Raw genomic sequence first — 72,089 nt, forward strand, 5'->3', positions numbered from 1 at the left:
GATTTTGCTACTTTTGGTGTCAATGTGTTTGATCTAGATTTGGCCAAAACCCTATGTTTTGTCTTAATTAAATCTTCCCTGTTGTAACCCCTAGATACAAATTTTTCAATCATATTGTCAAGTGAAATGCCAGCTTCTACATCATTACTACAAATCCGCCTAACCCGTAAGAACTGTGAATAAGGTAATCCCATGCGGGTTGGCAGAGGATGATGGCTGGAGGACAGCAGCATAGAATTGCGATCAGTGGGTTTTACAAACAAAGAGGTCTTAAGCCCACCATTATCCTTCTCTATTCTGACGTCTAAGAAGTCAATGACATCAGAATCAATTTTGACAATCCCATACTTCCAATATTTTATTATTTGCCAAAAGTACATAAAGACAGACATAACCCACCAGGTCGACCGATCATATCAGGAATAGGCTCTCTCACATCGAATCTATCACAGTATATAGACTCATACCTTCAGACATACGTAAAAACACAAAAATCATACATAAAGGACACCACTGACATCATCAGAACACTGAGAGACGTCACTTGGGCAGACGACTACTGGATATGTACAAGTGACGTCACCTCACTGTACACAGTAATTAACCAAGAACAGGGAATATCAGCTGTAAAACATTTTCTTTCTTTAAATCAGAATCTAGACCCAAGACAAACAGAATTTATCATAGAATGCATAAGATTCATCTTAGAACACAACTATTTTTGGTTCAACGACACATACTACAGACAGACCAAAGGAACAGCCATGGGGACCAGGTTTGCTCCGAGTTATGCCAATCTATTCATGAGTCACTGGGAGGATACCAACATATGGTGCGGGCATGGCTTTGGGGCAAACCTGGTCCTATGGCGAAGATACATAGACGACGTGATCTTCATCTGGCAGGGCACAGAAGAAAGACTTTTAGAATTTCTCAAATACATCAATGCAAACAATAAGAATTTGGTTTTCACTACAGAACACAGCAAATCGACAGTGAATTTTTTAGATATAACGATTTTCATAGAAAATTCTACTATCCATACAAAAACCTTTCAGAAGAGTGTAGACGTGAATAGCTACATTCTAAACAGTAGTGCACATCACCCGAACTGGCTAAAGAGCATCCCACTAGGCCAGTTTAAACGGATTAGAAAAAACTGTACAAAAATAGAGGATTTCGAAACACAAGCAGAAGAAATGAAATGCCAATTTATAGATAAAGGCTACAAGGAAGATACTCTGGAGAAAGACTTAGAAAAAGCAAAAGAAATAGACAGAAACACCCTCCTAACATACAAGAATAAAGACACAACAAATGAAGCTTTCAAAACAGCCTTCATTACACAATACAGCACAAACAACCGGCAGTTAGAAAAAATCCTATACAAACACTGGCATATTCTACTAGAAGACGACATCTTAGCAGACAAACTCCCATCAAGGCCAAAAGTTATCTACAAAAGAGCACCAGACCTAAAATCAAGATTGTCACATAGTCACCTTAGAAAAGTAGAAAAAATACAGACTACCATGTTAGGACAGAAACTCAATAAAGGTTTTTTTCATTGTGGCACCTGCAACTACTGTAGAACACACAAAGTGAGCACCAAAAGGGTCACCAACTTTATTTCCAACAAAACAGGAGAAGTTTTTGATATACAAGAACACATCTCATGCCACAGCAAAGGGGTGATCTACCTAGCTGAATGCCCGTGCAAACTACAGTATGTAGGGAGAACAACCAGACCCCTTAAAACGAGAATAGCTGAACATGTCAGAAACATCAAACACGGTTTAGAAACACACAATTTGTCACAGCATTTCAAAGAAACACACGACAGCAACTCGACAGGTTTGAAGATACTGGGAATTAAGTTAGTACCACCAAATTGGAGAGGAGGAGACTTTTTGAAAAAAATAAACAAAGAGGAATTAAGATGGATGTACACGCTAAAAACACTGAGACCACAGGGTTTGAACTTAGACAATGAAGTGAGGTCAATAGTGATGAACTGATGAATATTCAGAGCCTATATTCCGTCTAGTTTATTTAATGGCTAGCATGACATCACAAAACGTCAGTATTACATTTCATACCATCATAAATATGTTCCAGTGCACAAACAACATGTAAGAAGATACATCCTGTTATATCATGTGAAGGTCTTCTGCATAACCTCAGCTCATCCACGTATTTCAAAAAACCAGCAATTACGCATAACCACTAAATAACACACAACAATTGGGTATAACTACTGGGAAATAGCTTTTCTCACAATAAGCTGTATCTTCTATTATACCAATAACTATCAAAGGAAGTCAATAAAAACAATGTATTTCATTTATTTTATTCCCGTAGATAAATTGATAATATATATCAACATAAAAATACAAAATGAATTGTGTTAGATTGTATACATACGGCTAAATCAATCATTTCTAAAACAAACGAAGAAAACTTATTATTTGCAGAATCAACATAAGAAGATTATACAAGATGTTTATTTTATTCTATTTTATTTTATTTTGTTATATACATTATTAGTTGTTTTTCTTTGGTTTTGCACACAGCCACAAATAGCAATCATCGTTTTCTTATACAAGCCTGTTTAACTATGTGACAAATCCAAACACACATTGTATCCATTTAGCTTATACAGAGGTAGTATGGACACACCCCTTTTTGGGATGAGACAATCAAGTATGGGTATAAAAAGCCCTCAACTAAGATGGTGAATAAGGACTCCCTGAGGAAGACCCAAACGGGTCGATACGCGTTGGAGAAGGAACTGAGCATTGCATCACCACTCTCCATATCATCTATAGAAAACAACAGTATTTTGAAATATATCTGGACGGAACAAACTGATTCGCAAGAGACACTGTGGAGGAGAAACGGAGCCGCACGGCCGAGAGGACACAGACCTGAGAGCGGAGCACCGATCGTCAGGCTGAGAGAAGACAGAAGAAAGGAGTGGAAGTGTGTGACGGGATCGAGCGCAGGAGAAAAGGTAATACACCCCGTAGGAGGGAAGGTTCATGGCGGACAGTCCCCTTGTGGGTCCAGAAGTCGTCGATACCTTCCCCCCAGAGGCATGACCGCGTCCCTCCGGTTTTGAACACTGGCAGACGTCTGTGTTTGCGGACGTCTCCTGCTGCACAGGACGGAGGAGGTTAGCGGGGAGTCCGGGGATATTTAATTTTACCTTCACCCTGATCACCTCATCCCACCACTGTCCAGATTGGGGTACCCCACAGCGATACTGTGACTAACTGTGGAATTCAACATTCCTGCTAATCCAGAAATATCAATCTATACTGTGATACCGGATAGTAAAAAACGACAATAAGGTGGAAAAGAGGTGGGACGCCACACTCTGCTCACACCAGACATTTTGGGACTTAGACATATTTTTTCTAATTTTTTCATTTCCACTTTATATTTTTCATTTTCTTTTTTTATATTATATATATATATATATTTTTTTTTTTTTTTTATTATCATCATTCTTTGCCCAACTTCATGATTATCACTATCATTTTTTTCATACATTTGGGTAAAAGCAAATTTTGACCCTATATTATTTATATACAAATAAACGTCAGTATTTTTCATACTACATATTATTCCGTGGTTCTTTCACTTATACTGACAATTTATTTTGCAAGTAGGCGCAGTTGTGTAAATCCTGTTTGAATTTTACAAACCAATTTCACTGGACTATCGCTGAGGTTATGAGAATCAATCACTGTATTCAGGCTTTCCTGACTATCCAACCAAAACAACAACATGTCATCTATGTATCTAGAATAATACAATACCTTAGAAGATACATAAGGATTAGCGAAAAAAATGTCATGTTCAACTGCCAGCATATAAGCATTTGCGTACGATGGGGCCACAGAGGACCCCATCGCACAGCTGGCTATACATAGAAGAATGGACAAAAGGCTGCGGAACTCAGGGTCTTATAAAGATGCAATGTATTGTTCAAAGATTTACATCATGCTACATCAATGTTTCGGGGAGTTCAACCCCTTTGTCTTACATCTTGACAAAGGGGTTGAACTCCCTGAAACGTTGCTGTAGCATGATGTCCATTCTCCTGACAACGATGTCACCGAGGGCACCGGGGCACGGATTCCCCTGGGGGAGTGCCGGGCTAAGTGATATAGATATAGATGTATATATAAATATATTAGCAGTGGGCGGCACTCAAAGCTCTCCGCAGGGAATAATACACAGACTATGTCTTATAAAGGTATATGATATATATATATATATATATATATATATGTATATATATAAATATTTGTTACAAGAGACTCAAACTGTGACTGTCACGATCCGAGTATCTGGACGCCATTACCTGCCGTTTAGGTGTCTTCTGAGACTGGCCCAGCGTTCCAAATCCGGATCTCATCTGTGTCAACACTCTGCACATCCCTCCTGTCATTCTGAGACACTACCACAGCGGCGCCATGTTTGAATCCAACATGGCATCTCCCGTCCTCCGCAGCCTCCGCCGCCGTTACTGTGTTATTGCTGCAGGTTCTCAGAATCAAGTATCATGCCTGCCGCGGCCTCTGCTGCCCTCCAAGTGTCTCAGCATATAACAGTCACCTGGCGTCTCCAGTCCTCCGTGGCCGGCGCCGCCATTATCATTATGTTTGCACATTTCATTTCAAACCAGGTTTTCCCTCCGGGTTCCAGCATGGGTGCAGCCATGTTGGATTTGATCACATGCTCCAATTCCTCCAATCCACCATCTCTGGAATTTGCATAATTGCCTAGCCAATGCCTGCATAGCAGCAGGTATAAGTATCCTGTGTCTAGGCCAGATAGATGTCAGTGCTTTGAATGTCATACCTTGTTCCAGTCTCTCTCTCCTGTGGCTTGTTTTTCCAGGTTCCAGTTCCTGTCTCCAGCATCCACAAAGAGACCCGCACCTGCTTTCCATCTTGCAGTGCAGCCTGACTCTACAGCCTTCCGTGGCTGTCCAGTTTCCAGCTATCTACTATCTGCTTCCAAGCAGCCAGCTTTCAACTGATTCCAGCTTCTACCAAACACCGGTGCTGATCCAGCGGATCCTATCTTACCAGCAGTATCCACTACCACCGGTAATCATCTTTCTGCTATTCTGTTTCTACGCTCCCTAGCATCTCACATCATTCACTCTGTGTTTTATCACCTGGCTGGTTCCATCCAGCATCCACTCCGTGACTTTAGTACCTGGCTGATTCCATTCAGCATCCACTCTGCATTTCATCACCTGGCTGATTCCACTCAGCATCCACTCCGTGTCTTACCACCTGGCTGGTTCCATCCAGCTGATACAGCAGCATACTCAAGTTACAGATTCACCTGCTACAACTACTGGCATGTTCCTCGGCTATTTCTACAACTACAACCAGGCCTGGTAAGGTGATTCCATCAAAGGACTTTTACATCTGTTCTAAACCTACCAGTGCTCTGAGAAACCTTCTATGGTTATGTATTCCAGGAACTGTGTTATTTGCCACTGTCTTTGCTAAACTTGAATACTGCTTGTTATCACACGGAGTCTGTTAATAAACTTTTATTTTGAATTTTAAACTGGTTGTCATGGTCACACCTTCGGGTAATCATTCTGCACTTACATGTCCAGGGGTCTGATTAAACCTCCCAGGTTTCATTTCATCTCAGCCCCTACAACTGAGGCTTCCTCTCGTCAGCCTAAACCCTCAGTTGTGACAGTAAGCACTGACCATATGAATCCAGCCGGAGACCAGGATCAAGCGGCTAGACCTATGCAAGAACTGGCAGCCAGACTCGAACATCAGGAGGCTGCACAAGGTCACATCATCCGCTGTCTCCAGGATCTCTCTACTCGGCTGGATGGGATTCAGACGACCCTCCGTGGACCTGGTGCGTCCACCACAGTGACTCCAGCTGTAACCCCACCCACCTTGCCCATTTCCATACCACGTCTTCATCTTCCAACGCCAGCAAAATTTGACGGATCTCCAAGGTTCTGCAGGGGATTTCTCAACCAATGCGAAATCCATTTTGAGCTTCAATCTGGCAACTTCCCCAGTGACCGTACCAAAGTTGCTTATATTATTTCTCTCCTCAGTGGCTCAGACCTTGATTGGGCATCACCGTTATGGGAGAAGTCTGATCCCCTGCTGTCCTCCTATACTGACTTTGTAGCATCATTCAGGTGCATCTTCGACGAGCCGGGCCGGGTTTCCTCTGCTTCATCTGAGATTCTCCGTCTACGCCAGGGATCACGTACTGTGGGACAGTATCTTATACAGTTCAAAATCCTGGCATCTGAACTGGCCTGGAACGACGAGGCCCTGTATGCTGCATTCTGGCATGGCTTGTCAGAACGCATTAAAGATGAGTTAGCTACCAGAGACTTGCCTTCTAAGTTGGATGAGCTAATTTCACTATGCACGAAGGTTGATCTACGGTTCAGAGAGAGAGCAACCGAGCGAGGAAGATCATCCGTTCCTAAATCTTTTGCTCCTCCTCCTCGTCAACCATCTCCATCCAAGGATGAGCTTATGCAAATTGGTCGTTCCCGTCTATCTCCCGCTGAGCGCCGAAGACGCCTCACCGAGTCTCTATGTCTCTACTGTGCAGCTCCGTCGCACACTATCAACGCCTGTCCCAAACGTTCGGGAAACTCCAGATCCTAGCTCGCCAAGGAGAGGGCCGGCTAGGAGTAATGATCTCCTCTCCATCTCCTCATGATTGTAACCTCCCAGTGTCGCTCCAAATTGCTCAACATTACAGGAACGTCATTGCCCTCCTTGATTCCGGAGCAGCTGGGAATTTCATAACCGAAGCTTATGTTAAACGGTGGTCCCTACCCACCGAGAGACTGTCCTCGTCCATCTCTTTGACTGCCGTGGACGGCAGCAAGATTTTTGACGCAGTCATTTCCTTAAGGACTCTTCCAGTTCGTCTGAGAGTGGGAGTTCTTCATTCTGAGTATATTTCTTTTCTAGTGATTCCAAGAGCCACACATCCAGTGGTTTTAGGCCTTCCATGGCTCCGTCTCCACAACCCATCGATTGACTGGACGACTACGCAAATACTGGCATGGGGTCCCTCCTGTGCTGAGACTTGTTTAGCCAAAGTTCTTCCTATTTGTTCTTCCTTCCCCAGGTCATCTGATGTTCCACCTCCTCCATATCAAGACTTCACGGACGTGTTCAGTAAAGCCTCTGCTGATATCCTTCCTCCTCATAGAGAATGGGACTGCCCAATCGACCTCATTCCAGGGAAGGTTCCACCGCGAGGCCGAACTTATCCGTTGTCTCTGCCTGAGACACACTCCATGGAAGAGTACATCAAAGAGAACCTGGCAAAGGGTTTCATCCGACCATCTTCTTCTCCAGCCGGCGCAGGCTTCTTCTTCGTTAAGAAGAAAGACGGTGGTCTGCGTCCGTGTATCGACTACAGAGGTCTGAACGACATTACCGTTAAGAACCGATACCCTTTACCCCTGATTACAGAACTCTTCGATAGAGTTAGTGGTGCAACCATTTTTACAAAGCTGGACTTGAGGGGTGCCTACAATCTCATCCGGATCCGTGAGGGTGACGAGTGGAAGACCGCCTTTAACACCCGTGACGGACATTATGAGTACCTCGTCATGCCCTTCGGATTGAGCAACGCTCCAGCAGTCTTCCAGCACTTCGTGAATGAGATCTTCAGGGACATCTTATACCGCCATGTCGTGGTTTATCTAGATGACATCCTCATCTTTGCTAATAATCTAGAAGATCATTGTTTCTGGGTAAAGGAGGTTCTTTCCCGTCTCCGTGTCAACCACCTCTATTGTAAATTGGAGAAGTGTATGTTTGAAGTTAAAACCATTCCGTTTCTAGGTTACATTGTGTCCGGTTCCGGACTAGAGATGGATCCTGAGAAACTCCAAGCAATACAGAATTGGCCTATACCCTTAACCCTGAAAGGGGTCCAGAGGTTCTTAGGGTTCGCCAATTATTATAGAAAGTTTATACGAGACTTTTCCACCATTGTGGCGCCTATCACTGCATTAACCAAGAAAGGTGCTAATCCGTCCAAGTGGTCCGAAGAAGCTACGCAGGCCTTTCACCTTCTGAAGGAACGGTTCATCTCCGCACCAGTTCTGAAACAGCCCGACACCGACTCTCCTTTTATCTTAGAGGTAAATGCCTCCTCCGTTGGAGTAGGAGCGGTGTTATCCCAGAGGGCCAAAGATGGACATCTACATCCTTGCAGTTTCTTCTCCCGGAAGTTCTCCCCAGCTGAGCGCAACTATGCCATTGGCGATCAGGAGTTACTAGCCATCAAGCTCGCTCTGGAGGAGTGGAGATACCTGTTGGAGGGAGCTTCTCATTCAATCACCATACTTACCGACCACAAAAATCTTTTATACCTCAAAGGCGCACAATGTCTGAACCCTTGTCAGGCCAGATGGGCACTTTTCTTCTCTAGGTTTGACTTTAAACTCCAGTTCTGTCCGGGTTCTCAGAATCGTAAGGCCGATGCCCTTTCCCGCTCATGGGAGCAAGAAAATGAGTCCGAGTCTGCAGACAAGCATCCTATTATTAATCCGTTGGCATTCTCCACGGTAGGGATGGACTCTACGCCCCCGCCAGAGAAAAGTTTTGTTAAGCCAGTTCTAAGGAAGAAGCTCATGCATTGGGCCCACGCTTCCCGCTTTGCTGGACATACAGGCATTCAGAAAACCATGGAGTTTATCTCTAGGTCCTACTGGTGGCCAACTCTGAAGAAGGACGTTATGGAATTTATTGCCTCCTGCCCAAAGTGTGCCCAACACAAAGTCTCCCGCCAGTCGCCTGCGGGGCAACTGGTTCCATTAGCTGTTCCCCGTCGACCATGGACCCATTTGTCGATGGACTTTGTTACCGATCTACCTATCTGCAACAAGTTTAATACCATCTGGGTGGTAGTTGACCGGTTCACCAAGATGGCACATTTCATCCCTCTCACCGGTCTTCCGTCAGCTTCCAAGTTGGCTCAAGTGTTTATACAAGAGATCTTCCGACTTCACGGTCTTCCTGAAGAGATTATCTCGGATCATGAAGTACAATTTGTAGCCAAATTTTGGCAAAGTTTGTGTCAAGCCCTCCAAGTCAAGTTAAAGTTTTCCACAGCTTACCATCCTCAGACCAATGGTCAAACCGAGAGGGTGAATCAGGACTTGGAGGCCTTCCTCCGTATATATGTGTCTTCCTCTCAAGATGACTGGGTTCAACTCCTTCCTTGGGCCGAGTTCAGCCATAACAATCAATACCATTCCTCATCTCCTTCGACACCATTCTCCATTAATTATGGATTCCACCCTAAAGTCCCAGAATTTCAACCGCTTCCCGCAACTTCTGTTCCAGCAGTGGATGTCACCTTGCGTCAGTTTTCAAATAACTGGAAGAACGTCCACGCAGCCCTGCTTAAAGCCTCATCCAGGTATAAGAAGTTTGCCGATAGGAAGCGTAGAGCGGTTCCTGCTCTCAAGGTGGGTGATCGTGTGTGGTTGTCCACGAAGAATTTGAGGTTGAGAGTTCCCAGCATGAAATTTGCACCTCGCTACCTCGGTCCCTTCGAGATTGAACAAGTCATCAATCCTGTTGCCTACAGATTACAGTTACCACCCTTCTTGAAAATACCCAGGACATTTCATGTTTCCTTGTTGAAACCGCTGATCCTGAATCGGTTTCATTCCGCACTTCCTCCAGCTCCCAAAGTTCAGACTCAACGGGGAGTCGAGTACGAGGTGGCCAAGATTTTGGACTCACGTTTCCGTTACGGTCAGTTACAGTTTCTCATTGACTGGAAGGGCTATGGTCCTGAAGAACGCTCTTGGACCAATGCCTCAGACGTCCATGCTCCTGCCTTGGTCCGAAATTTCCACTCAAAGTTTCCTTTAAAGCCTAAGAAGTGTCCTGGGGCCACTCCTAAAGGGGGGGGGGTGCTGTCACGATCCGGGTATCTGGACGCCATTACCTGCCGTTTAGGTGTCTTCTGAGACTGGCCCAGCATTCCAAATCCGGATCTCATCTGTGTCAACACTCTGCACATCCCTCCTGTCATTCTGAGACACTACCACAGCGGCGCCATGTTTGAATCCAACATGGCATCTCCCGTCCTCCGCGGCCTCCGCCGCCATTACTGTGTTATTGCTGCAGGTTCTCAGAATCAAGTATCATGCCTGCCGCGGCCTCTGCTGCCCTCCAAGTGTCTCAGCATATAACAGTCATCTGGCGTCTCCTGTCCTCCGTGGCCGGCGCCGCCATTATCATTATGTTTGCACATTTCATTTCAAACCAGGTTTTCCCTCCAGGTTCCAGCATGGGCGCAGCCATGTTGGATTTGATCACATGCTCCAATTCCTCCAATCCACCATCTCTGGAATCTGCATAATTGCCTAGCCAATACCTGCATAGCAGCAGGTATAAGTATCCTGTGTCTAGGCCAGATAGATGTCAGTGCTTTGAATGTCATACCTTGTTCCAGTCTCTCTCTCCTGTGGCTTGTTTTTCCAGGTTCCAGTTCCTGTCTCCAGCATCCACAAAGAGACCCGCACCTGCTTTCCATCTTGCAGTACAGCCTGACTCTACAGCCTTCCGTGGCTGTCCAGTTTCCAGCTATCTACTATCTGCTTCCAAGCAGACAGCTTTCAACTGATTCCAGCTTCTACCAAACACCGGTGCTGATCCAGCGGATCCTATCTTACCAGCAGTATCCACTACCACCGGTAATCATCTTTCTGCTATTCTGTTTCTACGCTCCCTAGCATCTCACATCATTCACTCTGTGTTTTATCACCTGGCTGGTTCCATCCAGCATCCACTCCGTGACTTTAGTACCTGGCTGATTCCATTCAGCATCCACTCTGCATTTCATCACCTGGCTGATTCCACTCAGCATCCACTCCGTGTCTTACCACCTGGCTGGTTCCATCCAGCTGATACAGCAGCATACTCAAGTTACAGATTCACCTGCTACAACTACTGGCATGTTCCTCGGCTATTTCTACAACTACAACCAGGCCTGGTAAGGTGATTCCATCAAAGGACTTTTACATCTGTTCTTAACCTACCAGTGCTCTGAGAAACCTTCTATGGTTATGTATTCCAGGAACTGTGTTATTTGCCACTGTCTTTGCTAAACTTGAATACTGCTTGTTATCACACGGAGTCTGTTAATAAACTTTTATTTTGAATTTTAAACTGGTTGTCATGGTCACACCTTCGGGTAATCATTCTGCACTTACATGTCCAGGGGTCTGATTAAACCTCCCAGGTTTAATTTCATCTCAGCCCCTACAACTGAGGCTTCCTCTCGTCAGCCTAAACCCTCAGTTGTGACAGTGACACATCAATGAGGCAATACCATCACATTGAGACGCGAGACACCATTTAACTACAGCATTTATTGAGACATTGAGTGATGGCATAATACACAGCCTATTTTAATTACACTTTTGTAACTTTTTCCCCACTATTTACTTTTAAACCTATTTTCGCTATTTTAATATACTGTTTACCCTGTGCGCCACATTAAACATTTCACTTTCTTCTCCCAATTTTTTTCAATTAATAAATTGAAAGGGCTAATAATTCATTTTGGGTTCTCTGTATTAAATATACAGCTAATAATTTCATGGCAAGGCTATTTAGGAAGAAAGAGCCACATAGGGAGTGGGGCATGGCCTGGATGGCATTGTCTACAGACACATATAGAACTTTTTGTCACTTTAGTTATCACCAAACACTGAGGTTTCCTCTCCTAACTTTGCTGGACATGACATTTCTCCAGTTCGGGTGAGAGAGAAGCCGAATCCCGTCTTTCTTCTATCAATGCCCAAAAAGCACAGGAACTACCCATAGCTTGGGGCCAGCTGTTCCCTGTTGGGCTACAATGATACTCCTGCTGATCCCTACCTAACTTCCCAGGTGATCTTCGTCTTTCACAGTGGAATACTTTGTCCTACATCACCCATCAGCAAGAAACCCCAGCCCACTGCCTGGTGATATCTATTTTGGAATTCTACCTACGGATTCATGCCCACTCAGATGTTGGCAGATGGCTCCTCTCGGCTCCTTCTCGGGTCCAAACACCTTGTAATCAAACGTCAGTGACCAGCGAAATAAGAGTGAGCATAGGGGTTCATATATTGCTGCTCTGGGCTCGCTTGGCAATGCCATAGGTGCAATTACCGTTAGCAGGCTACAGACAAATTTAAATGCCTTCAGTGCATATCGAAAAGTGATACAGGGATTTTTTCTGCCTTTTTCATTTAGCCATCTTATCTCCGTACATGTAGGACCCCATGACCTGCTGCTATGAATGCTGTGTAGTACTTCCCACAGAGAAGCCTTACCGGCTGTTCAACATTTTGGACCTCCTTGCAATGCTGAGGACAGGGTTCTGTCAGTGTTTCCATAAACTCAGCTAAGAGACAGCTGCCATCAAATTACACAGAGAGAACATCCTTGAGTCTCACAGAGTGTTCTAGCCTCCCTATTATTACTGACTGAAGACACAGGTACTCTGCCTCCGTAAATATAACACTCCCAGCTGCTAGAATGATTTGAACTTGTTTCTAACCTTCACCACTTGACCTATGATTGTGGTACTGCATCCAATGCCAGATCAAGGGGCATACTGTACCCCGGGCCCCCCTCTGTCAAGGGGCCACCCAGCCAGAGGACACTGACATAACTACATCTCCCTCTTGTGCAGCAGCAGAAACAGGCCGCCCAAATGTGAGCAGGACAGTATGCAATGCAGGCTTAGACACAGGAGTATCAGGTTTCAAGAGATACCAACAGAGTTTTCTGACCACAGGAGAGATAGCAGAGGGGAGAGAGCTGTAAGTGACCCAGGGATCCCAGCTTCCCCTCACACCTGGGTGTCAGGGTCCTGTGTAACCTGTTATCTAATGAGATCGTTCATGTCTAAATAGAGACACACAGAGCATCCTCCTGAGTCCTGTCCCAGTGTGTTTGTAGTACAGATGCTGCTGCTATTGCAGTTTTGGAAGATAAGTTATAGATATTTTTCTGTGTGTATTTTAAGCTTAAGTTGTCTTTGTTCCCCTACAGAAAAACAGTATAAAATTGTTGTCTCTCTATTAGGTGGAGATATAAACAGTACCCAGGCATTATTAAACTATTAGTTTCAATCTAATATACACCATTGGTTAATATTTAATATACACAATCCATACATCCCAACATGACCCATTCCAGGAGGGAAAAAATGCTCTCTACCTGGACTTCCCTCTTAATTTATAATTGTAATCATTTTTGTTGAAATACCTCTTTTATCAATGAAATAGTTCAACACATGTGATGCCAATCAAATATTTAAAGGGACGTCCAGGTAGAGAGCATTTTGCCCCTACTGGAATGGGTCATGTTGAGAGGTATGCACAATCTAATTTACACCCTCTCCCTCTACCAGGGTTTCCATGTCCTAAGTGCCACAGGCCCCCGCAAGGCTTAATCTGGTCGTGAGTCTATCACACTCCCATAATATACCCATGAGATAACCTTCTTATGCAGTCACTTTAGAACACCTTCCAGTCACCACCTAGGCCTACCAGCGCTTTAGGGGTTCTCAGGACTTTTTGAGCATGTGTAGTATCAAATAATCGCTCAGTTTGACAGACATTGGCACTGCATTCACCTCTGAACCAGAGCCTTCAGAGTTAAATTATCTTTGGAACAGTGTCCGCAAGTTATCATAATTCTGCCTGTATTAGTTTGCTATGAAAGAAAGGTTTTACAGCTTCATGGGAATCTCCTAATACAGATTTTTAGTGCACTTAAATGAAAAACTTTTTTAAGATCTTTGCCCTTCTACCATCATAAAAACAAACAAAAAAAACTTCAGATGATTACCTGGATTTTAAGGCAACGGAACTTCAAATATCATAGGTGCTTTTAATCACAACAGCACAACTACAACTACTGACTGGTGCTACCACTCATTGGTTAGAACAGTCGAGCCTGGCCAGGAGGTTATGGAAAAACTTCTAATCATCCCAGAACCCTCCTTATAAACACTGCAATGCAGTTCTCCAAAATCCCCAGCGCTCTAAGACACTTGTCCTAGAATGGACACTGGTGAGACAATGCACCTCCCACGATCACAAACCACAAGGACAGTTGAGAGATGTATTTCCATGAATTACTTACAACATCAACCAAACTTTGACTCCCTAAAGTGACAGTTTGCTCTTTGTTCACACTCATTTATTTTAAGCAACTATTGGGACTTTATTTTATTCATCTTATCGCCTTTTTCTGGTTGCAATCCTTTTAGACCTAATCCCTAGCAATTAAGACTATCCACCCCTCAGATTACCCATAGCCTTTCTTGTCAAGTTAATTTAGACATTTTGAGAGTCTTTGGGGGAAATCCAATTAAGAGCGGGAAATTTAAAAGACCCCACATGGTTTTTCTATTCAATTAGAGGAGATTAAAATCAGACGCTGTGATTTCTATAGTATATTTTTATTTAGGAAAAATGATTGTGACTTGCTCTGGCCCCCCCTACCGCATACTCCCTAAGGACTAACTAAGCAATTGGAAGTTTCCAATTATCTATTTTAGTTAATAATTACTAACATTCTGAAGAGGTGTCTTCTCCTCCAGCATCTGGATCCGGACTCCTGCAGCAGCAGTAAGTGCAATGTTTTGTGAGTGTGTGTAAGTGTAGGTGTGTGTGCAATGTGCATGAGTGAGTGTCTGACCCCTGGTGTGTGTGTGACCCTCCTACTTGTGTGTAACCACCGCCCTCCGGCAGCCATGGTTTGCTGTAACATATACTGTACTTCCACAATTGTACACAAAAAACAAAGCACTTTTTTGAAACACTTAAATTCAACATTTAAATTAAAGCATCTTCAAATCACTTATTTACATTTTATTGCCTGAACTCAAAGTTATTTAAAAGGGAAAATGAAAATGTTTTGCACTCCCCGATCTTCAGTCTAAAGTGATGGAAGATCACTGGGTGCAATTCAAAAACTTTTTTTGTTTAGTGCGCTGATCACGCACAGATAGGCTGGGTTTAGCCACTTAAAATGGTTAAACCCAACCAAAGTACTGGGCATGATGCAAAAAGTGCTGTTTGGGTGCCAAAACGGGTCACTTTTCACTAATTGCTGCTTGCCAGCACGGGGGCTGCGATACAGTCGAGCACAAATTGCTTCTAGCTTTCTAGCCAAAATGAGACCATTTATCTAGTGCTGATATGAAACAAAGCATAATTAAACACCAACAAATAACCTCCTCCAATCTGTACCAGCACCTGATAAACTCAATAAAACAATAGGTAGAGGCTCATAGTGCAGCATGTTGCAATGTCAAACAAATTAAACAAACTAGTTTCATGCATTACAGATTAAACACAGTGAATGCTTATCAGAATAAACCTGTAATTGAAGTATAGATAATTAATTCCATATTAGAGTCACATATTGATCAATCTGCAAAAAATAAAAGACGTACTCTGTTGCAATACTGAGTAAACAATATATACTGGAGAACTAACTGATTGAAATATGCTGACAAAATGAACATAACCAAATATTTATCTGCAATACAGGTTCTACTGAAACAGACCTGGGTACGGTACCGCCACCACTTACCAATTTTGTCCCACTTCTAATACAGCTCAGTATCACACCCAATTAATATTAGGCAATTACTATAAAAAATAACTTTTAATGCAAAATAATTAAGTAATGCAACCTTATTGAAAAGCATTTTTCAGGTCTTGTGTTGAAATGTGTGTCCCCTTTAACTGGACACCCTTTCATAGTGTCTTACCTCTGTCTTGCATGATTTTATCCCTGCAAATAGCTTTTGCGCTTATCCAAGTTATGTTTTTTTCTAGTTTGCGACATGTTCTGCCATTATAATAATGCTGCCACCCAACTGTAGATATGATTCATTTGATAAAACTGAATACATTTGACTTATTCTTTTTTAAACATTTTTTCCCCAAAATCTTTACACCAAACTAATTATACAGTAAGTCTTCATGTGTGTGGGGAGGTCATCAGATAAGCATCTGTTCCATTATTGGGTTCTCCTGCACAGTCGGTCATTTGAACTTCCTCTGCCATCACCTGAATGACGGCACTTGAGTCAGTAGATGCAGGTTTTGCATTTATAGATTTCTTGGGCGTACATATTAAAAGTAACCATGCTTTGTAACCATGGCCTATAAATACATACAACAAGGGGTCCAAGCAGGTGTTCAGCACGGCCAAACACAGGGTTGCAACAACGGTCTTCTGCAGAATATCATGTAAGCTGCATATATCTGGGTGATGAATTAAATAGTGTAAATGGATAGTCCTCTGAATGTGGTATGGCAAAAAACAAAGACAGCAAACTAAAAGAACCAAGACAATCATAGTAACTTGTTTCCTAATACTTTTCTTCTCCATAGGCATAAGTACTATGTGTCTGATAAGTAGCCCATTGCATACAGCAATCATCAGTATTGGGAGCACAAATCCAACAACCAAAGCATAATAGTTCATGTACATTACTCTTTTCCAAGCTGACATTACAGTGGGCTCAAAGCACTTTATAACATCATCCCGGATGCTGGTGCCAGACAGTAGGAAGGGCGACGTGCTGGCACCTGTAAAAACCCAGACACATGCACAAACTTTAATAACTGTCTGCACATTAATCATTCCAGGGTGTACCACTGACATATACCGGAACACACTCAGAAAAGCCAAGAAGAAGATGCTGGAATACATGCTGAAATAGAAAGAGAATGTGGTGATGCGGCACAGGAAGTCTCCAAATATCCAAGTTCCTGCCTTCTGATAGTAGGTTATCCTCAGGGGCAGAAAAAATATGAAGAGAAGATCGGCAATTGCAAGATTCAGCAAGCATATGGTAGAAATGCCTTTCTTTTTTCTGATCTTGCAGAAAACATATACGGCTGCCCCATTAAAAAGCAACCCGTTGAGAAAAACAATGATGTAGATGGACGTGTAAACCAGGTACTTGTAATCATCATCTGTTGGGCAAGTTTGATTTTGACTGTTGATCGGTCGTTCACTGTTCATCTAGTAAGGTGAAAACAACATGTGTTATGTTATGTTTACATATTAATGGCATAGCATAGGAATGGTTAACCTGTATTATCAAAATATAAACCAACATAACATAAAACAATGGCGTTGTATAAGATATATGGCAATTACATTGTACTGTATAGTATTACATTGTCCTGTATAGTAGGCTTGTAATAATATTCCTTCAATCAGGGACACCTATGATTTACACAGTGTATGGCTAAATCATGGCTGTATTTCACCTGGTTTAAACAGCCACAGAACCTGTGTAAATCCCAGATGTCACAGATTACAGGGATATTATGGCAAGCTAATGCATATGAAAGATAAAGAGACACAAACTTAGTGGATTTGTAATAAAATATTGCTTAAATGTGTTAGCATGTATTCCATGACTGGTAATGTCAGCCAGTGTACATCTTGATCTCTAGAAGGACTAGAACTGGAACCCCAGAATTTAGATCTGAATGTGCAGCTGGCAACACTAAAGCCCACTGACTACATGGAAGTCAGCAAGCACTGGTGTAGGCCAGTGTAGAATGGGTAGAGACACGGGAGAACACTACAGTGAGGTACATATATAGGGACATAGGGAAGTAGTTCTAATCTGACATACCATAATAATTCTGCCAAATTGGTTAATATTAGGGAATATCTATTCAGATGCAGCATTGTTATAGCAGGTTGAAATTATTAAAGGAAGATGACTAGTCCAAACAAATATTTCAGGGAATTCGTTAAATTTAAAGTCATCTAAGGTGGTATCATTTATTATTATTATTATTATCATCATTATTATTATTATTATTATTATTATTCCCAACAACATATATTTATATATCACCAGCATACCCAGCAACTCTGTTCAATTGGGAACAAATGCAGTTGTAAAACAACATTTGATGTTACAGTACCTATTTAAATAAGTCCAAAACTGTAGTCAATACCCTGAAAACAGCAGATATTGTAGATTTTACCATTTACCAATCTCTGAATAGCTTAGTAATTTGGGGCTTGGACCTGTTAGCTCACTGTAGACTAAGTGCCGCCCATTGGAGACTTCAGTCCCTTATATTTCAGCAAGCCCATGAACAGCCACTGGCCTCCTATGTGCAGTAGCTCAGCCAGGTCTTTTTAGAATTTGTCTCTTTTTGGAGACTGTGTCTACTTGTTGATAAATACACTCTAAAAACCATGACTAATTGCTGCAATACGCAGTGATGAAGAATCATCATTTTCAGGGCTTTAATGTGAAATTTCAGAAATAGGCCCCTAAGACACGAATAAAGTAGTAAAAGTATCCTGCTCTCAAGCTTGCAATCTATAGAACAGGAGTTTCAAACAGGAGGTTAACATATTGGTTAGTAGGGCTATGTGATCCAGTCACACAGCAATGTTTATTTGGCAGTCGGAAGGTTTTTGAGTATGGAATACGTGTAAGTTTTGTGCAAGCTCTGTAGAAGTATTGTAATTAAGTAGGAGTTTATGAAGCATGCTTGGATATTTGATAAGTATAATCTGCATAAAGAGGTCAAATTTATGTGAATGCTTACAGGCTTGGAAGCTAGGGGATAGTCTTGTGTGATTCTTTATAATCTGTTTTCATCTTCAGTTTTAGCTAACCTGATTAATTCTTTTACAGATTTTTCTTAATTTATTTTATTTCCATAGCGAAGTTTCAGTCCTTTCTAGTTTTTTAATAATTTTGATTTTTACTTTATCTTGCCTGTTTCCTCATTACCTCCTATATGTATTTTTTTTACACATATTTATTTAAAAGGTCCTATTTAGGTTTGTTAGCAAAGCAAAAAAGCACACAACTGGGCAAAACCATGTTGCACTGCAGGTGGGGCAGATGTAACATATGCAGAGAGAGTGAGATTTGGGTGTGGTGTGGTGTGTTCAAACTGAAATCTAAATTGCAGTGTAGAAATGAAGCAGACAGTATTTACCCTGCACAGAAACAATATAACCCACCCAAATCTAAATCTCTCTGCACATGTTACATCTGCCCTACCTGCAGTGTAACATGGTTTGGCCCAGTTGTGTGCTTTTTTGCTTTGCTAACAAACCTGAATCAGGCCTAAAGTTTTACAGTACACAAAATAAGACACAAATTCACATGTAAGAGCAAGTACTACCTCAATAGCATAAGGAATAGAATACTTAGAAATATGAATTAACAATTTTTGGATGAAGGTAAACTGTAATGGATATAGGGGGGTAGGAAATCATTCAATATCGAGGCACAAAGCGGAGAAGGTAAAAGATAACACTTCAAATTACAAAATAAAACATAAGAAAAAAATTGAAAACAGGGAGGGGAAGCTAGGTAGCGAGGGAGGAGGAGGGAGACAGGGAGGGATGAGAGGGGCAGTAGTAAGAGGGCGAGGCCTAATCTGAGTCCACTGTATGGACTATATTATAGACTGTCACTAAAGGAAATAGGTAAAAAATAGATAATAGTTAAAATTCCTCAAGATCGACAATGGTAAAGGGAGGACCTGAAGGAATCGCTCCATGGGATGTAGAGTTATTATATATAAACCATTCACACCAAACATGAGTAATGTATGGGAGGTATTTTGTTAATAAGCAGATATTTTTTCCATTGATGCCACGTGCCAAATTTTATTCATGAGTTGCTGACAGGAAGGAGGGTCAATGCACTACTACAGTCTAGCAATGAAACACCGAGCTGCATTCAAAATATCTAAAGAAACCTTATCAGCATGTTTATTGAAGCCCTCTAGTGGGCAGCCAAGGAGAAAAGACCAGGGTGACTTATTCAGTGGTATCTTAAGAACTTCTTATACAGATGGGCAACCTCATCCCAGTATTGGACTATCTTTGGCCATGACCACCAGATATGTAAAAAAATACCCACCTCGCCACATCCCTTCCAACAATGGTCTGAAGCGGAGATGTACATTGTTCAGAGATGGGTGGGTACCAGGTTCAACATTTAGTAGATCTTCAATACTTTATTATTGAACTACCTTAGGCTTTGTTTATTCCATATACAGTAATTAGTTGCCATATGGTATGCACTTGCAACATTAGTAAAACATATTTTGTAAAAATTGCCCATCTGTCCTATTATTTGCAGAACATTTGGCCATCCTTCAAGCTTCAGTACATTACTGAGCTCATCATATTATATCTTTCTTGCAAACTGTGCTATTGAAACTGACAATTAACTATAGTATAGAGGGAGCCCATTTACTCTACTTGGCTGTCCATTTCATTTGTCATAATTTGATTTCAGAACAGTTCTTTATGCTAGGTAGCTTATATCAAACACCAGTAAATATTTTACTGGTGTTCTATCCTCTTATTGTCCAGTTCTTAAACAGAGATATTTTACATATAAAAAGATCTCTATCCTTTCGTATCTTTGCTAGGCTTGCCAGGCTTACTGTATTCTTATTGTAAAAAATGTGGTTCCTGTATAGTGCAGGAGATAAAAAGGAAAAAAGAAAGACTATGGGGTATATTTACTAAGGTCCCGATTTTGACCGAGATGCCGTTTTTTCTTCAAAGTGTCATCTCGGTAATTTACTAAGCAAAAATCACGGCAGTGATGAGGGCATTCGTAATATTTTGGAAGTCCTAGGAAAAAATCACGAATCAATACACCATCGGTCAAATACGCCTGCAATTTGGTAGAAATCGGTCATTTACTAAAAAGTGCAAAACACAAACACTGCCGACAATAGCCAAACACTGCCGTGCTAAAATACAAATCGTGAAAAAGTGCTAAAAAAAAACAGACCTGCTTTTTTTATCCCGTGTTTGGATAGGCATGCACGGATCCATGAGATCCGTGCATGTTTTTCAGTGGGAAGGGGTGGGAAATGTTATAATTTTTCAAAAAAGAATTGCGTGGGGTCCTCGGGCTCTTTGAGCCGGCCCTGGTTGCAAAAATATGGGGAAAAAATTGACAGGGGTTCCCCCATATTTAAGCAACCAGCACCGGGCTCTGCGCCTGGTCCTGGTTCCAAAAATACGGGGGACAAAAAGCGTAGGGGTCCCCCGTATTTTTGAAACCAGCACCGGGCTCCACTAGCTGGACAGATAATGCCACAGCCGGGGGTCACTTTTATACAGTGCCTTGCGGCCGTGGCATCAAATATCCAACTAGTCACCCCTGGCCGGGGTACCCTGGGGGAGTGGGGACCCCTTCAATCAAGGGGTCCCCCCCCAGCCACCCAAGGGCCAGGGGTGAAGCCCGAGACTGTCCCCCCCATCCAATGGGCTGCGGATGGGGTGTTGATAGTCTTTGTTGAAAGTAATGAACATTGTTTTTAGTAGCAGTACTACAAGTCCCAGCAAGCCTCCCCCGCAAGCTGGTACTTGGAGAACCACAAGTACCAGCATGCGGCGGAAAACCGGGTCCGCTGGTACCTGTAGTACTACTACTAAAAAAATACCCCAATAAAGACATTACACACACACCTTGAAAGTATAACTTTAATGCATACATACACACCACCATATACACATACTTACCTTATGTTCACACGAGGGTCGGTCCTCTTCTCCAGTAGAATCCATGGTGTACCTGTAGAAAAAAATCCTACTCACCAAATCCAGTGTAGAGGGCTCCTCGGATAATCCATTTGTAATCCACGTACTTGTAAAAATAAAAAAAACGGGACACCCGACCACGAACTGAAAGGGGACCCATGTTTTCACATGGGACCCCTTTCCCCGAATGCCAGAAACCCCCTCTGACTGATGTCTAAGTGGGTTTCTTCAGCCAATCAGGGAGCGCCACGTTGTGGCACCCTCCTGATCGGCTGTGTGCTCCTGTACTGTCTGACAGGCGGCACACGGCAGTGTTACAATGTAGCGCCTATGCGCTCCATTGTAACCAATGGTGGGAACTTTGAGGTCAGCGGTTGACCGAAAGTGACCTCACCGCTGACCACAAAGTTCCCACCATTGGTTACAATGGAGCGCATAGGCGCTACATTGTAACACTGCCGTGTGCCGCCTGTCAGACAGTACAGGAGCACACAGCCGATCAGGAGGGTGCCACAACGTGGCGCTCCCTGATTGGCTGAAGAAACCCACTTAGACATCAGTCAGAGGGGGTTTCTGGCATTCGGGGAAAGGGGTCCCATGTGAAAACATGGGTCCCCTTTCAGTTCGTGGTCGGGTGTCCCGTTTTTTTATTTTTACAAGTACGTGGATTACAAATGGATTATCCGAGGAGCCCTCTAAACTGGATTTGGTGAGTAGGATTTTTTCTACAGGTACACCATGGATACTACTGGAGAAGAGGACCGACCCTCGTGTGAACATAAGGTAAGTATGTGTATATGGTGGTGTGTTTGTATGCATTAAAGTTATACTTTCAAGGTGTGTGTGTAATGTCTTTATTGGGGTATTTTTTTAGTAGTAGTACTACAGGTACCAGCGGACCCGGTTTTCTGCCGCATGCTGGTACTTGTGGTTCTCCAAGTACCAGCTTGCGGGGGAGGCTTGCTGGGACTTGTAGTACTGCTACTAAAAACAATATTCATTACTTTCAACAAAGGCTATCAGCCCCCCATCCGCAGCCCATTGGATGGGGGGGACAGCCTCGGGCTTCACCCCTGGCCCTTGGGTGGCTGGGGGGGGGACGCCCCTTGATTGAAGGGGTCCCCCGGCCAGGGGTGACTAGTTGGATATTTGATGCCACGGCCGCAAGGCACTGTATAAAAGTGACCCCCGGCTGTGGCATTATCTGTCCAGCTAGTGGAGCCCGGTGCTGGTTTCAAAAATACGGGGGACCCCTACGCTTTTTGTCCCCCGTATTTTTGGAACCAGGACCAGGCGCAGAGCCCGGTGCTGGTTGCTTAAATATGGGGGAACCCCTGTCAATTTTTTCCCCATATTTTTGCAACCAGGGCCGGCTCAAAGAGCCCGAGGCTGGTTTGGCTTAGGAGGGGGGACCCCACGCAATTTTTTTTTTAAGTTTAAACATTTTTTATTTTTTTTACAAGGTGCACAATGAAGCCCTGCATGGATCTCTCAGATCCGGCTGAGATTCATTGTATTAAAGTCGGCAGTGTTTTACAAGTCACTCACGTAAAACACTGCCTAAAAAAACGAATGACATCGACATCGGAAAAACCGAAAATGCAGAATACGGCAGCTTAGTAAATTAGTCGTAATCAATTCAAAAAGTTGCATATTTACACTTTCGATGTCATTCGTGATTGAACTTTGACCTCAAACGGGAAAATACGATTCTTAGTAAATTTACCCCCTATGTCTCTTCTGGGGCACACTTTTATTGAAAATTATGTGGTCTTGTAATACTTAAAATCTAACTTTTATTAGTAACCCTCTTAAAATGATGGCTATAAGGCAAAGGAAAAAATAGTAATAATAATAACAAAAAATAACAAAATTGTCTATCCAAATACACATCAAATGTTGTGATACAAGTTTGACATAATGGCTCTTTGAGCGAAAATGTGTGTGTGTCTCTGATGTTTGAGAAAATAATGTCTTCTTCCGAATTTGTAACAGAATAAACTATGACTATAATAGAAATAGAAAAATGCCGGAAAGAAAAAGGTATTATTCAATATAATATCTACCGGGCTCCACCCTGATTGCTAAATGTATGTGAAATTCCAAAATTTAACAAGAAAGGGAGGGAATACCGCACAGGTTATATAGTAAGTATAAATCAGTGATATTCTAAAACCAAAATCAAATAATTGCCAGAAAACAATGTTTTCTAATTCTATTATTGCTTGGTGGTGCACCCTGAGTCAGTATGAAAACATGAGACAGTAAAGAGAAAAGAAGACTCTTTTGTGGGCGCACTCTTAACTTTAAATAATTAGTAATTAGTCAAAATTAGATTAAAATTCAAATTTATTAATGCAACAAAATTAAGATAATAAGTGGTTCGTAAAGAGAATAATGGTCAAAAGGATAATAATATATACAAGTAGCACAAAGTGCTGATACAAGATATGAACTGATTTCCGGCTGACGGAAGAGATTCTGAATAATTATAAAATAATTAGATTATAAGCGGTACGTTCTACTAATAAACAAAACACAATTTGATGTTCCCTGTCAGAATATAATGGATACAAATGATATTAGTTATTAATATACATGATATGGTTATTACAAATAATAATGTAATCTGGATGCTGGTTATTCTGATAGGTAGTATAAGGGTGGAAAGTCAGATGGCAGTGTGAATCTTCTGTCAGTGTTAGACACTGTATGCGCTGTACCAATGAGCTCTACTACACTGAGTATTCCTCAATGGTCACCCGCTTGAGTACTGACCCAGCCCAACACTGATTAGCTTCCGAGATCAGACGGCTTCGGGCGTTTCCAGTGTGGTATGATAGTAGAGGGAATAAGCAATGATTGGAAGCTCTGGAATCACTGATGAGAGTTCACGAATTCACATAGTTATTCAGGACAGATGTCAGAGATAGGAGAAATCAGATGGATCTGCTGCCAATGTTAGACAGGGACGTTGCCCTGAATCAATGGTGAGAGTCCATGAAATAAAGAAAAGAAAGAAATAAGGATGATGCTGGCTAGAATATAATCAAATGTTGTCTAAGTATAGGATGTCTCAAATACGACAAAAGACCACATTTTTGAAAAAGATACCAATGCAACCAGCAGAGTATATAAAGTATCCAACTTAGGGATGTAAATGAAAGGAAACAGAAACAAATGACAAGGCAACTGTAACCAAATTATAATAGTGTATGCGGGTCTATTGGGGTTTTGATTAAATCACTGCCAATATCATAATACTTGTAAAATGACTGGAACATTGGGATATAAAGAACAATGCATGTAACTGATATTAATGTGGCTGAAAAATGCTAGAAAAATAGCTTATTGTCTGAAATGCTGAGAATATACCTCATGCAAACAAAAAGAATGAGGAATTGTTCATACAAATGGGTGCGATCCACTGTCTAGTCAGTGCGGACCACTGACTGCCAATTTACACCATATAAACAAATGTGTAGGTGAAAAAAGAGAAAAAAAAGGACTGATATTACCCGCGCTGGGTTAAGGGGTGGAATACCCCTTATATTGTCCTGTAGACCGTCTTATTTGTATGGGTGCCGCTGGCTTTCTGGATCCCCTGGTGTCTCGGTACGTTATGGAGTAAATATGCACCGCCGGCCTGGTAGTAACCCCCGCGGGTACGGGAAGCCGTCCGCTGCTTCCAGTAGTTCAAATGCCGGGGCGGTCAAAAGAGGCACATAGCACAGGCAGGTGTGAGCCAAGAGGCAGAGGAGGACCCACAAGAGAGGACATCAGTTCATCAGAAAGAGAATCCTCATATAGTGAAGACTCGTCTACAGAGCATCTGGAAGGAGCCTCGGCAACATCTAAACACTATAACAGTGAGGTTCCTTTTTTAGGGAAAGGGCAACGCTCAAGAGGCCGAAACAAACATCGAGGAAGACAAGACGAGGGGGGGCGAAACACCGACAAAAACAATCGCGATTGGGATCCCCCAAGGACCTCTCATTACCCAATAAGGAAAACCAGGAAGTATTGACCACAGATAGGTTACAGATTATCAATCTCAGTACCAGAATCCTAACGGAAAATCAAGTGGAAGTCCTAAGCAAAGGACTCTCATTCTCACCCACATTACCATTCAATAGGTTCAAATGGGAAAAAGATCTCAGGCTCTTTGGCCGTAAACTATTATTAAAAAAATTCTTTGCCAGATCTAGTAACAAGGACTCCATGGACATCCCACCATCTATGATCGCCGGATCAACTCTGACTACTTCCGCATCTGAGGAACCATCCACCTCAACATCTCCCTATGCACCGCTATCTGAAGAGGAAATAATGGCAATCCAGACCTTGGAGGAATTATACATGGAGTCACCTTCGAACATGTCACCTGTACAGAACACCAGACCTACATGCAAGATCAAATCCACCTTTTTTCCACCAGATAACAACAGTCCAGAGATCAAGGTCTTCCTAGATCTGGTATCGAGAGAATTCGATGTAATCCAAACGAATTCCAAGAAAAGATGCCTCACTAAAAATCTTAAATATAGAGAGAGACTTGCTCTCAAAGAAATCCAGTCATGGAAGGATATAATTCTTAAGCCCTCTGATAAAGGGGGCAATATTGTAATATGGCCTGTCTCCATGTACGAAGAAGAAGCACGAAGACAACTCCTGGACACCTCGTGCTATCTGAAATTACCACTCAATCCGACAGTTAAATTCCACAGACAATACATGCATATGATCGAAGAAGCATCAGCTCTAGGAACCATTACACAACAAGAGGTTAAATATCTCACAGTTGTCAATCCCAAAGTACCCACGTTTTATCTCCTACCAAAGGTACACAAGAACATCAAAAAACCACCAGGTAGACCTATTGTTTCGGGAAATGGGGGACTATTGGAGATCCCTAGCAAATTCTTGGATTTACATCTCAGGGAACATGTATTGACATTACCCTCCTATCTAAGAGATACGTCTGACTTATTACGTAAGTTACATGATATCTGTTTGGATAGAGATTGTATTCTAGTCACCTTGGATGTTGAGGCCCTATACAGTAGTATTTCTCATCAACAGGGTGTACAAGCAACCAAGTTCTTTCTGGATATGAAAGAAAAAAATGATTTCAATGATTTTCTCTGTGAAATGTTGAGCTTCGTTCTTAATAAGAATTTTTTCACATTTGGGGATCAATTTTTCCAGCAGATCCGAGGGACAGCGATGGGAGCGGCCTGTGCTCCCACGTATGCTAATCTATTCCTCGGCTGGTGGGAACAAACTATTGTGTTTAGTGATGAGAATCAGAAATACACACAACACATTTTAAATTGGCTCAGATTCATAGATGATATTCTTGTGATCTGGGACAGCGACGAACAACTTCTATTTGACTTCATAAATCTACTGAACGATAACAGTCTTAACATTTTTTTGACCCATACGATAAGTAAAGAAATGGTATCTTTTTTAGACCTCAATATTTACAAAACTGCCAATGGAACCCTGGCTACAGAGCTGTATCGAAAGGATACAGCTACCAACAGTATTCTGTATCAGACCAGCTCACATTTTCCGCCCACTGTCGAGAATATTCCCAAAGGGGAATTTCTCAGACTCAGACGTAACTGTACAGAGGACAGTTTATACAAACAGAAAAGTCAGGAACTTGCAACCCGACTACAAGCACGAGGATACAGTAAACGTTCTTTGATAAGAGCTCAGAAAGCTGTTCTCAAAATAAAAAGAGATGCTTTAATCTTTCAGGACAAACTGAAGGAGGAGAAAGATGAAACTAAAATCCGGTTTGTAGGTACCTTTTGCCCAGAATGGCGTCAGATCAAAAACGCAATTCATAAACATTTACCAGTTCTGCACCTTGACGCAGATTTGTCACCTATACTGGATTCTACGCTCCAAATTAGCTGGAGGAGATCAAACAATGTGAAGGACATGCTCGTTCAGAGCCACTTTACACGCAATCCCACCAAAACCAGCAATATAACAGGGTCCTTTCCCTGTGGGCAGTGCAAAGCCTGCCCCCAGATCCAGATTACAGATAAAGTCACAGATAGATTGGGTTGTGATATCCCAATACGACATTTCTTTAATTGTAACACTGAAGGATTGGTCTACTGTTTAATCTGTAGCTGCAACCAACGCTACATCGGTATGACCACGAGGAAATTTAAAACCCGAATTTTTGAACCCATGGGCAACATCAGAAATGCCTCATCTGATTTACAGAAAGGCAGAAAATTGACATCGGTAGCAAGGCATTTTCATGCTCAACACCAGGATTCCCCGTGTGAAATGCGAGCGTTTGGTCTCGACAGAGTACACCTAGGCATACGTGGGGGCGATTTAAGCAAAGAACTTATCAAGAAAGAAAGTGAATGGACCTTCAAGCTGGGAGGATTAAAACCAGCAGGTTTAAACGAGTATATCAACTACAGTGTATTCTTATGACACGGACACTGACGAAACAATTTGGCCACACCTCCCAACTAGGTTTTTATACTTCCAGTCAACTGGCACACGGTTCCACGTTATATGTACTCTTCACATAATAGGCCACCCGGTAGTAAGATACCTTATCACATTTCTTCCTACACACATTCGCTCCCTCTTACACACTAACACCTAATTTATTCATCTTTCCACCTTTTACCTCCCACATTTTTTATCAGACACTACTACCACCTATGCACTAACCCACAATTCTCTCAACACCTGTTAATTAACATACCCAATATCACTAATACTGCCTAACTCATTTCTGTCTTCACGGTGTCCCCGTTTCAATAGTCTTCATGACTAAAAACATCAATTAACCCTAGCCCGCACTACACTCCTTCATTTCCCAGCCTATATCAATTTTCCTTCCATTTACCTTTTCCACTGGTTAATTAATACAAGCATTCACTCATACACCAACAACCTATATTTTCAGTTTCTGGAGGGGAATATTACAGTTCTTTTCTCCATTTTCCTTTCTTTTCTTCTTTTTTCCCTGTTCATTACACAAAGCCATGGGCAATAAAAATATAAAAAAATATATATTTATGTCAGTTTCAAACCAATGTGTGGTAATAACAATACTGATCAGTGCCCATGACCCCTATGTCTTTGATACCCATGTGAACCTTCTAGCATCGTATGCATGATCCACACAGTTAGTGTTTATTTTACTAACATTGTAAACTATGTAAATTAATTTATTTATTATTATTTTTACATAATACTGTTGACAACCAACAGCGGCGTAAATCGACCCTATCAACACTCTTCACTGAGGGCATACCTTAGTATTAATTTAATCAACGTTAATAATGTGTCACAATTTCAGCTGATTACAGCTACATTACTGAGTCAACAATCGACAATACAGTGTGACAGTCTAATAGCTGTAAATTAGGCCACTTGTTAGTTCAACTAATTACCTAAGTCTGTTTGGAATCATGATCACAGACAATCTACCAAATAATCCAGGCAGATAATAGGTAATAGACATTTTTTGTAATTATCTGTCTAATAGGCTCATTAATTTAGCAATCAGTGTCCTTCACACACATTTTTTACATTTTTTAATCATTTTTTTCATATTTTAATTTCTTTCATTTTTTTCATTTCATTCATCAATTTTTTCATTTTCATTATGTCGCTTTACTCAATCATTTATTTATTTATTCATTTATATATTTGCAGTGACAAATACTTTATCTTTCATCACCATATCCAAACTGAGATTTGCAGTTTTTTGGCTATTATTATTTACAAACTATAGTTATAAAACAATATTACTAATTGGTTGTGTTTTAAAATCCCTCTGTTTCTTTTATTTTTTCATATGAACCATGGCTTCTCCGGCTAATCAACAATTGATTCAGTGTAATCTGCAATTTATCCGGAGGATTAGAACCTTATGATCCCAGCAGCGAATTAATAGGACACACACACGCCCGTTTGATTGGATGATCCTGATGAATTTGCTCTTTAAAACACAGCTGGGATCCTGACCACAACAGGAAGTGATCAAGCCCGGTGGACGGGTGAAACGCGTCTTCCGACATCACCCTTTCTTCTTTTCGGCTGACCAGAGTCACGGACGTTCATACCCGCCTGTGCCGTGCGCTTCTTCTAACCTCCCCGTCTCTGAACTACTGGAAGCAGCGTACGGCTTCCAGCACCCGCCGGACGCTCACACCTGCCTGTGCTATGTGCCTCTTTTGACCGCCCCGGCATTTGAACTACTGGAAGCAGCGGACGGCTTCCCCTACCCGCGGGGGTTACTACCAGGCCGGCGGTGCATATTTACTCCATAACGTACCGAGACACCAGGGGATCCAGAAAGCCAGCGGCACCCATACAAATAAGACGGTCTACAGGACAATATAAGGGGTATTCCACCCCTTAACCCAGCGCGGGTAATATCAGTCCTTTTTTTTCTCTTTTTTCACCTACACATTTGTTTATATGGTGTAAATTGGCAGTCAGTGGTCCGCACTGACTAGACAGTGGATCGCACCCATTTGTATGAACAATTCCTCATTCTTTTTGTTTGCATGAGGTATATTCTCAGCATTTCAGACAATAAGCTATTTTTCTAGCATTTTTCAGCCACATTAATATCAGTTACATGCATTGTTCTTTATATCCCAATGTTCCAGTCATTTTACAAGTATTATGATATTGGCAGTGATTTAATCAAAACCCCAATAGACCCGCATACACTATTATAATTTGGTTACAGTTGCCTTGTCATTTGTTTCTGTTTCCTTTCATTTACATCCCTAAGTTGGATACTTTATATACTCTGCTGGTTGCATTGGTATCTTTTTCAAAAATGTGGTCTTTTGTCGTATTTGAGACATCCTATACTTAGACAACATTTGATTATATTCTAGCCAGCATCATCCTTATTTCTCTCTTTTCTTTATTTCATGGACTCTCACCATTGATTCAGGGCAACGTCCCTGTCTAACATTGGCAGCAGATCCATCTGATTTCTCCTATCTCTGACATCTGTCCTGAATAACTATGTGAATTCGTGAACTCTCATCAGTGATTCCAGAGCTTCCAATCATTGCTTATTCCCTCTACTATCATACCACACTGGAAACGCCCGAAGCCGTCTGATCTCGGAAGCTAATCAGTGTTGGGCTGGGTCAGTACTCAAGCGGGTGACCATTGAGGAATACTCAGTGTAGTAGAGCTCATTGGTACAGCGCATACAGTGTCTAACACTGACAGAAGATTCACACTGCCATCTGACTTTCCACCCTTATACTACCTATCAGAATAACCAGCATCCAGATTACATTATTATTTGTAATAACCATATCATGTATATTAATAACTAATATCATTTGTATCCATTATATTCTGACAGGGAACATCAAATTGTGTTTTGTTTATTAGTAGAACGTACCGCTTATAATCTAATTATTTTATAATTATTCAGAATCTCTTCCGTCAGCCGGAAATCAGTTCATATCTTGTATCAGCACTTTGTGCTACTTGTATATATTATTATCCTTTTGACCATTATTCTCTTTACGAACCACTTATTATCTTAATTTTGTTGCATTAATAAATTTGAATTTTAATCTAATTTTGACTAATTACTAATTATTTAAAGTTAAGAGTGCGCCCACAAAAGAGTCTTCTTTTCTCTTTACTGTCTCAAATTCCAAAATTTGGATGGAGAATAATACTTTGGTTCTAGGTCCTGTTTCCTGGATTTGGATAAACAAACCCCCTTTTAACTGTATTCTTCCCAATTCATTGACCAGTCGTGACCTTCAAATCTCAGTTACACATCATTTTCTTTCAACATCATTAAATGCTTCTTTGTTTCTAAAGACTCATCTAATTTGTTACCGTACATTTTATATATTTAATTGAATTTTCTTTTAAACCCTACCCAAAGCCCTGTTTTACCTCTTTTGACTGTTTACTATATAGCACACTTCTCCTATCTCTACCATCCTCGGTTTTCTTGTTTGAAATCTCCTCCAGCTATCTAACCATCTATCCCTATGCTATGGCACAACTGCACACTTTCTCTTGAGTTGCAACCAATCCTTATTGCAGAGCTCGTAGCCAGAACTTTGTCGGCCAATAGCAACATTTTGAAGGGGCTCTGTCCCAATGCTACTAGAGAGACACTTCTCTGCAGCAGTTGTTGATTCTATGCCCTATAATAGTGCCCTAGTTCATTTTCTGAACCTTAGTAGAGCCTTATTTAATGTTATGCCCCATAGTAGTGCCCAAGTTTCTTTTATGAATCTTAGTAGTGCTTAAGTTCACCCTATGTCACATTTCAGAGCTGCCAGTACACATTATGCCGCACAGTACCTCCAATTTATATTATGATATATAGTGTTAATATTGTGCCTCATTACAGTACCCTGATTCATATTTAATAACATTAAAAAGTTCATTTTATACCACACTACAATAAGCAGATCTAGGGTCATACCTAGATATATTGCAGGCCCCAAGAAAAAATATTTAAAGGACCCCTATGTACCACCCAATGAGGAAAAATGTATATAACACATGTAACTGTGACAGGGAAGGTGGGCTTCTCTCAGCTCTGTGCCCCACAGCAGCTGCACTGCCTACACCTATGGTAGCTACGCCCTTGCTTGTAGCCCCAAAACAAATCGGTCCAGTACATCATATACCCTCAACACTCCTTCCTACACCAACTTCTCAGTCACTATTAACCTTCCAACTGAACTGCCTTTTATTTTTAGCAGTTGGCAGAGATAGTATTTCATAAACCCATATTTTGTTCAATATGTCTCAACTTTATCTATTTTCTGCCCAAGATCTGGTTCTCACATCTGTACTCATTACGGTACTTGCTTCCATTTCCAATTACAGAACTTTTTAGGCTGCACCACTTATAGAATTCCCTCCCTATAATACCAAAATACTGTAAATAGCAGGAAATACAAAACAAGTAATCTTGGGTAACTAATAACTAATGATAAACTGGGGAAAAACTAAAATATTAATAGAAATAGAATTTTTTAAATATATGTTTTGTTTGTGTTCCCAAAATACAGTAGGACTGTATAGCATGAAATAGGTTATTTAGCAATAGCCTACTGTATGTGAGGACCAGGTATGAAATGCCGGCTGTCAGGATCCCACCAGTCAGGAGACCAACACTGGAATCACGACAGCCAGAACCCCAATGGCGAGCGCAGCAAGTCCCCCCCTCATGGGCTCTCTGCGCTCACCACGCTTCGGGCCTGGTGGCGAGCTTTGCTATTATATTCCCCCTCGGCGTGGGAATACGGGGCTTGGGTCGGGATTCCGTCCGCCGGTATTTCCATGGCTGTCTTGATTCCAGCGTCGGGATCCTGAACGCCGGGATCCTAACAGCCGGGTTATTAACTGCGTGTGTGAGCCATCCACATCTGTTTAAGGAAATTTGGGGTCTATTTACTAAGCCCTGGATGGAGATAAAGTTGCTGGAGATAAGGGGGGTAATTCAAAGTTGAGATTGCAGCAGCAAATTTGATAGCAGATGGGCAAAGCCATGTGCACTGCAGGGAAGGGGGGGGGGGGCAGATATAACATGCGCAGAGAGAGTTAGATTTGGGTGGAGTGTGTTCAAACTGAAATCTAAATTGCAGTATATAAATAAAGCAGCCAGTATTTACCCTGCACAGAAACAATACCCACCCAAATCTAACTCTCTCTGCACATGTTATATCTGCCCCCCTCATTCCCCCCCGCAGTGCACATGGTTTTGCCCAACTGCTAACAAATTTGCTGCTGCGACCAACTCTGAATTACCCCCAAAGTACCAGCCAATCAGCTCCTGTCATTTTTTCAAACACAGCCTGTGACTTGGCAGTTAGGAGCCGGTTGACTGGTGCTTTATCTCCAGCGACTTTATCTCCATCCAAGGCTTAGTAAATAGACCCCTTTGGGTATAATTTATATACGTAAAGTGCTTTTCAAACCCGCAGCATCTTCACCAGTTTTAGCTGCTAGGTTTAAAGGGGCAATTATATTAAATACAAAATGAACCTCGTTTTGTATTAATATTATTGCTCTTTTAAATTCAGTTGCCAAATCTACCAAACATGCTCTGGTTTGAAAAAGGGTCAATCAGTATGCCTAAGAACACTGGCCTATTTATAATGGGTGCAGTGTGTGCAGTGCACACAGGCCCCCGGGATCGAGGGGGGCCCACATGGCACACACTGCACCCATTATTATTAATACTTACCCTCAGGAGTCCCGCGGCACAACAGCAGCGCTGCAGAAATCACTGGGAATCACTGGGGAAATGGTGCCACGCCATTTTCCCAGTCCCCCAGTTGGAGGTGGGGAGTGGTTGTGCGGGAGCTGGGACCAGGACCAGAGCTCACGGTTATGGCTAAAATCAAGTTGGGGAAAAGACCCCTGATGTCACCAGAGGGAGGAGCCACATCACCATGGGGAGAAGCAGTGGTGCAAGTAGAAAAAATGTCTTACAGGTACTGTGTGTGCGCGCCTAAGGCGTGCGCGCCAAAAAATGGGTGTGGCCAAATGCCACATGGGGTGTGGCCAATGAAAATTGGGCATGGTATACATATGGGGGGAGGGGCAGATACAAATATTACCCCAATAGTGCCAGATACACGTTGCCCCACAGTGCCAGATATACATTGCCCCACAATGCCAGATATACATTGCCCCACAGTGCCAGATACACATTGCCTCACTGTGCCAGATACACAAATGCCCCGCAGAGTGCCAGATATACATTGCCTCATAGTGCCAGATACACATTGCCCCACAGTGCCAGATACACAAATGCCCCCACTGTGTCAGATATACATTGCCCCCCAGTGCCAGATACACAAATGCCCCCACAGTGCTAGATATGCCCTCAGTGCCAGATACAGAAATGCCCCCAGTGCCAGATACACAAGTCCCCCCAGTGCCAGATATGCCCTTAGTGTCAGATAGCCCCCAGTGCCAGATACACATGTCCCCCCAGTGCCAGATATGCCCCCAGTGGCAGATACACATGTCCCCCCAGTGCCAGATATGCCCCCAATGCCAGATACACATGTCCCCCCAGTGCCAGATATGCTCTCATTGCCAGGTATACATTTCCCCTCAGTGCCAGATATGCCCCCAGTGCCAGGTACACATGTCCCCCCAGTGCCAGATATGCCCCCAGTGCCAGATATCCCCCAGTGCCAGATACACATGTCCCCCCAGTGCCAGATATGCTCTCATTGCCAGGTATACAGATATCCCCGAGTGCCAGATACACATGTCCCCCCAGTGCCAGATATGCCCCCAGTGCCAGATATCCCCCAGTGCCAGATACACATGTCCCCCCAGTGCCAGATATGCTCTCATTGCCAGGTATACAGATATCCCGCAGTGCCAGATACACATGTCCCCCCAGTGCCAGATATGCCCCCAGTGCCAGATATCCCCCAGTGCCAGATACACATGTCCCCCCCAGTGCCAGATATGCTCTCATTGCCAGGTATACAGATATCCCCCAGTGCCAGATACACATGTCCCCCCAGTGCCAGATATGCCCCCAGTGCCAGATATCCCCCAGTGCCAGATACACATGTCCCCCCAGTGCCAGATACACATGTCCCCCCAGTGCCAGATATGCTCTCATTGCCAGGTATACATTTCCCCTCAGTGCCAGATATGCCCCCAGTGCCAGATATCCCGCAGTGCCAGATATGCCCCCAGTGCCAGGTACACATGTCCCCCCAGTGCCAGATATGCCCCCAGTGCCAGATATGCTCCCACTGCCAGGTATACATGTCCCCCTAGTGCCAGATATGCCCCCAGTGCCAGATATGCTCCCACTGCCAGGTATACATACCCCCCCCAGTGCCAGATATGCCCCCAGTGCCAGGTATACATGAAGCCCCCCCCCTCCCCTGATGCTCACCGCTGCTGCTGCTGCTGTGCTGTTCTGTATGTGTGAGAGGAGGAGAGTGCAGCCTGTGCCTCTCCTTCCCCTTAGTCTCCGGCGGCGGTGCGGGTGTCAGTTCAATTCAGCCCCAATGCATGAGTCAATCAAAGCTCACGGCCCGGCAGCCTTGGCTGCCGGTCCGCGAGCTCTGATTGGCTCTTGGGCGGCACTGAATTGAAGAAGACACAGAGGGGCAGGAGAGGCGCAGGCTGCGCTCTCCTCCCCTCACATCAGCGGGAGCGGTGGTGAGCAGCAGAGGGAGGGAGTGGCGAGGAGCGGTGGCCCGTCGGTGTGGGTACGGCGTATCCACTGCTAAATTCTTAAGGGTACGCCGTACCCACCCGTACCCGCACACTTGCACCGCTGGGGAGAAGCCATGTCCGAACAGGGTACCCGAAATATACCCTCGCGGCCTTGCTTCACTCGCCACACTTCGGGCTACTAAAGATAGTAGTTGGTGGCGTGGATAGAAGAACTATCCCGCTGGCCTGTCTCCTCCCCTTTGTGCCATGGCTCCTCCCCCTGGCATCAGAAGTCCTTTCTCCAACTTGATTCTAGCATCTACCCAGAGCTCACTGGAGAACAGAGGCTGATTTTTACTTGAGATGAATACCTCTCAGTCACTTCTCACTTGCAACTGTATAGGTTTTACTGGCTTTCAATGGGCTGTAATGGAACGTTTACATGTAGAATAGTTTGCTATTGGTGTGTCAAGTACACAGAGATGTGTCCTTTTAAAAGCTGTGTGTACACAGAGATCCATCCAGTATCTTGATCTCTTGAAACAAGGATGGGCTGGTGTAGATAGTGATGACAGTGATGGCAGCTGCTCTCAGATGCAGAGAGCTGGGGTTGTTGCAGTCACATAGATGTATTTGTGAACCCTTCTGAGGAAGCCATTGAGACTTTGTGGAGGCGGGGAAACGTGTCAAGGGGTAAACAAGGACTACACTAGTCACTAGCCAGTAAACCATGGTCCCTCTCCGAGAAGGATCTTGCATCTTTTTCCTAAACTACCACTTCTATGTAGATTACACCCAAATCTACCTATCGCTCCTTGATATACCCCCTCAGTGGTGCAAGTAGAAATATTTTCTTAGTGGTACTGAGTGTGATGAAAATGGGTGTGGTCACGTGTCATGAGGGGGCATGACCACATGACACTAGGGGTAGTGGCTACATTACACTAGGTGTGTGGCCACACAGCACAGTCCTTTTTCTATGCACTCCGGAGGCAAGGCTTGAAATATATAGTACTGCTCCAGTATAATAGAAGTATATTGTAATGTCCCCAGAATAATAGAAATATATTGTAATGCCCCCAATGTAATAAAAATACATAGTAATGCCCCCATTATAAAAGGAATATATACTGTAGTAGGGCCACTGGTATAGTAGAAATATATAGTAGTGTCCACATTACAATATAAATATATAGTAATGCCCCATAATAATAGAAATATATAGTAGTGTCCCACATTACTATAGAAATATATAGTAATGCCTCATAATAATAGACATATAGGGTGGAATTCAAATGTTTGAAAAGTCGGTTGGGTGTCTGTTTTTTCCTGTCTATTAGATAGGTAAAAACAGACTCCCAACTGACTTTTCAAACATTTGAATCTCCCCCATATAGTAGTGTCCATGGGATCAGTATGAGATCCTGGTGGTCGGGATCCCGACGGTAAGAAGACCGCCGCTGGGAACCCAACAGCCGGGATCCCAGCGGCGAGCACAGCGTGTCCCCTCGTGGGCTCACTATGCTCGCCATGCTTCAGGCCCGGTAGCAACCAGTTCTATTCCCCCTCAGGTGGTGGCGTTGACCACCACCCAAGTGGGGGAACTAGCCTGCGGTCGGGACTCTGAACGCCAGTATTCTAGCCAGTGTCAGGATTCTGGCGTCAGTATCCTGACCACCAGGATCCCAACCGGTGGTCAGTTGACTGCCTCCCGTGTCCACATTACAATACAAATATATAGTAATGCCCCTTAATAATAGACATACAGTATATAGTAGTGTCCCCTTTTACAATAGAAATATATAGCAATGCCCCATAATAATAGACATATATAGCAGTGTCCCACATTACAATAGAAATATATAGCAATGCCCCATAATAATAGACATATATAGTAGTGTCCCACATTACAATAGAAATATATAGCAATGCCCCATAATAATAGACATATATAGTAGTGTCCCACATTACAATAGAAATATATAGCAATGCCCCATAATAATAGACATATATAGTAGTGTCCCACATTACAATAGAAATATATAGCAATGCCCCATAATAATAGACATATAAAGGAGTGTCCCACATTACAATAGAAATATATAGTAATGCCCCATAATAATAGACATATATAGTAGTGTCCATATTACAATAGCAAGTGGGTGGTACTGAATACCTGCTGCCAAATTCTTAAGGATACTCTGTTCCTGAGCGTACCTGCATACTTACACCACTGCCCCCCTACACACTTTCACTTTTATTTAGTTTGTCCAACTCTATCAACATTTGGATGTCCTAATGTAGCTTAAAGCTCAGCATGTTCTCATCTTCTCTCCTCCCAATGTTCTTATGAGCATTCCGCTATACCACTCTATTCCCACTCCATTATTATTTTATTCTTTACTTTCTCCTCAGTGTGAGTCTCTTTCAGCATTAGCCACTTCTTTAAGGTCACAATTTCACAATAACACTTCTACATATCACTCTGTGATGTTGCCTCCTCTATCAAACCATTGCCAGAATATTTCACTAGCCCAGTTTGGATAGTAATAAAATTCATATCCTTTTTATCATTGCATCCTTCTATCTGGCCTTCCTATCAGACAGATTTCCAATATTATTCCATATTAAATTCCACATCAAGACCGATCTTTTTTGCTTTATACAAATTCACTGAACTGCTCAGAAAATCTATACACATGGTGTCCAATAATCTAAAGAATCTAATTCAAGAATCTTATCAAATTCTTAAAAGATCTCAGGAACTCTTCCCTCTCGTAAATCTTCTCCCTCACTCCCTTTTGGAATTGCTGCTAACAACTCACTTTCTCTCTGATAATCACCTCTGACACCCACTTCCAACACTTCTCCAGTGTTTCTCCCAACTTATGGAACTCCCTACCTCATCTGACCTCATCGCGACCTTCAGTTTTACAATGTCTTTGTCAAATTCCACCTCTTCAATATAGCCCCAGCTGATACAACTCCCACTGGCTCTATTGTTTCTCAATTACTCTACCTCTGTACTCTAAGTTCAAATGAGCATTGCAACCCTGTATGCATGTAGACTTATCTGCATCTTCTTCCTCAACCTCATATGTAGCATAATGATGGTCTTGCACTGATGATCTGTGAGGCATGAATGTGGCAACTGCTGGTGCACCTAATATTAAGCCAACTTAATAATTGTCACTTTCATTTTATGGAGAAGAATTTGAAATTAGATTCAAATACAATTTATGGAATAAAATCAAATACAATTTAGTGGAAATACAGTTTACTGTATGCATTATATTTTAATGTCACATCTCCAGCACTTCATATAGGAAAGTGCATTTTTAGCAATGGTGAAACAATATTCCAGTGTGCTACAGTAATGAGTAATAAAGTCAGTTGTAATGCAACCACATTATTAATAAAGTTGGATCTAGCAGTATCTTAATAAAAAAAAAGTAATTTAATCATTAGATCATCCTAAAATGGTAATATTTGGATTTTATGATGTTTTTCCAGGGGAAGTTCTAAACACAAATTTGTTTAGAACTTCTGTACCTGTTCAATAATACAGATGGGCATGCAGCTATGTACATTTTATTTGAGGGGGATCAATAATCACATTTGAAAAAACTGTAACGTTGTTCATTTTAAAATTGTGAGTCAAGTGCTAAGAGCAAATTAGTAATCTGAGAGGTAACCAATGAAAGATTATTGCTTTCGCATACCAAAATAGTGACCTCATATTATAACAGATTAGTTCCAATGATTTGAACATACCAGACACACAATCTTAAATGTACGTTTGATTTAGGGGTCACACAAACATTAAGCCTAGTATTCATAAATATAAATATTTCAGGAAGTAAACATGAATATATCTGAAATAAGACAGGCAATTTACAAACCAAGAAATTGAAAAACCGCGGTCAAAGTGCTTTTTTGTACCTTTACACTCCTACTATAAAGTATGTTACTACAAGGGCATGTATTTACGGGCCATTGATGCAACATCTGGGGATGCAGTGGTTTACCAACCAATCAGTGAAGTTGGGCATATCAAGAGAGTTATTTAATGGGACACTTTCAGGACAATTCCAGTTGCACTTCTGTGGTATTAAAATATTTAACAATGATTTGTTTAAGTTATAGAGTAAATCAGCCTAATCCAAGCCATATTTTAAGAGAAACTGGAAATGTTTAAAATGATGGTGACAAAATATTAGCTGAATAACTTTGATGTCTGTGTTAGGGAACTGCATCACTACAGGGGTAGCCGGGTTACGTCGCGGGCAACGAAGAAAGCGGTCGCAGAGACTACCGCAAGAAGATTGACAGAAAGAAGGCGTTCCTGGGCATCTCCGGACCGTTCCTGCCGTTTTCGGGGAGTGGAGAAGAAGACGCTGGCATGTCCAGGAGAACGGAAGGTGGATGTCTAACGCCAAAGCCGGCCCCAGCATCACTGAGATCGTCGCACAGGGTAAGTAGGTATAGGGCTGGTCTTGATCTGCTTGAAATTTTTTTAGCTTAGCAGGACTGCACAAGCGATCGCAGCCCTGGTAAGCTAAAATACACTCCCCCATAGGTGTGGACTAGGGTTCCGGTATAAAAGATAGATAGTGTCTAGTTAGACAGTCAATAGATAGACACCATATGTTAGACAGACATTAGGTCGACAGGGTCAAAAGGTCGACAGGGTCAAAAGGTCGACATGAAAAAAGGTCAACAGGCCAAAAGGTTGATAGGGTCAAAAGGTCGACATGAAAATGGTTGACATTTGTGGTTTGTGTGGATAGTTTTGTCATCTGGGACCCCCAAATGTAGAAAGGCATACCCTCGCGGGGCTCGCTTCGCTTGCCACGATTCGGGCACGGTGGCTCACTGCGCTCGCCACAAGGTTTATAACCAACTCTATGCTGACACGGATAAAGTATGAAATAGTCCAAAAACATAAAAAAAAATGTCTATCTTTTTTATGTTGACCATTTTCATGTCGACCTTTTGACCTGTCGACCTTTTTTCATGTCGACCTTTTGACCCTATCGACCTTTTGACCCTGTCAACCTTTTTACCATGTCGACCTAATGTCTGTCTAACATATGGTGTCTATCTATTGACTGTCTAACTAGACACGGTCTATCTATCAAACGGATACCATGGACTAGTTGATCACAGCAGCAGCAAAAAGTTGCTGGCTGCGATCAACTCGGAATAACCAACATAGGCGGCTGTTTAACAAATATTTCTAAATGTCCTGTTAATTTTCAATTCATATCACCAGAATTTGTGGTGACAGGAGGCTGTCTCGTGAACAGAAAATAGTACAGTGAAAGCTCTCACTAGCATTATACTACCAGGTTTGATCACGGCTTTGTTGCCCGATGGCAGATAACCCGCAATGAGGATCAGGAGGAGCTCAGCATAATAGGGAGGGACCTGGAGATTCATCTAAGGCGGAATTTTGCCCATAAGAAATAGAGGGTTAATCTATCCCTTATCTTTGACTGGCAGTAGCTAACAGAGACAAGACTCAAAAGATAATGGGGGTCATTCCGAGTTGATCGCTAGCTGCCGTTGTTCGCAGCACAGCTATCAAGCTAAAAATCTGCATTTCTACATATGCGTATGCACCGCAATGTGCAAGTGCGACGTACGGGTACAAAGTCCTTTGTGGTTTTGCACAGGTTCTAGCTAAGCTTTCAGTCGTACTGCAGAACGCAGGAAGATTGACATAAACTGGGCGTTTCTGGGCAGCAACCGACCGTTTTAAGGGAGTGCTTAGAAAAATGCAGGCGTGTCGGGGAAAACGCAGGCGTGGCTGGGCGAATGCTGGACGGGTGTGTGACGACAAAAGCCGTCCCTCCATCGTTAGAATCAACGCACATGAAGAGTAACTACAGGGCTGGTCTTGTTTTACACAAAATTATTTTGCAGCCGCTCTGCTGTACAAGCGTTCGTACTTCCGTAAAGCGAAAATACACTCCACGGTTGGTGGCGACTATGCGTTTGCATGGCTGCTAAAAGTAGCTAGTGAGCGATCAACTCGGAATGACCCCCAATGTTCTCTGTTCTCTGAGCTTTTTAAATACTGTACCATCATATCGTAGCTCCTATATAGGGAAGGCAGTAGTTACTAAAATGGGATGCGGTCAGGATCCCGATGGTCGAGATCCTTGCAGTAGAATGCCAATTCCAGTATTCCGAATAGGGTCACAAAACTGGCGGACCCAACCCAGTAAAATGTGGGTAAATGGTGGAAAAGTCTATGATCTCTCATGTTATAGCTTAATAAATATTACTTAATTTTTGCCATAATACCATTTTTACAGGATTTATGTCTTTACAAAGGTTAATAAATAAGACCCACAGAACTGAATTATTTATTTACCAATAGATGATATTCAGAGACAAGAAGATTGTTCCTGGCTGGGGATCATTATGGGAGACAGCAGTTAGAGGGTCACTGAAAATATGGTGGGAACTAGAAAATACTGTATGACCTTATGGGATTAGCCAGGTTATATATGTGTACATGGTGAAGTAATCATGCATTAGTCACACTGTTTGAACATAAGTCTGTTCACATGATGCAGAATTATTTTCTTACTTACATTCCTCGCTTTTTCCAAAACTGTTCTTGCAATATAATATTGAATGTCTTGGCTGCGAAAAACAAAACATATATGAGTTAGCAGCAGAAATACAATTATTTCCAACAATGTGGAGGATGACGATAATCACTGTCAGTAGCATTTTACAATTTTTATCACTGCCAGATTATTCCTATTGTACCACAGTGGTTAGTTAGCAGCATAATTCAACTCAGCTCTCCCCCCCCCCCAACGTAATATAATGTAATATAGATATTTGGGTCTGTTTATAGCTGTGCATCAGGCAGGGCCGTAACTAGGGGGGGGGGGCGGCGCCCCCCCAAGGGGGCATGCGCCCTGGGTGCAGGATTTGAGGGGGGGGGGGGGTGCGGGGGGGGGGGGGGGGGCGCGGCAAGGAGTTACGGAGGAGCAGGATTTTTTCATTTTTTTTTTACCAGCAGTGCTGTGCTGCTCCAGTGAGACAGTAGACAGCTCCCGGAGCAATGTATTCGACCCACCTGTCTGCCCGCAGATGGCTCCAATGCTGTGCGGGTGAGCTCCAGTACCTGGGATCTCTCCTATGTCGGCTTCTGTCTTAAACGTTCTTTTTTGCCATGCAGTGCTGCAACTAGCGTGCGGTGCACTGTACAAGCTGTAGAAGCGCACTGTGCTAGCAGTTAGCAGTCTCAAACTCCGCTTTGCCTCCCAGATGTGGGGATTTGGTGTAGCTTATAGGGGGGTGTGGTACAGTGATGTAGTGTACCATATAGGTTATGTAGTGTAGTAATGTATTGCAGTATATAGGGGCATGTAGTGCACCAATGTGGTGTAGCATATAAGGGGATGTAGCGTAGTGATGTAGTGTAGCATAAAGTGCAGTGGATAGGGGCATGTAGTGTAGTGATGTAGTTCAGCATGTAGGAGATGTAGTATAGTGATGTAGTGCAGTGGATAGGGGAATGTAGTGTAGTGATGAAGTGTTATGATATAGTGCAATGTATGGGGACACACAGAGGAGCATGTAGTTGAACACGCTCGTGGGGCATGTAACACATAGGGCATTTGAGGCACATAGGGTAATATTGTCCAGTAGTATCCCATTTTTCCAAATTTTTGATGCTCTGAGAATTTTAGTATGATAGGGTACTTTTGTTTTTGTTTTGTGTTTTTTTTTTTTGGGGGGGGAGGGCGCCAAATTACTTCCTTGCCCCGGGTGACGAAAATCCTAGTTTCGGCCCTGCATCAGGAGCCTAGTGTGCAGACACAACAAGCTAGACACTGGGCATAACATTATGCTGATATCAAACATCAGGTGAATGAGATTTCTTAGTTAAATAAATAATACATAAATTAGTCCTTCTGCCATGGCAGTGATGTGATCAAGCCCTGTGGGTGAACCGCGTTATCCTCTGTGTAATGCTGCTGTGCGCACAGGGTACTACGGACCCGTCTCACTCAGAATGCTCTCTCTCCAATGTCCTTAACCTCTGTAATTCTGTGTATAGCGGTAACCTCTTCGTTCAAGCCCTCTCTCATCTCTGATTGCCTATTGGCCCCTTGCAATGTCCAGGTGATATTAAGGTACATGATACGCTCTAAAAGGGAAAGCAGACCGACTGGTCTTCCTATTTTTTCAGCCAGGTGATCATCCGCCATTCTCCGCCATTCTCTCATCCACTGTCCGCTGGTTTATTTGGCAGCGTTACTTAAAACCATGACGATGTGACAGTAGAAATAGTAGCAACATGGACACACTGGTCTATCCTTTATTGCTTTTCCCTTATATGTAGTTGCACATTGTAAAACCATCCCATGGAAGCATTGGCATTTCTATCATAAGTGCAAAATGCCAGAGCCTATGGCGCCGTGGAGGGGAGGGGGGGAGGGGAGGGGGGAGGGGGAGGGGAGCAGACGGCCCACCTCTTCTCTTAAAAATGCCCCTGCATGAAGCATTCCATATGTGTTCAATTATTGTGGTAATACAGAATACATGTACACACTGATATATCTATTTTATTATTGCTTGATAACTGTTGTTCGGCTTTAAGAAACAATGTTACTGTATATCCAGATATACAACTTGATAATATTAATAGCATGAGTATAATTTGCAAAATGGTTAAACATATGAGCACAAACTAATTGTAGTGTTTGTACTTGTACTATGGGGGTCATTCAAACCCCCTGAGCTGCCAGGGGTCAACCTTAATTCAACGCATTCCCAATGTAATTGTGGACTCATCAGGAAGCATCGCTACACTTGCTGGATGGCCTTCCCTTGTGCCGGGCGGCCCCCAGCATGTGAGGAGATGGACACAGATCTTTCTGCGTATGCAACGATCTGCATCCATCTCTGAATAAGATCTTATACTGTATCTTGCTATTCTACAATTAACTAAAGAGCTCTGTTGGGTAACCACTTAAAGTGATTATCAGTGTAACTGTCTCGCTGTATGGTACATACCTGGAAGGGCATAAAGGTTATTGTTACAACTAAATCCTGCTGTCTTATCTTAGTGTGATGTGCATTAACAAGCAATACAGACAACTTGCAGAGTATCAATACTATTGGCACTATACTAATTGGCACTATACTATAGACATCAGGTTATGTAAGCACTGAAAGACATATTTTTGTTTAGGAATAATTCCTTCATTATTTTTTGGGTCCAGGGTCTGTTTAGGCATTTGTGCATTTGAACTGTAATGAATGAAAATACCAGAACCAAATAAGGTTCTAACAATTTTATTGGGCATGAACAACAAAAAAAACTACTACCAATTACTGTATATACTGTAAGATTAAATATTTAAATACTGCCATGTGAAGGACTCCAACTGATTCTATAATTCTTTTCCCTTATTTTTAAAGAATACTTAATAAAATTTGATGATCTTAATCTTGCATAATTGAGTATTGATAAATGTGCACACATATATATCTTTCAATTTCTATAATGAGTGCCCCCCACAAAAGAGTCTTGTTGCCTCTAAATTTCTAAATACTTGCTCATCTGACTATGGGGAGCACCACCAACCCCCTACTGGTAATTGTAAGCTCTGGCTAACACAACCTTTAAACATTAAACATGGCAGTTGGTTGCAGACCATCTCAAAAACCTCCTATCTATTGCAGCAAATGATGTTGGACTGCTTCAAACCAAGAAGGGGTCTAGTGCGGAGATTCACAATATTTTGGTGTTTTCAAAATTAGGCAAGTATGTCTGTATGTAGGTTATGGTCACTAACCAGGGTAGAGTCAAATGTCTGACACAAGACAAATCTTGTAAACACACTAATATCCAGACTATGGGGGCTATTATCATTAACTTGATGCCAGAAAAATATATACAGTATAAACATATTGTTGGAGGTTTACAGTGAATCCTGATATTGTAAACAGGCTTCAGGGACAAATATTACAATGTGATATTGTTGGAGCAGGAGAGTGCTACTGCACGTACTCCATATTGGTTCCTACAGGGAGGCTACATTCCTAATCAATATGGCCACCAAACCTACTACTGCACATGCAAGCTGCCATCTTGTCACTGTGTTATATAGAAAATACAAATAATAACTGGCAATAGGTCCATATGAGGTTGATAGATAAAATTTGATATGTATTATGGATTGAGACGATTTGAAAATGGACTCAGGTGATGGCTATAAACTTGAAAGAGGTATTAAAGCCATATACGAGATAGCCGTCACTGGAAAGGAGGCTTGACATGCAGCGGGTGAGCGCGTGCGCACCCCTCGAACATTCAAAATAAAAAGCAGCACTGGGTCATTAAACCTATTCACTAACTGAGGAAGCCGCCGAGGGTGATAGGAAGCGGAGAAACGTGTATTGTGACTATCAGCAGCAGCCACACGGACCCTCCTTGCTTTTACAAATCCCCATTAAGCCTGTGTGGAACGGGATCAGAACCTCAGAATAAGGCTCATAAAAACGAAATTCAGCTACCAGAGCTGGGAGTGACACCGATCAACTCACCTGCCCACAGACGGCAAACGGGGTAAAGTTACTCTATTTCTTTAAACATCTACATGGCCATGTATATAATTCAGCGCTGTATATGCAAATGACTGCTTCTCACAACGGAATAAGAGGACTTAAATACATGCTGTGGAAGGAAAACACATATGTTTCTGTGAAATTCAACACATTCCAGCTGAGTCCACTAATTAGGTCTAATTAAAAAAGGGACTAAAGACAGTGTTCTGTTGATTATATAGCATGAACTACTTGACTATGGACATTGCCATGCTATTTTAGAGTATACTAGAGAAAATAAACTGTTTCAACTGTGTATAACTGTATAAATAAATAAGATACATTTTGTTGCAACTCTCTAGTAGAGTAATCAAATTTTCTGCTCTGCAGAGACTGTTTGGATAAAAATAAAAAGTTATTAAAGTAGTAAATGATTGGAGCAGTCCCTGGAGATTAGGAAAAAGAAAGAGTGAGATACCCGTATGGTATACATGGGGAGGGTAAATGTGAATTTTATTATATTGTTGATTAAAAGCTTTTTTAAATGATATTTTTATATTATTAAAAAATGGAAATAAATTAATTAATTCTTTGTTCATATTATACAGTGTGTCAGCGCTTTCAAATTTCTTTTTTTCTCTAAATACTGCTAGTGCATGCATGATAATGGGGGTAATTCCAAGTTGATCGCAGCAGGAATTTTGTTAGCAGTTGGGCAAAACCATGGCCCTCATTCCGAGTCGTTCGCTCGGTATTTTTCATCGCATCGCAGTGAAATTCCGCTTAGTGCGCATGCGCAATATTCGCACTGCGACTGCGCCAAGTATCTTTGCTATGAAGAAAGTATTTTTACTCACGGCTTTCTCATCGCTCCGGCGAACGTAATGTGATTGACAGGAAATGGGTGTTACTGGGCGGAAACACGGCGTTTTATGGGCGTGTGGCTGAAAACGCTACCGTTTCCGGAAAAAACGCAGGAGTGGCCGGAGAAACGGGGGAGTGGTTGGGCGAACGCTGGGTGTGTTTGTGACGTCAAACCAGGAACGACAAGCACTGAACTGATCGCACAGGCAGAGTAAGTCTGGAGCTACTCTAAAACTGCTAAGTAGTTTGTGATCGCAATATTGCGAATACATCGGTCGCAATTTTAAGATGCTAAGATACACTCCCAGTAGGCGGCGGCTTAGCGTGTGTAACTCTGCTAAATTTGCCTTGCGACCGATCAACTCGGAATGAGGGCCCATGTGCACTGCAGGGGAGGCAGATTTAACATGTGCAGAGAGAGTTAGATTTGGGTGGGGTGTGTTCAATCTGCAATCTAATTTGCAGTGTAAAATAAAGCAGCCAGTATTTACCCTGCACAGAAACAAAATAACCCACCCAAATCTAACTCTTTCTGCACATCTTATATCTGCCTCCCCTGCAGTGCACATGGTTTTGCCCAACTGCTAACAAAATTCCTGCTGCGATCAACTTGGAATTACCCCCTATGTACCAAATTAATAACAGCAATGCACTGTAAAAAATACACTAAAGTCCTGTGCAGTATAATATAACATATGCATAATGTATAATTCAAGTGCACAACCTGTAACCTGATCCCTAGAGGAAGGGGTGGGGACACAGACAGAAGGGCCCACGGGGGTTTCCCCTTTGTCCCACTGGGACAGTCCAACTCTGTGTGTAAACATAACTGTGAGTACAGCTCAGGGACGTGCAGTCAGGGGAGGCAGGGGAGGCAGTGCCTCCCCTGTCATTAATGAGTAAAATAATACAAAGAAGATACTTATGACACATAAGTATCTTCTTCATTATTTTGCTCATCATTAAAGTGTTCCTAATCAGTTTGGGAGGCACCGATCGTGGTGCCTCCCATAGTGATTGGGAAAAGATATGGGAGCGAGGGGCGGGCGCGGGCGGGGCCTAGCAATGGGCAGGAAAAGCCCATTGAAATAACATGGGAAAGCGGCACCATTAGAGGTGCCGCTTTCCTACAGGGACGTGCTTTCAACCTATGAAAGCACGTCCCTGTGAGTGAGGCCACAGTGATTGGCCAGCGGATCCGTCACTGGATCCGCTGTCAATCACTGTGTAGGCGGCGGAGGTGCGGGCGGCGGAGATGCGGGATGCGGCGGGCCGGGGTGGCGGAGGTGATGGCGGCAGAGATGCAGGCGGCGGCGGGACGCGGCATTCAGGCCCATTGTGCACTGTGCAGAGTTTGGCAGCGGAAGCGGTACCCATTTCAAAAATGGCGCCTCAGCGTCATTTTTGAAATTCAAGATGGCCGCCGCGAGCCAATCATGGCTCGCCGCGTCATCGCCCCGCCCCCTCCCGCTGACTTATATAAGTCAGCGCGAGGCAGCGGCTGTCAGTCCGACGGCGGAGGAGGAGCAGAGAGGAGCTCCTGAAGATGAAGACATCGTGGAAGTCCTGGATGGGCGGCGGCTATGCAAAAGAGCTTAGCAGTCGCCGCCCACCAGGTGAAGACGCTGGAAGTCCTGGATGGGCGGCGGCTATGCAAAAGAGCTTAGCAGCCGCCGCCCACCAGGTGAAGACGCTGGAAGTCCTGGATGGGCGGCGGCTATGCAAAAGAGCTTAGCAGCCGCCGCCCACCAGGTGAAGACGCCGGAGGAAGACGCCAGAAGCCCTGGAGAGGTGGCGCCCCCCCAGGTGAAGATGCCGGAAGCCCTGGGAAGGCGGCGGCCACTCAACAGAGCTTAAAGGCCGCCGCCCCCAGGTGAAGACCCAGTTTAATAAAGGTTTTTTTAAAGAATGTGTAGTGTTTTTTTTTAAATATTTTCTTTACAGGTGGATTACAGGTGCCAGCGGGCCCTTTATGTCCGGGCATGCTGGCACTTGTTGTTCTCCAAGTGCCAGCATGCTGGGGCAGGCTTGCTGGGACCTGTAGGCCACCTGTAAAGAACAATATTACTATTCTTTGCAGGTGGACTACAGGTGCCAGTGGGTCATTTATGTCCGGGCATGCTGGCACTTGTGGTTCTCCAAGTGCCAGCGTGCTGGGGCAGGCTTGCTGGGATCTGTAGGCCACCTGTAAAGAACAGTATTAGCATACAATGAACCCCGCACCCACCGCCACCAGGGGTGCGGGGCATAGCACTGGGCTATCAGCCCAGTGCTGGTTGTTGCTCGGGAGGGGGGACCCCATTTTGATTTTTTGGGGGCCCCACTTTCCGAGGAATTCCAGCCCTGGGCTGACTGGTTTGGGGGGTGTATAATGGCATGGCAGGGGGACCCCACACTGAGTGTCTCCCCTGCTATGGCATTATCCCCCCAGGCTGGTTCTGCCTGGTGCTGGTTTCAGTGGTGTGGGGAAACTGCACTTTTTTTTTCCGGGGGGGGGGGGGGGGTGTTTAGCTGCAGTGCCTCCCCAGCCCCTGACCTCACCGCACGTCACTGGTACAGCTGTACCTTCACATTTTCATTTCAAGAAACTATCTCAAGGGTTAAGAACTGGGCAGTTCATAGTCTCAGGGCTTCTGCTAGTGTGAACACTCACATATTCAGTGGTGCAAGTAGAAAAAATGTCTTACAGGTACTGTGTGTGCGCGCCTAAGGCGTGCGCGCCAAAAAAATGGGTGTGGCCAAATGCCACATGGGGTGTGGCCAATGAAAACTGGGCATGGTATACATATGGGGGAGGGGCAGATACAAATATTACCCCAATAGTGCCAGATACACGTTGCCCCACAGTGCCAGATATACATTGCCCCACAATGCCAGATATACATTGCCCCACAGTGCCAGATACACATTGCCTCACTGTGCCAGATACACAAATGCCCCGCAGAGTGCCAGATATACATTGCCTCATAGTGCCAGATACACATTGCCCCACAGTGCCAGATACACAAATGCCCCCACTGTGTCAGATATACATTGCCCCCCCAGTGCCAGATACACAAATGCCCCCACAGTGCTAGATATGCCTTCAGTGCCAGATACAGAAATGCCCCCAGTGCCAGATACACATGTCCCCCCAGTGCCAGATATGCCCTTAGTGTCAGATAGCCCCCAGTGCCAGATACACATGTCCCCCCAGTGCCAGATATGCCCCCAGTGGCAGATACACATGTCCCCCCAGTGCCAGATATGCCCCCAGTGCCAGATACACATGTCCCCCCAGTGCCAGATATGCTCTCATTGCCAGGTATACATTTCCCCTCAGTGCCAGATATGCCCCCAGTGCTAGGTATACATGTCCCCCCAGTGCCAGATATGCCCCCAGTGCCAGATATCCCCCAGTGCCAGATACACATGTCCCCCCAGTGCCAGATATGCTCTCATTGCCAGGTATACAGATATCCCCGAGTGCCAGATACACATGTCCCCCCAGTGCCAGATATGCTCCCAGTGCCAGATATCCCCCAGTGCCAGATACACATGTCCCCCCAGTGCCAGATATGCTCTCATTGCCAGGTATACAGATATCCCCCAGTGCCAGATACACATGTCCCCCCAGTGCCAGATATGCCCCCAGTGCCAGATATCCCCCAGTGCCAGATACACATGTCCCCCCCAGTGCCAGATATGCTCTCATTGCCAGGTATACAGATATCCCCCAGTGCCAGATACACATGTCCCCCCAGTGCCAGATATGCCCCCAGTGCCAGATATCCCCCAGTACCAGATACACATGTCCCCCCAGTGCCAGATACACATGTCCCCCCAGTGCCAGATACACATGTCCCCCCAGTGTCAGATATGCTCTCATTGCCAGGTATACATTTCCCCTCAGTGCCAGATATGCCCCCAGTGCCAGATATCCCGCAGTGCCAGATATGCCCCCAGTGCCAGGTACACATGTCCCCCCAGTGCCAGATATGCCCCCAGTGCCAGATATGCTCCCACTGCCAGGTATACATGTCCCCCTAGTGCCAGATATGCCCCCAGTGCCAGATATGCTCCCACTGCCAGGTATACATACCCCCCCCCCAGTGCCAGATATGCCCCCAGTGCCAGGTATACATTAAGCCCCCCCCCCCTCCCCTGATGCTCACCGCTGCTGCTGCTGCTGCTGTGCTGTTCTGTATGTGTGAGAGGAGGAGAGTGCAGCCTGTGCCTCTCCTTCCCCTTAGTCTCCGGCGGCGGTGCGGGTGTCAGTTCAATTCAGCCCCAATGCATGAGTCAATCAAAGCTCGCGGCCCGGCAGCCTTGGCTGCCGGTCCGCGAGCTCTGATTGGCTCTTGGGCGGCACTGAATTGAAGAAGACATAGAGGGGCAGGAGAGGCGCAGGCTGCGCTCTCCTCCCCTCACATCAGCGGGAGCGGTGGTGAGCAGCAGAGGGAGGGAGTGGCGAGGAGCGGTGGCCCGTCGGTGTGGGTACGGCGTATCCACTGCTAAATTCTTAAGGGTACGCCGTACCCACCCGTACCCGCACACTTGCACCGCTGCACATATTCCAACTGATATACTGTAAGATGCATTTGACACTGCATAATTTCTATTGTGCAAGGTTTTTTTTAGGATTGCAGAAGACTCAGTAGAAAGTATTGTACAGTAGCAAGCTTCTCCCTCCAAAGAATATATATTAATTAGCCACCAACAGAGGTGTAGCTAGGCGCCATGATGCCCGGAGCAAGGGTATGTTTTGGCACCCCCCCTCCCCTGTACTGAATTGGGGGCCTAGCCAACATGTGGTGACATTACACAGGGACGTGCAGTCAGGGGAGTCATAATGATTAAAATAATACAAAGCAGATATTTATAACAGAGTCTGTGTTATAGATATCTTCTTTGTTTTATTCTAACCATCACCCCTGTGGTGGTGATGCAGCATAGCAGGATGGGAGGCAGCGGGAGAGGTGCCTCCCACTGACAATAGTAATGTTCAGCCAGGGAGGGGGGGACAATGCAGGGCCGAGGCCAAGCTACGGGCTGTAAGAGCCCATTGAAAATGTATGTATAAGCGGCACCAGTACAAGTGCCTCAATGACAGGAGCATGCATTCACTCACATGAAAGCACGCCCCTGTGAGTCCAGGAGATGTGATTGGCCCAGCGGATCCGGTGCAGCACCCGAACCCAGTGCTGGATCCACTAGGTAGCGAGCGTATGCAGCGAGACACGATGGGGTCGTGACAGCAGGACCCGGCGGATATAGTGCGGCTGGCGGCAGGCCTGGATCTGGGTAGATCCTGTGTCCGCTAGTCATTTTGCAGAGTTCGGCAGCGGGTACCCATTTCAAAAATGGCGCCTAAGCGTCATTTTTTAAATTCAAGATGGCCACCGCGAGCCAATCACGGCTCGCCGCATCATCGCCCTGCTCCCTCTGGCTGACTGATATATGTCAGCTCGAGTTAGCGGCGTCAGTCCGACGGCGGAGGAGGAGCAGTGAAGAGCTCCTGAAGGCAAAAGATGCCGGGGAAGTCCTGGATGGGCGGCGGCCATGCAAAAGAGCTTAAAGGCTGCCGCCCACCAGGTGAAGATGCCGGAAGCCCTGGAGCGGCGGCGGCCATGCAAAAGAGCTGAAAGGCCGCTACCCCCAGGTGAAGGTGCACCACAATAAAATATTAAAACATATGATGTGGTGTTTTTGTTTTAATATTTTCTTTACAGGAGTACAACGGGTGCCAGCAGACCCTTAATGTCCGGGCATGCTGGCACTTGTGGTTCTCCAAGTGCCGGCATGCTTGGGCAGGCTTGCTTTGACCTGTAGGCCACCTGTAAAAAACAATATTATCCTGCCATGAACCCTGCACCAGGGGTGCAGGGTATAGCACTGGGCTATCAGCCCAGTGCTGGTTGATGTTCAGGAGGGGGGACCCCATTTATTTTTTTGGGTGTCCCCACTTTCTGAAAAAAATTGTGATGGCAGGGGGACCCCACACTGAGTGTCCCTCCTGCTTATGGCATTATCCCCCCTTGCTGGTTGTGCCTGGTGCTGGTTTTCATGACATAGGGGGAGTCCCACGCTTTTTTTTTTCTCTTCCCTTCTTCATGGGGGGGGGGGGAGGGGAGGGGAAGAGAGTTAATAAAACCAGTGCCTTCTCTGCTGTTTAACTCACCGTACGGCACCGATATTACATTTGAAAAGAAACAATATTTAAAATCCTAACTTGGTGACAGGGCCGGTTCTAAACCTTGTGGAGCTCAGAGCAAACGTTTCCTTCGGAGGCGGAACTACCGCCAGTGCAACCAGTGCGTTGCACTGGGGCCCGCCTCTGTCCAGGGGCCCAAAGCATGTAATGAGTCAAACTGACTCATTACATGCCGCTGTGCGCTGCGGGCAACCGCTGCCCGCAGCGTACAGCCGCCCAGAGAGGAGAGGAGCAGCGGTAGTAGTACGGGGGAAGGAGGAGGAGGGAGGTGGAGGAGGGAGCCGCAGCAGCGCTTTGTTACTGGTGGAGGCGCTGCTGCCCCTCTGCTTCACTATAGGCTGTCTTCCAAGAACAGCCTATAGTGAAGCAGAGGGGCAGCAGCAGCAGCGCCTCCACCAATAACACAGCGCTGCTGCGGCTCCCTCCTCCACCTCCCTCCTCCTCCTTCTCTCCTGCCCGGGAATCGTCTGACGCTGCACCGAGGAGCCTGAGCCAGCGGAGAGGGTAAGTATAATTCTTCTTTCTTTCTTTCTTTCTTTCTTTCTTTCTTTCTTTCTTTCTTTCTTTCTTTCTTTCTTTCTTTCTTCAAAAAAGGGGGACTGTCTGCCACAATGTGTAAAAAGGGGGAATCTGCTTGCCGCAATGTGTAAAAAGGGGGAATCTGCCTGCCGCAATGTGTAAAAAGGGGGAATCTGCCTGCCGCAATGTGTAAAAAGGGGGAATCTGCCTGCCGCAATGTGTAAAAAGGGGGATTCTGCTTGCCGCAATGTGTAAAAAGGGGGAATCTGCTTGCCGCAACGTGTAAAAAGGGGACGCTGTCTGCCATAATGTGTAACAAGGGCACGCTGTCTGCCATTATGTGTAAAAAGGGCACGCTGTCTGCCGTTATGTGTAAAAAGTGTACGCTGTCTGCCGCTATGTTTAACAAGGGCACGCTGTCTGCCGTTATGTGAAAAAAGTGTACGCTGTCTGCCGCTATGTGTAACAAGGGCACGCTGTCTGCCGTTATGTGTAAAAAGGGTACGCTGTCTGCCGCTATGTTTAACAAGGGCACGCTGTCTGCCGTTATTTGTAAAAAGTGTACGCTGTCTGCCGCTATGTGTAACAAGGGCACGCTGTCTGCCGTTATGTGTAAAAAGGGCACGCTGTCTGCCGTTATGTGTAAAAAGGGCACGCTGTCTGCCGATATGTGTAAAAAGGGCACGCTGTCTGCTGCTATGTGTAAAAAGGGCACGCTGTCTGCCGTTATGTGTAAAAAGGGGGACGCTGTCTGCCGTAATGTGTAAAAAGGGGACGCTGTCTGCTGTAATGTGTAAAAAGAGGAATCTGTCCGCCGTAAGGTGTAAAAGGGTCTCTACCTGGTGTAGTGGTGCTACTGTGCGGCGTAATTTGAATAATGGAGACTACTGTGCACCGTTTCATGAATTGGTATTATTTTGTGGCCACACCCCTTCCCCACGAAGCCACGCCACCATGTATTTTTGCGCGCGCCTGCGCCGCGCACTGCCCCTGTTTTGCATGCAGGGGTGGGGCTCCGATGCCGTTTCTTGCACACAGTGCTAAAATGTCTAGTTACGGCACTGTTGCTAGATATCCACTTCCCTGAGCAGGTCCCCCTCACCAGATCCTCTCCAGGGGTGAGGGGGTGGACTTGGATGGGATGGGGGGGGGGGCGCGACCCATTTTGTCGCACATGGGCCCACCGCTCGCTAGTTCCGCCACTGGTTTCCTTCATATGCCCCCATGTTTAAAATAGGGTCAGTGCATGCTGAAGGCTTGCAATGACAATATAGGGGCATGGCAGTGTAATGGTTTGCATTACTGCCTCACAGCACTGAGGTCATGGGTTCGATTTCCACCATGGCCCTAACTTTGTGTAGTTTGTTTATTCTCCCCATGCATATGTGTGCACTCTATAAATAACTGGTAATAATTAATAAATAAATAATGGCTTCATTGGGAAGGTGCATGGCCACAGTACCAATTCACATTGTACCGCATAGTATTACCCCTTATACACATTATGCCACACAGTAGTACCCCTTATACATGTTATGCCACACAGTAAAGTCTCTTATACATGTTACACTATGGTAGAGCCCCATATACACATTACATCATTGCAGAGCCGCTATGGAAGTAGCTGTATTTAACTATTTACTTGTTTAATTCAAATAAATAAAAAAAAACTATATATGCTCCAACTGACCTGACCTCACAACCCCCAATTTGTCAATGAACATAAAGCCCCAAATGTGATCCCCCATAGACCTGATAACCCCCCAATCTCTGCATAAAAATAACGCCCCAAAACTGCCTCCACAGATCTGATAATCTCCCAATGCCTCAATGAAAATAATACCCTAAAACTGCCATCCCAGACCTGATAATTCCACTATGCTTTAATGAAAATAATGTCCTACAATTGTCCTGAGGGGCAGAGAGAGCTGCATCACAGCAGCCTGATGGGCGGAGAGAGGTGCTGCTGCAGCAGCAGCAGCAGCCTGACAGAGTGAGGTGCTGCAGCTTCTAATGCAGAGAGAGGTGCTGGGGCAGAGAGAGGTGCTGCAGCATCGGGATCAGTACTAAATGCCGCCGGCCGGAATCCCGGCGGTCGAAATACCGACGCCGGAATCCCGACCACACAATCCCGACAGGGGTGGCGAGTGGAACGCAGCCCCTTGCGGGCTCGCTTCACTCGCCACGCTGCGGGCACGGTGCCTCGCTACACTCGGCACACTATTATATTCTCCCTCTGTGGGTGTCGTGGACACCCACGGAGGGAGAATATGTCGGGATTGTGGCGGTCGGGATTCCGGCGTCGTTATTTAGACCGCCGGGATTCCGGCCGGCGGCATCTTGACCGCATCCCGCAGCATCAATGTAGAGAGAAGTGCTGCAGCAGCCAGGACAGAGAGAGGTACTGTAGCAGCCGAGGCAGAGAGAGGTTCTGCAGAAGCTGGGGCAGAAAGAAGTGTTACAGCAGCTAGAGCAGATAGAGCTGCTCAAGCATCTGAAGTAGAGACATGTGCTGCAGCTTCCAGAAAAGAGAGGTGCTGCAGCAGCAGGGGAAGAGAGTGGGGCTGCAGGGCAGAAGTAACCCTGCTGCACAGCTACAAACAGACAGTGAGACATATCAAGATGGCGGGCAGAGCTCCGGCATGTGCCGGCTGTCAGTGTCTCCTGCTGTTGTCTCTGGCTTGCCCTGTTCCCTACCTAGTCTCTGAGTCAGTGTGTGCCCCTCTGCTTCTCCTCCTCCTGCTCTACGGCTGACAGTACAGTGGCCCTCGGGAAGGGCGGTGACGGGCGGTAGCTCGCCCTCTAACTTGTTCGGCGTCCAAAGCTCGTGCTCCACTGGAGCCACCCTCGCTATACCCCTGGCCACCACTAACTACTGTGCCACTATCTTCAGCCTGGCATACTGTTTTCCTGCAACAGAGCAATGATTAAAGAACTACTAAAAATGTTGCTTTGGCCAAAGTAAATACATATTTACAGAAATTTATATGTAAAAGCTGTAAATATATGGTGATATTTTTGTATGACTGTTGTTATGCAATAGATAGACTAAAGCTGGTTATATAGTTGAGCAATACGTCGGCGGACCCGATGTTGCGCCAACCAAACAGCCTATCCAGTTAAGTGTACACACGTACCAATCAGCTGCTCGATGTGTCAGTCGGGACATTTGAATTTTCCGGCCCAGTTCTGGTGTCAGCCCCTCACAGCAAGATATATCAGCCATCGGCTGTAATGCACAGTTGACATGATATGTCTGTGAGCGATGTTCACAGACATATCAGGGGTACCCCTACCGACGGGCTCGCAATGCACTGGTGGTTCGCTCAAATGGCTGATATATCACCTAGGGTGTACCCAGCTTTAATGTACTTGGTTGGTGTGGTTTTGTGAAAAATAGTAGATGGTTCTTAAATGCACTGTATAGAAACCTGTTTTGACGGAAATTAGTTCAGTGAAAATTATATATAGAGGTAGATTCAAAAGATATTTACAAACATTGAAACATACAAATAGTTTACTTGGTGAACTTGTACGTTTAATTCTTACAGTAAGCTAAACTTAGAGTACTAAATGTAGTTTTAATATAGAGGAAGTGATATCGCCGAAGAATTAACCACCAGAGCTAAATGGGGAAGTTTCATGTTTTCAAGCACACATTTGTATGTGTATCTGTACTGCATATGTTGCTGGCATTTTATCTTCCTCTTTTCAGGAGCAAAATATTACATTACATTTATGTGTTTTGTTTTATTGGTAGGGGATGCAAGTACATTCACTGCTGTTTTAGAAGTGTCACACATTTACACAGGTAACAATGCACACTGTAATGCTAGTGTTAAACTGGACACAGTCTACAACATCTCACAATAATTAAGTCTATGCATATTGAAAGACACTGAAAATAAAAAAACAAAGAGGGACGGCAGTGGTAGAGAGTGACTAGAGGAGGAGAATTGGGGGAAATTGTGATAACAGACAAACATGGGACATCGCTATAGAACAAGCCAGCATATGTATCGCATAAGCAGTACTGCACATATACAAAAATATTTTTCAAGTTCCATCTAGAATCACGTTACTCTGCTGTTCTGAAACACAAATGAATGCAGACCAAATTATCTCACATAATACTTATTTCATTTACACTAAACCAATGAATTAGAAGTCACTCTTTACACACACACACACACACACACACACACACACACACACACACACACACACACACACACACACACACACACACACACACACACATCTATATCTATCTATATGCATGTATGAATATATGTATACTGTGTATATATATATATATATATATATATGTGTGTGTACACTGTATAGATAGATAGATAGATAGATAGATAGATAGATAGATAGATAGATAGATAGATAGATAGATAGATAGAGTTTGTGGCTTTATTTTTATTTAATTTATTGAATTTATTACAAAGTGCAATACTATATTTCAGGGGATGCTTTGTTGTCCTCTTCATATAGGGTATAGTTTCAGTTCTATATTTTTCTTGTCTAAACTGTTATGTGTAATTGCATGTAGAACAGGAAGAATGTACGTACTTGCCTTTTTGTTGTTCTGTGTTGTTCTACGACCAACTGAAAAGTCAACAGCAAATTGATCAACTGTCCTTTTACCACACCCAGGAAGAGGCAAGCCAAACACTAAAAGAGAAACATAGAATTTGATGGCAGATAAGAACTACTTGGCCCTTCTAGTGTGCCCCTTTTTTACTATATTTTTACCTCAAATCTTATTTGATCCTTATTTCTTTATAAGGATATTCTTATGTCTATCTCATGCATGTTTATATTGCTCTACTGTCTTAGCCTCTACCACCTCTGATGGGGGCTATTCCACTAGTCCACTACTCTTTCTGTGAAATAATTTTTCTTCAAATTTCCCCTGAACCTACCACCCTTCAGTCTCAGTGCATGTCCTAATACTTCTCTTCATTTGAAGAAAGTTTCCCTCCTGGACTTTGTTAAAACTCTTGATATATTTGAAAGTTTCTATCATGTCCCCCCTTTCCCTTCTCTGCTCCAAACTATACATATTGAGATTTTTTAGTCTTTCTGGGTATGTTTTGTGATGTAGGCCATGCACCATTTTAGTTGCCCTTCTTTGTACAGTCTCTAATGTATTAATATCCTTCTGAAGACATGGCCTCCAGAATTGAACACAGTATTCTAGATGAGGCCGTACCAATGACTTATACAGTGGCATTATTATATCTTCCTTTCTGCTGCTGATTCCTCTCCCTATGCAACCAAGCATCTGCCTGCCTTCCTCAATGCTTTGTTACATTGCTTACCTGCCTTTAAGTCACCTGAAATAGTTACTCCTAGATCCCTTTCCTCCTCAGTAGTTCCAGTATAGTTCCATTATTACTATATTTAGCCTTTGATTTTCTTGAGACCAAAGTGCATGATTTTGCATTTTTTGACATTAAACTGTAATTGCCACACTCTTGACCATTCCTCTAGTCTACCTAGATCATCAATTATTTGTTGTATTCCTCCTGGTGTGTCTACCCTGTTACATACCTTTGTGCCATCTGGAAAAAGGCATACTCCAAAACCTTAGAAGGGAATTTTTACATTATAGCTGTGTAATGTACAGTATGTGGTTATTTGTTTTCCTCATATTTTCATTTGGATGTAGATCTGCTCAGTTGATTATGCATGTGTTGCTATAATAAGTATTTTTATATTCCTGGTAATCCCGAAGTTAAATAGTCCTAGCCTCATATAAGGAGCATTAGGTAAATACTAAGGATCCAGTAAGGATCCCGGCAGTCAGAAAACCGACACCAGAATCATGACACCATTCGGAATGCTGACACCAGCATCGGGGATGCTGCGGGGAGGGGGGTTAGGTTTAGGCACCACCGCCAAGGGTCACGGTTAGGCTGAGCGGTGGGGGGTGTGTGTTAGGTTTAGGGTGTGGGGAAAGAGGGTTAGGTTTAGGGGGCCAGGGGGGAAGGAATTCCGATCTTCGGGATGATGTGGTCGGTATTCTGACAGCCGGCATCCCAAACGGCGGTAATTCATACCCAACCCAAATACTATTAGATTAGCATTATAATGTGTACACCATAGTATTCGATGTTTACCTTTAAACACAGGTGTTTTATTTTATTTGCCCAGTGAGAGAGCTGTATCAGATCACAGCCATATTCAGAGGCATCTGTTATTGCAAAATGTGATTGAGACAGATTCCTTGTCCGTTGCATACGCAAATCCAGATCTGGGACTCACTCCCCTCTGCTTGCAATTCTCTCCCCTTGTCATACCTGGTTGAGATGAAACTGGATTGAGACCAGAAGTGTGCTTTCAGCAAGTATTTGCAAAATGAGAAACCATCAGTACTGTACACTAAAGGAAATATATTACAGTGACAGGCTGGATAGTGTAGATAATAAATGGTAGTGGTTGCTTTATCAAATTACCCCCCTATCCTCCTCCCAGGTGCATTTGAGGCTTTTTGGTAGCCATTTTAGTTGCGCTCTACAAATACTGGCCCAGAGTATGCCCTTAAGATTCTTTTGCTGTGACTGAATAAACACTGTGATCACACGCCTCTGTTTGCACGCCCATTTACTGCAGCTCCATGACAAAGTCCAATACTCAGCAGACAATCTCAAGTCATGTTTGAGACTAAAAAAAAGAGATTCTCAATATGAAAATCACAACTTGAGGCTCCTCAAAAATCTCAAATCATATTTCAGATAGAGCTGTGCGGTGGACACTTTTCGTGTTTTGTGTTTTGGTTTAGGATCTGGATCCTTGCTCGTGTTTTGGATCTGGATTGGTTTCACCAAACCCACCCTTTCAGGTTTTGGTATTAGTTTTGGATCTGGATGATTATTGAACTCCCCCCCCCCCCCCCACAAAAACAGCTAAAATCACGGAATTTGGGGGTAATTTTGATCTTACGGTATTACTAACCTCAATAACATTTGTTTCCACTCATTTCCAGTCTACAGTATTCTGAACATCTCACACCTCACAATATTGGGGGTCATTCCGAGTTGATCGCTAGCTGCATTTGTTCGCAGCGCAGTGATCAGTCTAAAAAATGGCAGTTCTGCGCATGCGTATGTGGCGCAATGCGCTCGCACGACGTACGGGCACAACGAACGATATCGTTTTGCACAGGGTCTAGCGATGCATATCAGTCGCACTGCTTGCCGCACAGTGATTGACATGAAGTGGGCATTTCTGGGTGGCAACTGACCGTTTTCAGTTAGTGTGCGGAAAAACGCAGGTGTGCCAGGAAAAACGCAGACGTGGCTGGGCGAACGCTGGGCGGGTTTGTGACATCAAATCTGGAACTGAATAGTCTGAAGTGATTGCAAGCGCTGAGTAGGTTTTGAGCTACTATGAAACTACAAAAAAAAAAATTTGTAGCCGCTCTGTGATACAACCGTTCGGACTTCTCCTAAGCTAAAATACACTCCCAGTGGGCGGCGGCATAGCGTTTGCACGGCTGCTAAAAACTGCTAGCGAGCGATCAACTCGGAATGACCCCCATTGTTTTTAGGCCAAAAGGTTGCACTGAGGTCGCTGGATGACTAAACTAAGCGACACAAGTGGGCAGCACAAACACCTGACCCATCTAGGAGTGGCACTGCAGTGTCAGACAGGATGGCACTTTTAAAAACTAGGCCCCAAAGAGCACATAATGCAAAGAAGAAAATAAGATGCAATGAGGTCGCTGGATGACTAAGCTAAGCGACCCAAGTGGGCGGCACAAACACCTGACCCATCTAGAAGTGGCACTGCATTGGCAGACAGGATGGTAGTTTTAAAAACTAGGCCCCAAACAGCACATAATGCAAAGAAAAAAAAGAGGTGCAATATGGAACTGTCCTTGGGCCCTCCCACCCACCCTTATGTTGTATAAACAGGACATGCACACGTTAAGAAACCAATCATTTCAGCGACAGGGTCTGCCACACGACTGTGGCTGAAATGATTGGTTTGTTTAGGCACCCACAAAAAAGAGCAATTAATCCCCCCACCAAAAAAGAAGCAATTCATCTCCCCTTGCACAAACTGGCTCTAAAGAGACAAGATGTCATCCTCATCCTCCGATTCCTCACTCCTTTCAGCGTGTACATACTCCTCTTCCTCACAGATTATTAATTCGTCCCCAATGGAATCCACCATCACAGGTCCCTGTGTACTTTCTGGAGGCAATTGCTGGTAAATGTCTTCCCGGAGGAATTTATAATTCATTTTGATGAACATCATCTTTTCCACATTTTGTGGAAGTAACTTCATACGGCAATCGCTGACAAGGTGACCAGCTGCACTAAACACTCTTTCGGAGTACACACTAGAGGTAGGGCAACTTAGGTAAAATAAAGCCAGTTTATGTAAGAGCCTCCAAATTGCCTCTTTTTCCTGCCAGTATACATATGGACTGTCTGACATGCCTACTCGGATGCTGTCACCCATTTAATCCTCCACCATTATTTCAATGGTGAAAGCATCATATGCAGTGACAGTAGACATGTCAGTAATTGTTGGAATGTCCTTCAGTCCGGACCAGATGTCAGCACTTGCTCCTGACTGCCCTGCATCACTGCCAGCGGGTGGGCATGCAAATTTTATCCTTTTCCTTGCAGCCCCAGTTGCGGGAGAAAATGAAGGTGGAGCTGTTGACGGGTCACGTTCTGCTTGAGTTGACAGCTGTCTCACCAGCAGGTCTTTGAACCTCTGAAGACTTCTGTCTGCCGGAAAGAGAGATACAACGTAGGCTTTAAACCTAGGATCGAGCACGGTGACCAAAATGTAGTGCTCTGATTTCAACAGATTGGCCACCCTTGAATCCTGGCAAAGTGAATGAAGGGCTCCATCCACAATTCCCACATACTTAGCAGAATCGCTCCATCTTAGCTCCTTCAGTTTCTCCAGGTGCTTCTGCAAAAGCCTGATGAGGGGAATGACCTGACTCAAGCTGGCAGTGTCTGAACTGACTTCACGTGTGGCAAGTTCGAAGGGTTGGAGAACCTTGCACAAGACGGAAATCATTCTCCACTGCGCTTGAGTCAAGTGCATTCCCCCTCCTTTGCCTATATCATAGGTGGATGTATGGGCTTGAATAGCGTTTTGCTGCTCCTCTATCCTCTGAAGCATATAGAGTGTTGAATTCCACCTTGTTACCACCTCTTGCTTCAGGTGATGGCAGGGCAGGTTCAGGAGTATTTGCTGTCACTCCAGTCTTCGGCATGCGATGGCTGAATGCCGAAAGTTTTTCGGTCCACCGACAGCATCTCCTGCACGCCCCTGTCATTTTTCAAAAACTTCTGCACCACCCAATTAATTGTATGTGCAAAACATGGGATGTTTGGAATTTGCCCAAATGTAATGCACGCACAATATTGGCGTTGTCCGATATCACAAATCCCCAGGAGAGTCTAAGTGGGGTAAGCCATTGTGCAATGATGTACCTCAGTTTCCGTAAGAGGTTGTCAGTGGTGTGCCTCTTATGGAAACCGGTGAAACCCAGCATAGCCTGCCTAGGAACGAGTTGCCGTTTGAGAAATGCTGCTACTGGTGCCACTGCTGTTGTTGCTGCAGGAGGCAATACATCTACCCAGTGGGCTGTCACAGTCATGTAGTCCTTAGTTTGCCCTGCTCCAATTGTCCACATGTCTGTGGTTAAGTGTGTACTGGGTTCAACCGCATTTTTCAGGACACTGAGGACACTTTTCTTAATATCCCTGTACAGTCTAATAATCGCTTTCCTAGTGAAGTGGAATCTAGATGGGATTTGGTACCGGGGACACACTACTTCCATCAATTGTCTAAATCCCACTGCACCACTGTCGGATATCGGATGCACGTCTAACACCAACATAGCTGTCAAGGCCTCAGTTATCCGCTTTGCAACAGGATGACTGCTGTCATATTTCATCTTCCTCGCAACTGACTGTTGGACAGTCAATTGCTTAGTTGAAGAAGTACAAGTGGTCTTCCGACTTCCCCTCTGGGATGACGATCGACTCCCAGCAGCAACAACAGCAGCAGTAGGCGTACCACTCAAGGATCCTCTGGAAGAATCCCGGTTAGGAGAGGAATCGTCAGTCATGCCAGTGACATGGCCTGCAAGACTACTGACTGAGGAGGAAGTTGACGTTGAGGATGTTGGTGGTGTGGCTTGCAGGAGCTTGGGTACAAGAGGAAGAAGGGATTTAGGTGTCGGTGGACTGCTTTCGCTCTTACCCAAACTTTCTGAACTTGAAAATGACTTCTGATGAATGCGCTGCAGGTGATGTATAACGGAGGATGGTCCCAGGTGGTTAATGTCCATTCCCCTACAAATTACGGATTGACAGAGGCAACACACAGCTTGACACTTGTTGTCCGGATTTGTGGAGAAATAATTCCACACTGAAGAGGTGGATTTTTTTGTATTTTGCCCAGGCATCACAATTGGCTTATTCATCCCACGGACAACAGGCGTCTCCCCCGGTGCCTGATTTAAAAAAACCACATCACCATCAGAATCCTCCTCGTCAACTTCCTCCTCAGCGCCAGCAACACCCATATCCTCATCCTGGTACTTCAACAGTGACATCTTCAATTTGAATATCAGAAACTGGACTGTGGGTGCTCCTTCCAGCACTTGCAGAGGACATGCAAATGGTGGAAGGAGCCACCTCTTCCCATCCAGTGTTGTGAAGGTCAGGCATCGCAACCGCCGACACACTTGGACTCTCCTTGGGGATTTGTGATACCATCTTAGAGCGCACAGTTCTGTGCTGTGCTTTTGCCAGCTTAACTCATCATTTTTCTAGCGGGAGGATGAGTGCTTCCATCGTCAGGTGAAGCTGAACGACTAGTCATGAACATAGGCCAGGGCCTTAGCTGTTCCTTGCCATTCCGTGTTGTAAATGGCATATTGGCAGGTTTACGTTTCTCCTCAGACCATTTAAATTTAATTTTATTGGGTCATTTTAGTGAACTTTGGGTTTTTGAATTTTACATGCCCTCTACTATGACATTGGGAATCGGCCTTGGCAGACGATGTTGATGGCATCTCAACGTCTACAGCATGTCATGACTAGAGGCAGCAGCTTCAGCACTAGGAGGAAGTGGTTCTTGATCTTTTCCTATTTTATCCTCCAAATTTTTGTCCTCCATTATTTTTCTGGAGTTATATAACAATATGCGGCACAGGAGAGCGTACCTCTACACCACACAGTGCAAACCCTGTGAAAATTATTTGGATTAAATATTAATAACCCCTTTATTTGGAGTAAATATTATACAGCACAGGACAGCTCCATTGAATTTATACAACAGTATCACTGGACTGGATTTATACGGCAGTACCACTGGATTTGTACGGCAGTACCAATGGACATATACGGCAGTATCACTGGATTTATACAGCAGTACCAGTGGACATATATGGCAGTATCACTGGAATTATACGGCAGTACCACTGGACTTATATGACAGTACCACTGGACTGGACTTATACAGCAGTACCACTGGACTGGATATATACGGCAGTACCACTGAATTTATACGGCAATACCACTGGATATATACGGCAGTATCACTGGACTGGATTTATATGGCAGTACCACTGAATTTATATGGGAGTACCACTGGATTGGATTTATACGACAGTACCACTGGATTTATACGGCAGTACCACTGGACATATACGGTAGTATCACTGGACTTATACGACAGTACCACTGGACTGGAGTTATACAGCAGTACCACTGGACATATACGGCAGTACTACTGGACTTATACGGCAGTACCACTGGACTGGATTTATACGCCAGTACCACTCAATTTATTCGGCACCACCACTGGACATATGTGGCAGTATCACTGGACTTATATGGCAGTATCACTGTACTGGATTTATATGGCAGTACCACTAAACTGGATTTATATGGCAGTACCACTGGACTGGATTTATATGGCAGTACCACTCGATTTATATGGCAGTACCACTGGACATATATGGCAGTATCACTGGACTTATACGGCAGTACCACTGGACTTATACGGCAGTACCACTGGACTAGATTTATACGGAAGTACCACTGGACTTATATGGCAGTACCACTGGACTGGATTTATAAGGCAGTACCACTTGATTTATATGGCAGTTGTTAGGGTCTCCTGCTCTGTGCTGCCACGTCGTCATGGCAACCGGGAGACAAGTGCTAGCGGAGTAACCTGAGCGTAGCTGATACTCCGGTTCGGGTCTTTTGCTGTGCAGTGGTTACAGGCTCTGTGCACGGCAGGGGATCCGGTGCTGGTTTTTGTGCTCACAGTCTGTGAGGTCTGAGTGGGGCGTGGACAGCATCTGCTATATAAACCCTCTTCTCAGGTTAGGCAGATGCTGCTGAATCTTTGTTGGTTAGTCAGTTCCTGAAAGCTAGCTAGTACTGTGTAAACTTTGTATTTGTTTGTTGCTTACTGCAAATAGGCCTTGGGATTTGGTATTACACTCTGCCAATCCAGACCTAGCAGTAAGACTGGAGTCAGTCGTTTAACCTGCTGGGGTTCTTTTGCTACTCTGCGAACCTAGCAGGTTTGCGGCTGTATTCTCAGACTTGCCTGCCAAAATCCTTTCTCACTGTGCAAGGTGTTCAGGTGTCAGTTTAGTGGCAGTAAGCTGAACCAGTGCACTGCAAGTGAGGACTAGGATTGTGGAGACTCTCCTTGTGTCTATTACTCCATCTCTGACCAAGGAGTTTACTGCCACACCTGTTGGTAACCCTTTATGGTTTTGCTGTTGCCCTTAGCAACAGCATTTCGGGTTCTCTACGTATTAAATCACAACATCTCGCTTCTTTCCATCTGAGCATTCCTAATACTAGGGAGACACCCCGTTTCTTAGCCTTTGAGCTTCTCTGTTCACTTTGTGTTTATTTTGTTACCCTATCACCTTCTATGTATGTAATGTCATATTCCCCAGTCTGTCTATGAGTTCATTTGTTTTGCATCCCTCTCTGTTCAAACACCAGTACATTCCTGCTGGCACTGGTGTGCATAACATATTCAGCAGCCTAATACTCCTGTTGAAATTTTGTGGGAATATGGAGCATACCCCTCAAAATACTTTGCAACAGGTGGTCGATCAGGTGCAGGTCCTGACTCGACAATTTAATGATTTGTCCATTAAAATGCAAACCTCGCAGGCCGCTGGCGGAGCTCCCGCAGCAGCAGTGCCTTCAGGGGTTAAGGAGCCGAAAGTAAATCTCCCGGATTGTTTTTCTGGAGATCGCTCGCAGTTCTTTTGTTTCAAGGAGAGCTGCAAGCTATATTTCCAGCTTAGGCCTCAGTCTTCTGGGTCGGAGATTCAGCGGGTGGGCATAGTGATTTCCTTGCTACAAGGAGACCCACAGGTCTGGGCATATGGGTTGCAGCCTGACTGTCCGTCGCTTAAAACTGTTGATGCTTTTTTTACGGCACTGGGCATGTTGTATGATGACCCTGACAAGACGGCCTCAGCCGAGGCTCAGATTTCGATCCTTAAGCAAGGGCGAAGGCCAGTTGAGGTTTACTGTACGGAGTTTCGGAGGTTGGCCCATGATACCCAGTGGAATGACCCAGCCCTGAGACACCAGTACCGAAGAGGTCTTTCTGACCAGTTAAAAGACCAACTGGTACAATATCCCTTGCCTGATAGCTTGGATCAGCTCATGCAGTTATCCATTCAGGTGGATAGACGGCTGAGAGAGCGCAGGCTTGAAAGGGAGACCGAGGTTTCCTTCTTTCCCAAGGGAACCTCAGACTCTGAGGAATTTTCCGAGGAGCCTATGCAGATTGGGGCTACCCGCCTCTCCTCGCGTGAGAAGACGCGGAGGAGACAGCAGGGGTTATGTTTGTACTGTGGGAATAAAGGTCATGTGGTAGTATCATGCCCAGAAAAGCCGGAAAACTTCAGGGCCTGAGGGTGATGGGAAATATCCTGTCAGGCCAGAAGTCAGAATTTCCCAAGAAGACTTTTATCATTCCGGTGACCTTGAAGATCCTCGGTCAAACTGTCAAGACTGAGGCCTTTGTGGACAGTGGGGCCGACGGGGTTTTTATGGACCGCCAATTCGCCCTGAAACACTCTGTTCCCTTAGTACCCTTGGCATCGGAGATTGAGATTTGTGGGTTAAACGGGGAACCATTATCCCAGGGTAAAATTACCTCTTGCACTAGCCAGATTTCTTTGTTTATTGGAGCCACACACTCTGAAAAATTGTCCTTTTATGTGACTGTCTGTACTTTTGCCCCATTGGTGTTGGGGTTACCCTGGTTAAGGGCCCACAATCCTCAATTTGACTGGGTCTCTGGGGAGATTCTTAGTTGGGGTACTGATTGTTTCAGGAGTTGCTTGAGCCTTCCAGTCAGGCTTTCGCAGCTAAGTTTGCCAGGATTGCCAGGATGTTATGCAGATTTTGCGGAAGTGTTCTCCAAAAGAGTTGCAGAGGTACTACCTCCCCATCGCCCCTATGACTGTGCCATTGATTTGTTGCCGAATGCTAAGCTTCCCAAGTGCAGGTTGTACTCCCTGTCACGTCCTGAGACTCAGGCTATGGCAGAGTACATTCAGGAGAACTTGGCTAAGGGATTTATCAGACCTTCACAGTCTCCAGTTGGGTCGGGGTTCTTCTTCGTGGGTAAAAAGGACGGTTCGTTGCGACCCTGCATCGACTTCAGGGAATTGAACCGTATCACGATTAAAAACTCATACCCACTGCCTCTCATTTCGGTCTTGTTTGACCAGCTTCGTACTGCCACCATTTTTTCTAAGATTGACCTACGCGGTGCGTACAATCTAATCCGAATAAGAGAGGGGGATGAATGGAAGACTGCCTTTAATACCCACTCAGGGCATTATGAATATTTGGTGATGCCTTTTGGGCTCTGTAATGCCCCGGCAGTCTTCCAGGACTTCATGAACGATGTGCTCAGGGAATATTTGGATAGATTCTTAGTTGTATACTTAGATGACATCCTAATCTTCTCCCATTCCCTGGAGGAACATCGGAAGCATGTACGCTTAGTCCTCCAGAAACTCAGAGACCACCGGCTTGGGGCGAAGCTGGAGAAGTGCGAATTTGAAGTTCAGCAAATCGCATTTCTAGGATATATTATCTCCCCAGAAGGTTTCCAAATGGAGGGTTCCAAGGTACAGGCAGTCCTGGATTGGGTGCAGCCCACTAGTTTGAAGGCGCTTCAGCGTTTTCTGGGCTTTGCGAATTTTTATAGACAATTTATCGCTGGATTTTCGTCTATAGTGGCGCCCTTGGTGGCACTCACTAAGAAAGGGGCGGATGTTGCTCACTGGTCTTGTGAGGCCAAAGCGGCTTTTGCCCGTCTCAAAAGGGCATTTGTCTCGGCCAAGGTGCTGCGACACCCAGATCCAGAGCGTCCTTTTGTGGTGGAGGTGGATGCCTCTGAGATGGGTATTGGGGCAGTGCTCTCTCAGATGGGGGTGTCTGATAATCGCCTTCATCCCTGTGCTTACTTTTCCCGTAAATTTTCGCCTGCCGAGATGAATTATGACATGGGTAACCGGGAATTGTTGGCTATTAAGGATGCACTCGAGGAGTGGAGACACTGGCTTGAGGGGGCTAAGTTTGTGGTCTCAATTCTCACCGACCATAAGAATTTGGCATATTTAGAGTCAGCGAAGCGCCTCAATGCCAGGCAGACACGATGGGCTTTGTTTTTTGCTCGCTTTAATTTTTTGATAACATATCGCCCTTGGTCAAAAAACATCAAGGCTGATGCGCTCTCGCGGAGTTTTGCTCCAATCCAGGAGACCACCGAGGAGCCATTGCCCATTGTGTCCCCATCATGTATTAAAGTGGGCATTACCCAGGACCTCTTGTCATTAGTCCTTAGAGCACAGGAGCAGGCTCCTCCAGACCTTCCGGTAGGTCTTTTGTTTGTGCCTCCTAGGTTAAGACAGCGAGTGTTCCTGGAATTCCATGCCAAGAAGTCGGCAGGTCACCCGGGTATTGCCAGAACTCTGGAGTTGCTATCTAGGGCGGTGTGGTGGCCCTCGGTGGCTAGGGATGTGGATCAGTGGGTTCGGGCATGTGACATCTGTGCCCGAAATAAGACTCCTAGAGGGGTTCCCGTTGGCCCATTACATCCACTCTCTATTCCATCTAAGCCATGGACCCACATTTCAATGGATTTTGTGGTGGACTTGCCCAAATCCTCGGGGATGACAGCCATCTGGGTTGTCGTTGACAGGTTTTCGAAGATGGCGCACTTCGTTCCATTGGTTGGGCTGCCATCGGCCAGACGCCAGTCTGAATTATTTATGCTGCATGTTGTGCGCCTCCACGGGTTGCCACTTGATGTGGTCTCTGACCGCGGATCCCAGTTTGTGGCCAAATTCTGGAGGGCATTTTGTTCCGATCTCCAGATTTCTGTCAGCTTGTCGTCAGGCTACCATCCGCAGTCTAATGGGCAGACTGAAAGGGTGAACCAGTCCTTGGAGCAGTTCCTCAGGTGTTATGTCTCCAAGTGTCAGACTGACTGGGTTGCTCATCTGTCCATGGCGGAGTTTGCCTATAACAACGCGGCTCACTCTGCTACAGGGATCTCTCCCTTCCTTTGTGTGTATGGGCATCATCCTAAGGCCAATTCTTTTGACCCCCAGGACTCCACGCCTGGTGGTTCCTCTGTGGTTTCGGTCCTTAGAGGTATTTGGAGGAAAGTGAAGAAAGCCCTTGTGTCTGTGTCATTAGTGACCAAAAGGGTTTTTGATAAGCGGAAAAGACCCTGCAGCTTCAAATTAGGAGACTTCGTCTGGTTGTCTACCAAGAGTTTGAAGTTGAGACAGCCATCTCATAAGTTAGGCCCCCGGTTCATTGGTCCTTATAAGATCACTAGGGTTATCAATCCGGTGGCATTTCAGTTAGATCTACCCCGTTCTTTGGGTATCAATAAAACATTTCATTGTTCCCTTTTAAAACGGGCGATTTGTAATCCTTCTTCCAGTGGAAGACCTTCCCCTCTTCTGATACGTGGCCAGAGGGAGTTTGTTGTTGAAAGGAGTCTTGACTCCAAGATGGTTCGGGGTCGGCTATCATTTTTGGTGCACTGGAAGGGGTATGGCCCGGAGGAGCGGTCGTGGGTGCGCAGTTGTGATCTTCATGCCCCCAGACTGTTACGCTCTTTCTTCTCGCAGTTCCCCGATAAACCCGGTGGTAGGGGTTCTTTGACCCCTCGTCAGAGGGGGGGTACTGTTAGGGTCTCCTGCTCTGTGCTGCCACGTCGTCATGGCAACTGGGAGACAAGTGCTAGCGGAGTAACCTGAGCGTAGCTGATATTCCGGTTCGGGTCTTTTGCTGTGCAGTGGTTACAGGCTCTGTGCACGGCAGGGGATCCGGTGCTGGTTTTTGTGCTCACAGTCTGTGAGGTCTGAGTGGGGCGTGGAAAGCACCTGCTATATAAACCCTCTTCTCAGGTTAGGCAGATGCTGCTGAATCTTTGTTGGTTAGTCAGTTCCTGAAAGCTAGCTAGTACTGTGTAAACTTTGTATTTGTTTGTTGCTTACTGCAAATAGGCCTTGGGATTTGGTATTACACTCTGCCAATCCAGACCTAGCAGTAAGACTGGAGTCAGTCGTTTAACCTGCTGGGGTTCTTTTGCTACTCTGCGAACCTAGCAGGTTTGCGGCTGTATTCTCAGACTTGCCTGCCAAAATCCTTTCTCACTATGCAAGGTGTTCAGGTGTCAGTTTAGTGGCAGTAAGCTGAACCAGTGCACTGCAAGTGAGGACTAGGATTGTGGAGACTCTCCTTGTGTCTATTACTCCATCTCTGACCAAGGAGTTTACTGCCACACCCGTTGGTAACCCTTTAGGGTTTTGCTGTTGCCCTTAGCAACAGCATTTCGGGTTCTCTACGTATTAAATCACAACATCTCACTTCTTTCCATCTGAGCATTCCTAATACTAGGGAGACACCCAGTTTCTTAGCCTTTGGGCTTCTCTGTTGACTTTGTGTTTATTTTGTTACCCTATCACCTTCTATGTATGTAAT

At 44.5% G+C, this 72,089-nt stretch overlaps 1 protein-coding gene and 2 pseudogenes across 1 annotated transcript; 1 reads left to right on the top strand and 2 right to left on the bottom strand.

Annotated features, from left to right (window-relative positions):
* Positions 1 to 13,423: 13,423 nt before the first annotated feature.
* LOC134911318 (cysteinyl leukotriene receptor 2-like) lies at positions 13,424 to 46,550 on the bottom strand. The gene is made up of 3 exons (XM_063919580.1): positions 46,449 to 46,550; positions 42,470 to 42,521; positions 13,424 to 17,114 (listed from the first exon to the last, which is right to left on the bottom strand). Exon 3 carries the CDS (start codon positions 17,112 to 17,114, stop codon positions 16,062 to 16,064), a length of 1,053 nt encoding a protein of 350 aa, XP_063775650.1. The 5' UTR covers positions 42,470 to 42,521; positions 46,449 to 46,550; the 3' UTR covers positions 13,424 to 16,061.
* Positions 24,383 to 24,501, bottom strand: LOC134912040 (5S ribosomal RNA; annotated as a pseudogene).
* Positions 30,753 to 30,871, top strand: LOC134912042 (5S ribosomal RNA; annotated as a pseudogene).
* Positions 46,551 to 72,089: the final 25,539 nt, after the last annotated feature.

The sequence above is a fragment of the Pseudophryne corroboree genome, chromosome 4, assembly GCF_028390025.1.
Source record: "Pseudophryne corroboree isolate aPseCor3 chromosome 4, aPseCor3.hap2, whole genome shotgun sequence".
In the NCBI taxonomy this organism is placed as follows: domain Eukaryota; kingdom Metazoa; phylum Chordata; class Amphibia; order Anura; family Myobatrachidae; genus Pseudophryne; species Pseudophryne corroboree.

Coding starts and splice junctions, on each gene's coding strand:
- LOC134911318 (XM_063919580.1), bottom strand. CDS start 17,114: ATGAACAGTGAACGACCGATCAACAGTCAAAATCAAACTTGCCCAACA.